This window comes from Stegostoma tigrinum, chromosome 30 (assembly GCF_030684315.1).
Source record: "Stegostoma tigrinum isolate sSteTig4 chromosome 30, sSteTig4.hap1, whole genome shotgun sequence".
Lineage (NCBI taxonomy): Eukaryota > Metazoa > Chordata > Chondrichthyes > Orectolobiformes > Stegostomatidae > Stegostoma > Stegostoma tigrinum.
The window spans coordinates 30,345,258-30,417,346 of NC_081383.1; the positions used below are offsets into that span (position 1 = coordinate 30,345,258).

General features: G+C 42.3%; 1 protein-coding gene across 4 annotated transcripts; it reads right to left on the reverse strand.

Annotated features, from left to right (window-relative positions):
* Positions 1-2,426: 2,426 nt before the first annotated feature.
* On the reverse strand, positions 2,427-58,756 carry tnfaip8l1 (tumor necrosis factor, alpha-induced protein 8-like 1). Of its 4 annotated transcripts, none has more exons than XM_048560215.2 (2): positions 58,443-58,756; positions 2,427-5,109 (listed from the first exon to the last, which is right to left on the reverse strand). In XM_048560215.2, exon 2 carries the CDS (start codon positions 5,102-5,104, stop codon positions 4,544-4,546), a length of 561 nt encoding a protein of 186 aa, XP_048416172.1. In that variant the 5' UTR covers positions 5,105-5,109; positions 58,443-58,756; the 3' UTR covers positions 2,427-4,543. The 4 variants fall into 4 exon arrangements, with proteins under 4 accessions (XP_048416172.1, XP_059494534.1, XP_048416170.1 ...); XM_059638551.1 differs by having other exon boundaries at positions 58,337-58,445; XM_048560213.2 differs by lacking the exon at positions 58,443-58,756 and adding an exon at positions 31,108-31,366.
* Between the last annotated feature and the right edge of the window lie 13,333 nt (positions 58,757-72,089).

The window sequence follows — 72,089 nt, forward strand, 5'->3', positions numbered from 1 at the left end:
GGAAGGAATGCAACTGATTGGGATTTCATTTTTTTTTAAGTTGCAGATTTACCAGCTAGAGGAACTCAAGAGGATTCCTGTTTCCCAGTCCGAGCCAGGGACACATATATCCACATAAAAGAACATGGTATTTGGTCCCTCCAACCAGCTCTGCCATTCAACAAGATCATTAATATGACTCCAACTCCACATTCCTACGTGTTCCTGACAACCATTGAGCCTGTTGTTAGTGAAGAATCAGAGCAGGCGAACCAACAGCAGCATCACAGACACCAACTGATTTTGCACAGGCTGAGGATTGAACAGACAGTAGATGCTGTTCAGTACCTGACTGAGCAGTGCATGCAATAACAGACACACCAGGACAATTATCATGTTAACAAGGCTCTGTCACTTCTGAAAGGATCAGCATTTCCCTAATTCCAGCCTGCGAGATACTCAGAGATACCCTGAGTGAATGCTTTCTGTTTGGAATTTCAATTTCTTGAACATTTCCAAGGTGACTGTGAGTACAACATAATTAGAACATTTCTCACACCATGGAGGAGCCCCCTGTCATTTTCAGCGATAATGGGAACTGCAGGTGCTGGAGAATCCAAGGTAACAAAGTGTGGAGCTGGATGAACACAGCAGGCCAAGCAGCATCTCGGGAGCACAAAAGCTGACGTTTCGGGCCTAGATCCTTCATCAGAGCATCTCTGACCTCTGACCCAAAATTAAAAATCCAGCACAGCTTTGCCATCGAGTCTGCCAGATGAGTGTACCTGTATTTAACAATGCTGTTAGGCTGGTATTGGATTTCCCCCTTCCCTGTGGAGTCAAACAATCCACATTTGGTTAATTGAAATCAGGAGCTGGCTGCAGAGGAATGCAGGGGTTAGTAACATTACTCCCTTGTGTAACATTCCAGCTCTTGACAGCAGGACAAACAAGGAACGTAGACAGGCAAAATAACTAATTCCAAAGGGAAACATTCTTCCAGTCAGATAACTCCCTCTATCACCAGGAAAAGGAGCAGTACATCAGTAATATACAAAGTGTCCGCAGGTAGACTAGAGTATGATTCCTTGGGCGATGACTAATTGTAAGCGAGTGTGTAAAGTTCACCAACCACATCTTCCAATACAATCATAGATGATAGCTCTCAAATTGGCTCTGCTTCCTCAGTGGCAATAATTTGTAATCCCATCTGCTCAACATTTCATCATTACCAGACGGAGACTGGAGGGAGTGACTTTGACCTCCTATGACTGGGAGGGGATAGTTCGGAACTTGGAAACAGCTAAATGCATGAACTCACCAGCTAAAGCAGAGCTGTAACCTGGTAGCTCTGAGATCAGCAGTCCGAATGAAGACAATGGCTCTGTGATGACTTTGCTTCGTCACATACCAAGGGTCAACAATTCCTTTTACATCTAGCTGAACCACGTGAAGCCCATCGACAGCATGGCCGCCCAATCCTCCACCTCAAAGCTTTATTAGACTCTAACATGTGATACAGAGCCACCCTGTCACTAAACTCACACTAAGCTCTGGGCCAATCTTGTCCCACAGAGCTGTTGGCTATGGGAATGTGCAGAAGTACACTCCAGGCTAGCATCATTTCACAATCCACGAAAATTAAGTATCATCATACTCATTTATAAATGAGAGGGTAGGGAGTAAGGAAATCAGAAATTGGTGGCATCTGTATCTGGGACTGGGAATGGCTCAGGAGCCAGGAGTTTATAGCTCAAATGAAACAGACTCTAGAATTGACAGAGCGATGCTCCTGTCCCCCTGCAAGTAAAAAGATGCTCCTCAGCTGCTCTTGGTGCGTTATGTAATACTGGTTGAGCCTATCCTCTGACCTTGTGCTGTGACAATCACCTGAACCACGTTTTCCACTCGATCTGGAGGTCAAATATTCACACTGACACAATATGTACAAAGCTACCGAATAAATCCAATGGTGTGTAGCTGCATCAAGCTCTGCACAGATCCCTAATGTGCAAGCGCCTGTCTGAGCCGAGCATAGTGATGGCCACGTTGCTATGGGATGTCCCATTTAATTAAGACATTGCATTTCTAGAAATGATTATGTTAGAGTCTAATAGCCCGACTGCTATTGTATATCTTTGATCTCAAATCTACCCACATTTGGCATATTTAATGCTCGAGAAAAAGCTAACTTTCTGATTGCTCACTGGGCAAGTTTCACTCATCAGAGAAAATGCCTCATCACTTGAAATGGCCAACAAAGTGTCACAATTTTTCTTAGGTGGTTGAGACAGGGGAACCTCCCTCTCAGATCCTTCAGGCACACCTGAAGTGTCAGGAACACAGCAGGTTGCCCAGGAGACAGCCGAAGAGGAAACTGTTATCCACCCCCTTATGGTTTGCACATTGCCAAAGAGCAAATTGGAAAAATATGTTTTATTGGCATTGTTTATCATAATGCAGGCTCTGTAATGCAGGATTGTTCCCAGTGATGCAAATCAAGACAAACATCAGTTATTTCTCAAAGGCGTCAATTCAGCGAAGACTTGCTTTGGGATTACTGCCAGTGGCAGGACCTGCTCAAGACTGTGTTGCAGACCAGCAGAGCCCCAGTTCCCTGACTCCCTGCTGAGAAAAGCACTGAACCTTGATGCAGCCATTGCAAAGACTCCATGTAAACAGAGCCCGACTGCTATTGTATACGGAGAGGCTGGAAGCAGTGTAAAAGCCCTTGGGCTGTGTGAACCAGAAAATGTTTAAGTATGGTATTCAGTAAATTGCAACTCCTTAATCAACTCATAGTGCAGGTTGCAATTCCATTACATTAATCTAGCATTTCATTGGAGAATTCTCACATTGGGATTGTACTGCAAAATACATCTACAAATTTAATGAATTATTTTTGAAACAAAATAAAACAGATGTGGCTTTTTACAAACCTGGTGTTAAAATGGTCGCTTTTTTAATGTGCCCAGATAACAAGTGTTGCCACAATAATCAGGTCCTATGGCCATCAATGTTCAGCTCAAACTTGTCCTGGTCAACATCTACACTCACTTTCTCAGAGGGGCCACTGCTGGTGCTGCTCCCTCTCTCGAGGCAGGTGAAGCACTTCTAACGCTATTTAAGTAATCGAATAACTCTACAAATACCGTGTGGCTCAGCAAACATAAACTAGGCTTAGATTTAGCAACAGTACTGTTAGGGAAGTGACAATCAATAACTGAATAACAGAGGAGAGTTGAAGGAAAATTGACCATTTTTTGTCTGTGAACTTACAGTACAAATAAGTAAAGCAGAAAAGAGACAGAAATATAGATTAGAACCACATTATTGAAGCCATTTCACATTAAAACAGGTTCAAAAACCAATACAGGGTTCCTGCCACCCCCGCGCCCCCCCCCTCCCAAAAAAAAGGACTAGCAATTCAAATTGCGTCCAAGTGTAGAAAGTAGACAGGCAATCACCCTTAAATGGATCCAGGAACAATGTCTCAAAGCCTAACGAAAAGCCCTGTACATCGTTGCTGGTATCATTCTACCTCATATATAGTTGGTATATAATCATCTGACACTGGTGTTAAAAAGTCAACTGTACAAATCTGGAACAGCAACAGTAAGCGCACTTAACATTAGAATGAATTAATGGCTTCAGGCTAAAGCCACAGTTTTACTCAGTTGTTTTTTTTTATATCCTCGAGGCTGAGGTTCTGTAATTGTAAGACCATTTTTATGGTTCACAGTGGCTGAAATGTGCTTGACTGACGTGGCTTGCATCCTCCCTTGGCCATGTCCACCCTGAGTTTTATCCCTTCCTCCCTCCAAAAGGCACCAAATGTTACTGAAGGGAATCACTATGTATCTCAAGCACGCACCTGAGCCCAAGTAAGAAAAGTGGCCGGGCTGTTTGGCTATCCAATAAACCTGGCTAGAAACTGTGTGAAGGCTAGACTTGTACTGCTCCTGCAGCCAATCTGGAACTGTGACTGAATGCCCACTCACCCACCTCCTCACACTCTAGTCCAGGATGAGCAAGACAGGTTCTCATCTCACTCCTTCCATGGCCAAGGCCAGCTGGTTAGCCTAAAATAGTGATTGATGGACACGGCTAGTATTGTAAGCAAAACTGTTTGGGTCAGCACAGCTGAGTGCAGCCCCCTATGGGCTATTCACCCACCGGCTGGTCTGGAAACTGTGTATGTCCAGTGCATGCAAAAGCTATTTCCCTCACAGGGCCATGCTTAATTCCAATTATTTGGGCAAAGGGCTTGGCTTTAGCCTGCACCCATCTAAGGAAGACCTCTCTGTTTCTTGCAGAGCTGGACTGTGTATTACTGTGCAATCAGGCTTAGGAATTGGGTAGACCAAGGTTCAATGCCCTAATAATTAAGTGGATCCCTGTAGACAGATACTTCAGCATCAAACTGTGGTTTGGTAATGTTGCCATCAGTATGAAAAAAAGGAACCTCATCAAAACAAACATTTTTATGCTGCGCATTTTTGTTTTCAAAAAAGCCCTCCACCTTATAAGTGCACCCACTCAGTCATTCTCACAAATGCCCCAATCAAATGTTGCCTTCTTCGAGCATTTTGTTGACGCCTTCACAAAGCTTCTGCAAGTGTGCGCGGTAAGGCTCTGTGGGTCCGTACAGTGTGGCCAGGAATTCGCAGTTTGCAAAGTGGTTAAAGATGTGGTCGATGCGCCCGTGGGACTTGGATGTTAGGTGCCGTTTGATGGCCTGGTGCAGCAACTCCCTGCACTCGTTCAGGATATTTGCAAGAACGCGCCGATCGAACGTGAAGTCAATTTGGTGGAAGCTGACAGCTGTCATAGCCAACTGGTGGACCTTCTTGCGAAACTTGTCCACCAGCATCAGCTCGTCTGCATTGAACTGGTTGTTCCTGTAGAGAACCCCGAGTTTAACCACCACTTTTATGAGGTTTTTGATGACCTTCTGGGCTTCCTTTTTGTTTCTTGTATATTCCTTGGTTGCGTAGTAAAGTTCATCCAGGACCTCACTGCTTGTGTCATCGATGAAGATGTTGACCATGCTTTTGGACGCCATCTTGCCCAGGAGTTTCTTCTGTGCCTGCATGGCCAGGTTTTTAGTGTTGAAGACATCCATGCTCTCTGGAGAAGGAAACAAAAAACAATTCTGCATGATAGGTCATCAGAGCCAAGCCCTAAATCAAGGTACAAATACCACCACACCTTGCTGCCCCCCACCCACCCACTCACTCCTGCACCACTTTTTCTTGAATTACAGAAAATTATAGCTCAGAAACTTGCCGTTTGTCCCATTACGTCCTTGCACTCCCCAGTGCATGGTCTGTAGAATTGTAGGTTATGGCACCTCAATTTCATACTCAAGTACTTTTCAAGTTGTCTGTCTCAGATCCCCACTATCCTCTGGGTGACGATGACTTCCTCATCAAAATCCCTGAGAAACCTCCAAATCTTTGCCCCTTCAACCCAGGGCAATAGGATCTTCCTACTCATCTATCTGGAGCCTTCATTTTTATATACATCACTGAGCTCTCCTCTTAGCTTCTGCTGGTTTAAAGAAAAGCACCCTTCCTATCCAATTGTTTTCTTCATAACTAAAATTCTGAAGGCAAGGTAACTTTCTTATAGATCTCTTGTAGTCTAGTAAAAGGTACAAATTTCTGCAAAGGGATGACCAGGACTGCGTGCAGTTACGCTGTGGCCTGACCAGCAGTTTACAATATGCTGGCCTAACCTCCAAGCTCTTATATTCTATTCCTCGGTCAGTAAAAGCAAGAATCTTATTTGCCATCTTGATCATTTTATTACGTTTTGTCTCCTGAAAGTGCAAGGTTTTGTTCAATCTCGGATGCAGCCATTTTATTAGCCTCACTCAAGCGGCTTGTGTGTAAGAGTGGCCTTGCACAGTTATACAGTCTTCAAGCAATAACTACAAAAGGAGGCCACAGCTGATCTCTTCCTTGTCCAATAACTTCCCAGCCTTTTCCATCAATTCCACCACTAAAGAATCCTGGGGTTAATGGAGGTCAACTGTTTAAAAGTTGTTGGTCTTACTGAGGTTGACAGGTCAAGGCTTGAATGCCTGGCCTTTTTGTTTTGATATTGCAAGAATTTGATTTTTTTTTGCCCATTCCAGGCTGGTTTGGTCACCGACTGAACCAAGGTTGAGCAGGATTGAGTCAAGAACAAAAATAGAAATTGCTAGAAAAGCACAACAGGTCTGGCAGTGTCTGTGAAGAGAAATCAGAGTTAACGTTTCAGTTCATCTTCCTTAGAACACTCTGAAGGTTCAGTGTTGGAAAATCCCAATAATAGTCACATGCGGAAATACAGTACTTCTCAGTTACAAGTGCTGTAGTGTTTCCCCATTATTCAGACAAGGCTAGGAACTAATTGTTTGGTGAATACCTATCCCCAGGTGACATATTTCCATATCGGACTGCAGTCATGTGCTGACTAACAGTGCGTCAGTCGATTAATATCATTCACATGGAGAGCTGCAAGATATAAATTGAATGAAGCTCCAGCACTGAGTGTGAAGTGTGACTATTTGTAACTGATGGCAACCAGAAGACAGAACAGGCTTGTACAAAGGCTCTGCAACTGCCTGCTTGTGAAATGACTGATTCAGAGCCAAAACTTTTCCAAGATGTTTACATCAGCCCTTGTGCATGCTTCGCAGATGGTGCACAGTGCCTGCCAAAGATTATTTGGCAGATTTCGGAGGGCCCCCTTCCTAAATATCCATTACCCTACCTCCCAACGGGAAGCAAACAGGCAGATCACTAGGCACAAGGTTTGCTATTTCTCTGCATTGTTAAGAAACATTCTTAGCTATTACATAGACACAAAGGATTTGTGACTGGCAAATAGTATGCACCATGACATGAAGGGACCTGTCCTGACAGGTAAGCCAGTAAAGGCAAAGCTCAAGAATGTTACAATCATCACAAGCAGAACACAGAGCACACCGGAAGAAATTCCACCCAGTGTACTGTCGTGGGAAGATCCAGTTGAATTTATGATACATGTATGTTCAGAACATGTCGCTGTTCCAATTAAGGATCACTGATTCAGGACTGTCTAAGGTTTAAACACAAGACCTGAACCAATGGAATTTACAAATATAATCACGGGGCACAGATAGCTAGCCTTAACAGTGCACAGAATGATAGACAATGGCTTCTGCCTGCCTACTAGTGGCAAACCAACCAGATATCAGCTCTCCCAATTGTCCACTGGGAAAACTGAGCAGGACAAATGAAAGACCCGGCGTCATGCTGAGTGACCTCAACTTGTCTAATATCAGCCTGTCTGCAGGAAGCCTCGCTATCCTGTTCCTGGACGCAACTCAGTAACACCAACTGCAACAGACAATGAGTATGTTCTTTCAGATCGAGAAGAACCTCCACGTGTTGGAAATCGAACAGCAGCAGAAAATATAAGAAGCACGAAGAAGGTCAGAGAGAAAACAAATGAACATTTCAATTCAAAGCTATCATTGCCCTGACCTGAGTGCTGACAGAAGTTTGAGAGATTATATCCCACTCTAGACTTGAACACAAAATCTATCCCTTTGTGCAGTGCTGGGGAATACACCTAAGCCCCAGGTGAATATAAAGATCCCATGGCAAAACAAGAGAAGTTCATGCAGTAACTGGTCAAGATTTATCCTTAACCAACACCAGAAAAGGAACTTACCTGGTCATTAGTTATTTCACTACTGTTTATAGCAGCTGTGTGCAGTCTGGTTGCTGTTGTTCCTACATTATGACAGTCACTATACCACACAGGTTGTGAAATAAGATGTTCTGAGATTGTGAAGGAAGCTAAATAAATGCAAATTTGTCCTTTTGTCCTGTTTCTTTCATCAGTATAATCTAAAGTTTGTGTATCTTTTAATGCTGATTTCTATGGCATCATTCAAAAGGACAACATTGTATTCTTCCAGTTTCCTGGCAACAATCTTACACCAAACACTACTAGCATCAAATCACATGATCTGGCCATCTACCTTCCTAATGGGTGTAAATCAGCAGCTGGATTTGCCTAGATGTCAGAGAGAACACTGCACATGGGAAGGCTGCACTGAATGGTCTGCCAAGCTCCTCTTAAATCACAATCAAAACGTGCCACTGGGGGATAACTGACTGGCAATCTAATCCTGAACCCAAAGCCACAGGGCACAGTTTGGCAGAATCCGTACGACCATAAACTATTTATTTGACCCACCTGGACAATGACTCTTGCTGCTTTAACTTCTGCAGCACTCACTGCCTTCCATTTATTCTGGTCAAGGTGACATGCAGGAACTGTGTGAGTGGATGTTGGCAGGTTGTTTTGACACTGGGCAGGTAAGAAAGGGCATCACAACCAAGTCTATTCTTCCTCCTAGAGAAATGTTCGATGAGGACATTAAAGACAGCTGTGGGTCTTGCACCGGCCCAAGAGACATTATGGAAGGGTTTCCAAGGTGACTTTGGAGAGTTGGAATCTCCTGTGCAGAACGGTACAGATCTTGTCAGCAGCTGACACAACAGGGGAAGAGTGAAAGGGGTCTGTATCATTACGACCATGACTCGTAATGCAGACCACCGATAGGCATACTGAACTTTTAATTGCAATACGTACTTTCTTAACAAAGAGGAGACAAGGCCAAAAATTAACCATGGATATAAAAATCAGTGGCGGTCTGGAGAGGAATTCTGCAATGTCACACTTGTACAGAGTCAGGGCAAGTTCAAACAGAAAGGATAAAAGGCTGTCTACTCAATACCCTCTCACAAGAGGACAGGACGCCTCCTACAGATATGACTATCTTACATTTCCAGGGGTATCTATAAAAATGGGTTTAAAAGTGAGCTTTAACCCTGTTGGTGTGTGTTACTGGCCTGACATCCCAGTGTTAGGACTAGTGTGCTCTGAATGTTACAGTTGGAGAAGACCTATTAAATACCGCTGCACTGTGGGAAATTAGTAGTTGGCTGGTAGCACTTAGAGTGAGAGTGCCTTTTTCATCTGTCAAAAAGAAGCAAGGCAAAAGAATTCCACCTCAAAGCAAAGAATGTTGAAATCGACTGTTCAGTTGCTAATGTCAATAACATCGACTGCAATGACCACAACATTCTGTCTACCTTTCACAAGTGACCTGGACTGATCCCTTTTGAGAAAATGCTCTCTCTTTAGTCTCAATTCTTAGTTCTAATCTGTGGGTATATATGTTGCATTATTATTTCTTCATGTATTTAGTAACTGATAAATTCACCCTTTTGTTAACTCAAGGAAGTCTGGTTAAATTGGCTCATTTTAAGTTATAAAGTCATTTGTTCGGGGGGGGGGGAACGTGAGGGGATTCTTTGTAAATTAACCCTTTGCTACCAACTGAAGAGAATTAGCAAATGGAGAAGGGGAGCCAATTCATCCTTCATCTCCCGGCAGTGTAATGATTTGGGTATCCATTCTGGAATCCTCCTGAATTAGGGAAATCTGCTCAGGGCCTGGTCAAAACAGTATGGATTGTAATATTGACCCTGGGTCCAAATGCTTAGCTCACCCAGTACATTGGCCAATGTTTCCCGTTTTCATTTCTGTAGAAGAAGAGATTCACAGCAATGTAACAGCCCATTTTGTGTCTGCCTGCTGTTTGCTAAAACAATCCGACGTTAATTCCAAACCTGACCCTCTCCATGGTCTCCTACAGTTACAACGACACCAAATAAACCCCAAATCCTCAACTCATTGTCTTTGTTTGTAGGCCTCTCCTTTGCTATGTACTCATTCATTTGTCCTTTTAACATCTTTCCAATCAGGACTATTTATATCATCTAACAGTTTTTGTTAGGCAGTTCAAAAATGTTAAAAAGCTCCACTTTGCAGATCTGTTGCAACATCATTAATCTGAAATGCTAGTTCTGTTGATTTCTCTCTCACCTACTGCGTTTTCCAGATTTTTCATCTTGATTTCAGTTTTTCAGCATCCATAGCATTTTGTACCTTTTAAAATTAAATATAGAGCAATTGCAGTCATTTACCTATCAATTGCCTCTCAGAGATTGAGGCATCTGTGTTGGGTCTCTCCTCCCTTTCTCCCCAAAGCGTATGAACTTATTTACTTATTTTCAAGCCTCGAAAAACGTCGGGAACATTTACTTCTCTTTTTTTAAAACCAGATATGACGACTGAACTGTTGTGCATTCCAACTGTTTCTATTGGTAATTGACTGAAAGTTAGCCTACAGATGTAAAGGATAAAGCTCAGGCCTAGCTACCAAGATTCAGCCTAGGAAGAATGCAAAATAATGCAGAATGCCGCAGTCAGTTATCTGGTTCATCTTAGCGAAGACATACTTGGCCTTGGAGAATCCAGGAACAGTTAGGATTGAGATTTGATGTGGCACTGAGGAAATATTCCCAGGAGTGTTTATGCGACGAGCAATTTGATCAAGAAGTTAATTTTGAACAAAAGGGAATGTGCAATGCAGATGGGGAATAATTCCTGTCCTCGCCCTCCTGTAAAATGATTAGCAAATACAGATCAAAATCAGTCGCACTATTTAAAGTAAGGGACAAAAATACTCACCCAGAAAGTAAAGAGAACATTCAGGAAAGTAGAATTAGATGGTTAAAGTGCTGTCATAGCTAATAAATTGATGAATCAGAATAAAGACAAAGTGGCAATTCCTACTTTAACACCAATAAAGTATGTATTTGAGAAAGTACTGGGAAATTAAGAGGTGTGGGGCTAAGAGTAGAAGAGGAAGATACTATCTTCCTAGAGCTAGCAAACTCAAGAGAGAGAAATTCCAGTCATTTCTGGTTTGGATTCTGTGGTAGTTATGTTTCCCACAAAAATTACACAGGAGTATTTCACACTGTGACATTTGATCAATGAAGGATAATGACCACACGACTATAGCCCCTGTTTTCTCAGAAGAATACTACAGTTTGCGACTGTGGTAGATTCAGCTAAGGGAAGAATGGGAGGACACTCAAGTGGATCAACACAGACATGGAATATAATATTTTGGAAAATTTAAACTGATTATTTGGTGGATTGAGAGAGTGTTTTATTAAATGATTTATACTTGCCCATTGGGATAGATTCATCCAAAGGCAACTTTGAAGTGGTGAGATTCCCAAGGACTGAATAGGAATAAAACAAGGGGCTGCTCTCTCGGGACAGCTACAAAATGAGAAACAGGTTTCAGCCCAACTAGAAAGTAAATGAAGTTGAAATGCAAATGAGTCATGATTCAATTGATTAGCCACTGAACAGCGCCTCATCTGTTGTAAGAGATTGGCTAAAAGATCCCATGAGAGCATTTGAACAGGAGCAGAGGAATTATCTAAAGTACTGGCCAATATTTATCCCTCAATCAACATCACCAAAGTAGCTTATTCAATCTTGAACACAATACTGTTGGTGGGAACTTATTATGCACAATTTATTATTTTTTTAACATTACAACAGTTATTATGCTTCAAGCCTTAACTCACTGGAATAAGGCACTTAGGGAGATCCTGTGATCATGCAAGGAGCTACATAAATGCAAGTCCTTCTTTCAGATTTAAGAAACGTTCAAAAGGCTCAGTGAGCTTCACTATTCCCTAATATGTGTCTCCTTCCCTGGCCAGAATACAGAGGTCAACAGGCAGCCCCAGCTGAGATCAGTCAGTTTAGTGTTGACGAAGGAATGAAACATTCTGATCTACCATAGCTAGCAAAATGTGGAGCTGCGTGAACACAGCAGGCCAAGCAGCAGCTTAGGAGCACAAAAGCTGATGTTTCGGACCATTCTTTGCAGTTTCTTAACTGAGAGAGTTACAGCTTCAATATTCAATCCTGGCATTTGCTTGTCAGGCACCACACAGTTCCCCCGCTTCCGTGCTCCTGACTGCTATCCCTACAGGACAAGGTATTCAATATAATGAAGCAAAAATGTCAAATTAATTATCCAAGTGAGAACCAGGCCGAATAAAGCAAAGTTCAAAGGGAATGTGATAAAAAGGAAATAAGAGATACAAAAAGTGAGGCAAGATTAGCGGCTAACAAAGGGAATCTACAGGTATACAAATAATAAAAAGGGCAGCAAATAGAAGGTTTGGAAGATCAGGATTCAAAATGGTATCTACAGGGAAGGAGAGGGTATGCCAGAATTATGAAGTGAATTCTGTGCATTTTTTTTTAGTAAGGAAGTTATGATCATCATAGTGAAAAAGAAGGTAGTTAAAAAATTCGATAGGCTACAATTGATTTGTAATAATAGTGTAGGAAGGCTGCTTAAAGTTGAAAAATGGCCAGGGATCAGATGGGATACATTGAAAATACTGGTGGAAACAAAGTTTAGAAATCAGCCATAATCTTACAATTCTTTTTAGAAAAGGGTGCGTGCTGGAGGATTTAAAAACAGCAAATTTCATGCCTACTTTAAACAATGAACATAATGTAAACCCAGCAATTACAGGCCAGTTGGCTTAATCTTGGTGACCTGAAGGAAATGACAATTTGTGAGAAAATTAGCAGTCACTTGGACAAGTAGAGAATAGGGGAAGCCAGCACAAAACCAAATTGGGTTCAACTAACTTGATTGAATTTTTATGAGGAGGCAACAAAAGTGATTAAGGAGGGCAAGACAGTTGATGCAGCATACATGGATTTCCAAAAGATATTTGAAAAAAAGGGGCAGTTTAGATACAATTATCTAAATAATGGAAAACAGATGTTTCTTCTTCAGAGTGCTTAAACATATACAGCCAGGTTCAGCGAGGGTACGAAAACCAGAGTTTTTTTTGACATAAGAGTGGCGTGGAGTGGGTGTTCTGGGCACAGATTAGGAATTTTCAGAAAACACAAAACAAAGAAATATTGTGAGGTGGATAATGATACACTCCAAGAGCACATTGGCAGACTAGCAGGCAAATAACAGACAAAGATCTGCTCCGGGAAGTGTGGAGTGCTAATTGATTTGAACGAAGAATGAGGTGAGGGAATTTCCAGTAAATTGAACAATTCTACAGGGAATAAAGGAACAAAGACACCCGCAAGTATATGCCCACAAATCAGTGGAAGAGGCAAGACGGGTTTAAGGATGTGATTTAAAAGACATGTAAGGCACCAGGGTTTGTAAATTGAGGTACAGCTGAAAAGCAAGAAAATGATGAACCTTTATGAAACCTTCATTCTAAACCAGCATTATATTTACATTGCTCATTTAATATAATTAAACATCCAAAGGCTCTTCACTTAGAAAATGAAATAAAATGCTGAGCCACATAATGAGATATTTATTTTATAGATGTTTCATAGAATCCCCACAGTGTGGAAACAGTCTATTTGGCCCAACAAGTCTCCCCTGACCTTTGAAGAGCATCCCTCTCAGACCCACCTCCCTACCCTACCCCTGCATGGCCCATAGCTAATGCACCTAACCTACACAATCCTGAACACAATGGACAATTTAGCATGGCCAATCCACCTGACTTGAACATTTTTGACTGAGGACTAACATTATTATTATAGAGGTAGGTTTTAAGGAGTCACTTAATGAAAAGAAAGCAAGATGGATGAGGGAAAGGGGAACAGGGAATATATTCTAGAGGTCAGGCCAAGGCAGCCAGTGTCATAGTGAAGTGATTAAAACTGGGGACCCCCAAAAGGCCAGAATTAGTCGAATACAGTTACCTTTGAACATTGAGGGTCGGGAGCACATAACTGAGATAGGGAACGTGATGCTATGGAGGAAATGAAAACAAGGAAAATCATTTTAAAACTAAGTTGTCACTTGATTGGGAGTTAATGTAGGTCAGGCAGTACAGGACTGATTATGCTCAGGATTTGATGGGATTAGCAAAAGCTCTGCTGTCCCTAAATTTGCAGAGGGCAAAATGTAGGAGAGCAACCAGAAATACATGGAGATAGTCAAGTTTATAGGTAACGACAGAATGAAGAAAGGCTCCAGCAGCATGAGCACAGATGGAACAAAGTTGCACAATATTACAGCTGAGGAAAGAGATAAATATTGAGCACCAATAGAGGAGTTACCCGAGACTGGTGATTTCAAGATGTGTGTCATCAGTGTACATGTGAAAATCAACAGCGTCTTCAGTAGATAACAAAGTGTGGAGCTGGATGAACACAGCAGGCTAAGTAGCATCTTTGGAGCACAAAGGGGCCTACAGCCTTTAATCAGAAAAGGGGGATGAGGAGAGGATTCTGAAATAAATAGGAGGGGGGGGAGGCGGATCGAAGATGGATAGAGGAGAAGATAAGTGGAGAGGTGAGGAAAAGTGGGGAGGTAGGAGGGGATAGGTCAGTCCGGGGAGGACAGACAGGTCAAGGGGGCGGGATGAGATTAGTAGGTAGGAAATGCAGGTGCAGCTTGAGGTGGGAGGAGGGGATAGCTGAGAGGAAGAACAGGTTAGGGAGGCGGGGATGAGCTGGGCATCTTCAGTAGACTTTGCCAACTGACAGCATGTATGTAACAAACAGAAGACAGTTATGTATCAATCCTTGGTAGTCAAATAGTCTGTTAGTGATTTTCTGGCTACGATTAGGTATATAACAATGGAATCATGTTCCACTCAAATGGGAAGCATTGGAATATCTTTGACCTCAAGTGGAATATTATGCTACATCCCATGCATCACATTTGAGAATGATATGAACACTTTAGTGTTAGTACAGAAACAACATACAAGTGTTTAATCCTCATCCCTAGAGCCAGTTAAATGGGGAGATTGAAAAAGCATGTGGCTGTTCTCCTTACAGTAGATTTGGCACAGCTGTTTATAATTGTGAGGGATGTAAAAGAGTTGATAGAGGTTTTCACATTGGCAGAAACTTTCAAGAACCAGAGGGCACAGGCGGCAGTCAAAAGAAACAATGGTGACGTGAGGAGAAACTTTTGTTCTTAAGTGGCAAGTTGTCAGGATTTGGAATGCACTGTCCCAAGTGTGTCAGTCACACATAGCCATTTCCATTTTAAAAGCTAAGTACCTGCCATGATGTATTTTACTGGGCTAAGCTGAAGAGGCAGGAAAGTGGTCAGAGAAAGCTGATACATAGTCAATGGGCAGAATGGCCTTCTTTTGTGCTGTAACAATTTTGTTAATTTGCTGCTCAGGGATTGTTAGAAGCAGGGAATTAAAAATAGCAACAGATAGACAACCAACCAATGATTTGGAATTGAGTTCCTCTCTAATGCTACTATTGATCCAGGCAAACTGAAAGCTGCTTTTCACTTGATTCACATGGACATTCTGTGTTTGAAACACTGGATAAGTTTCATACCTACATTAACGGGCAGGCAGTTTTAAAGACCATGACCATCAGTTTCCATTAATTATTATTGATTGCCATTCTGTGATGGGTGTCCGGCTGTACAGTCTGGGTTTCATCTACTTTAAACTATTGTCACAGCCAAAAATAAACTTACATTCAGACTTCCCACACAGGAAAGAGCCCTTGGCTATTTGTAGCTTAAAGACACGCAGTGGTCATTATGGAAGTACATGATGACTAACATCCTACTGTACTTCAACAGACTACTATTGAGGACTGCCTCACCAAGGTTGATGGAACAAGGCTATTTTTAGTCTTTGTTTTAATAAATTGCAACGAGCCAAAGACACACTGAAAAAGATATCAAGTTGTCATTAAACTTATATGGCATCAATAGAAACTTGGATAATGCTAATCGAATGCCCAAGGTAGACGTGATTCGAAAGCCATCTGGAGTGAGATTCCCCTTCTTAGCATATCTTCCTTTAGGATCAGGGTCAGTCTTTGCCCGTGCATTTGGACAGACATAGTTTCACTCTAACATGACTGCTGTAATGTTTAAAAAAAATCTAAAGAACAGCAGATGCTGGTAATCAGAAATACAAACACGAATACCTGGGGAAACTCAGCAAACATGGCAGCATGAGTGGAGAGAAAGTGGAGTTAACATTTCAGGTCCAGTGACCTTCTTCTTCAGAACTGACCGTAGCTAGGAATGCATTGGAGTATACACTGGAGATGGTAAAGTGGCAAGGTTTGTTGGGTGGGGGATGGGGGGGGGGGGGGGGGTTGGGGCAGGTGGTGGTGTTGCTGTCGAGCAGTAAACGATAGGCAAAGACGGAGCCCAGAGGGAGAAAAACTGCTGGACAGACAAAAGAGTGGGTAGAGGTCAGCCTATAGCTGCTACTGGGGACCATTAGTGGCTGACAATGGGCTGTTTGTGGAAGCAGCCCACATGATGACAAGGCCTGGCAAGTCGTTGTCAGGATAAGGACATGGGAGGATAAGGACATGGGAGAAAGGGCCCAGAACCTAAAATTACTGAGCTTGATATTGAGTCCTGAGGCTGCAGGATCCCAAGTGGCAAATGAGGTGCAATGTAAACGCAGCCTGAACCCCGAGCCAAGGTTTGACCTGACGCCAGGGAAATATCATCTGGGAGAAAGCAATTTTATTCCTCCTCTCTTTGGAATATATTCCTTCTCTGGCATCTAACTTGTGCTATGTACATTTGGTGACAACACTGCTTTATATTGAAAGTAAACTTCGAGTGCATGTATCCCAAAAACAAGCCTCCAACTGGAACAATCTCAGCTCAACAGCTGAGAGGGGTTTCAGGCAGTTAGTTGTGAACAGTACATTGATTTAACTTGCTGCACCTACGTGTTAGTGCTGGGAATGCTGCAGTGGCATTCTCTGCATTCACATAGGTGTGGAATTTCAGATGCAAAAACAAGCTCTTTAGATAACAGGAAACAACATGCCTTGCAAAACTTTACCGAGCTGGAGTATGTACTGTACACACTGACAATTCCAAACTTTTTGATCATTCCAGCTTCAGGTCAGTTCATTTTGAATTGTTTGGGGGAACTGACAGACATGGGATCAGCAGGTAATGATTCAAGTACATCTACGGTATAGAGCCTAGCCCAGGTTTGGCACACACCAGTGCAATACAGCCATAAAGCTGGATATGCCATCTTTCAGATGGGACATTACTCGTAGGCAGAGCCTTCATGTTCAAGCAGGTGTTAAAAATCCCAAGGCACTACTCAAATTCAAGCAGGAATCTGTCCTTGTGTCCTAGCCAATGTTTCTCATCAACCATCAGATGGAATTGCTCATTCATCTTACTGTACGCCATGACCTTCCTCATAAACAATGATCACCACCTTCACCAACCTGAATAAAAGTTACTTCAATTCCCCAACTCACTCATTGTGTGAAAAGTACATTTCTAATTGCATTTGTTTGAAAGGTGCTGTATAAATAGTTAACCGGGTTGCGTGCAAAATAGAGGGAAGGAACAGGATTATGGTTTGAATTTGCATGTTTCTACAAATACAAATAATTGCATTCCCTGCTTACGGATTTCTCAACGACAAAACATACAGAAGTAAATAGATTTAAGATATGCATTATTTTAATGAAAAGACATTCACATCGTACTTTGGAAATTTCCAGATAGTCCTTTTAAATACCAACACTCAGCAGTAGTAGAGATAGTAAGAACTGCTGGAGTCTGAGATAACAGTGTCGCGCTGGAGGAACACAGCAAGCCAGGCAGTATTAGAGAAGCAGGAAAGCCGACGTTTCGGGTTAGGACACTTCTTCAGATATGGGGGAGGGGAAGGGGCCTCTGAAATGAAGAGAGAGGGGTGTAGTGATAGCAGTTAGATTGTGGTGGGGATTGGTCAGCGGAGGTAGGAGGAGCTGATGGACGGGAGAGAAGACGGACAGGTCAAGGAGGCAGGTGTAGCACCTCCTGTGGTTGCAGAGAAAGGTGCCGGGGGTGGTGGGGCTAGTGAGAAATGTGGAGCAGACGAGGGAGTCACGGAGACAGTGATCCCTCTGGAAGGCAGATAAGGGTGTGGGGGGAAATAACAATGCCGCTTGTAAAGTGGAGCAACAGCACCTCATATTCCACCTTGGAAGCCTGCAACCCAATGTGGACTTTACTTGCTTCAAAATCTCCCCAACCACCAACCTCATCCCAAGACCAGCACACCCCACCCCCATCCCCACCTTCTTTACCTGTCCATCTTCTCTCCGCCTATCCTCTCCTCCCACCTCACTGGCCTATTTATTTCGAACCCCTTTCCCTCCCCATTTCTGAAGATGTCTCAGCAGTGCCTAGAGTTTAACAGGCAACTTAACACATGTTGAATTATGCAGCAAAAGACTTTTAGAGATTTATAAGAGAGTTTTATTGTAAATGTATAGCTTGGCACAAACACCGGGTTATCTATTTCCCTTCTGGATCCTTTCTCCTCCCCGCTGTGGGAGAAACCTAACACTTTAAAACAAAGTAACCCTCCACCAATCACAAGCATGACCCACCAGCAGCAGTGGAAGTAGGGGCAGGGTAGGAAGAGGGAGAAGGGATTAAAATAAGATGGAGTTCAAGGATGGGAGACAGTTTTGTTTTTATTTTAAATTGTCACCAAATTACCCAGGTCTCTAAAATGTTGATTAACAGGATAGGGAAAGAGGGAGGGGATTGAATTAAGAATGGAGTTGCAGGGGAGAGAAAGGTGAGAGGCAGGGACACTATCCACTCTATTACAAGAGCTCTCAGAAACTGATTCCCTCAGAGATCTTTCTTTTTACAAGTTTTCTTAGCCTGCATTCAGATTTTATGGTCTACTTGTGTTCTCTGGTAACCCAATGAGGACCATCACGTCATTCAAAGAACATGAGAGAAGGGCTAGGAGTCTTGCATGCAATTTTGACTGGCTAGCCAAAGTTTCCAGAAAGTCTCTAACTTTGTCAATTTCATCAACACATTGTCAAAACAACATTTAAATTCCCAAAGCACCTTCATCATCCACAATCTATTGGACCAAATATTATAAGCAACTAAAGTAATAGCCAGTATGACCAAAATTATGACCTCAAGGGAGGAATTAATTGGTAATGCATGATAAATAGTTAGTGAGTAGTTATTGCTGAACACAGAAGGCAGGTGTAAAAGTCAGATTTTGCCAAATATTTAAAGCATGTCATCACACCAAGAGAGAAAATTCATGGTTATCACTTTCTCGATAACAAATGGTCATTGGTCCACATGAACTAACCAGCCAAGTGTCCTTATTCGAAGGCCTTTAACACATCCTGCATTTTACCACATCCACAAACTAGACTTGGCTACTGCAACGCTCTTCGTTCTCACCCTCCACTAATATTGATCCAGCTTCAAGTCACTTCTCCTGATTCCAAGTCTACTTTCTTTACTCCATTCTGTGAGGCAACTTGAAATGTTATTGTTTTGATCAACGCTTCTGTATAACTGCAAGTTGTTGGAGATCCTTCTTTTAAGACAGCTTCCCTTTTGTATTGCAAGATCAAAGCTCTTCTAATGTGATCTCTTACTTCATTGCCTAACACCTAGAATCAGACTTAATGCATGAAATTTAGGCCACAGAAACAGACCACTCAGCCCAACCTGCCACTGCTAGCGTTTGTGCATCATTTGAGACACCTCCTGCTCCAGATATCAGCAGATTCTCCTATTCCCCCTTCTCTCAAGTACTTACCTGTCTTCCCAAAATATGTATCCACATTTAACTACTGTCAATGTGTAGGAGGTTCCACATTCAAACCTGTGTAAGGAAATCTCCCCTACATTCTATATTAGGTTTATTTGGGACTGAGTTTGTGATCTCCTGTTTTGTAAGTTCTCTTTTCATCCCTTCCAGTACATAAGTATTATTCTTGTGGCATGGTAACCAGAACAGCAAACAGTACTCAATGTATTGTGCACTGTAAAAATGTTACCACACAGTTACGACGTAGGGTTGTAATTTGAATGCGAGGAGGGAGCTGAGGCTGTGGGCTAGAAGGAATGGTGTAGTGTACCACTTCTAGGTAGCGTACAAACCCCTCAGCAGGTTCCTAGCCTTCTTAACAATTTCTAAGTAAGCTTTTCCCTCTCAATTCGTAATATCTACAGGCTAGTTTGATTTTTATCTCATGTATTTCCATCTCCACAGTTCACAATTCATTGCCAATATTACAAAACTATTCTTTGTTTGATGAATGCAATTTAACACCTTGTTATTCACTGACCACTTAGGGGAAAAAAAAGGCTTCATTGATTCCTTTACAGCAGATTCAAAAGGTTGTTTCTCTGATGTGCCATTTCTGTTACAGACACCTATTATATTTCTACTCTTGCTCTGAGGCATTGCTGTACTATAAAGAAACATTTGTTACCATGCTAACATTGCTAGAGTGAGGAGGTGATTCTCAAACAGAAACTCATCATTTTTATGTGCTGCTGATTCTGTTTGTATTGACCTGTTCCTCTTATCACTACTAACAGAACCTGCTCAAAGCCACATATTTGGGAATAACTTTGACAAGACAAATCAGATTGAGAATGCTTGCCCAGCCCATCGTGAAATACCCTGCAGTCGATCACATCTTTCAAACTGTATCAAAATATTTAAGACAATTCCAAAAACTTTTCACTCCAGTAGGTAACCAAAAAGTCTATTGCACGCGTGGATTACTATATGCTGAGAGCTCACCATTGGCATTAAATGTATCAGCAACAATTTCATCCAATTGTCATAGTGTAAGTTAAAACAGTCACTGGGTATACACCAGAGATAACGGGAACTGCAGATGCTGGAGAATCCAAGATAACAAAGTGTGGAGCTGGATGAACACAGCAGGCCCAGCAGCATCTTAGGAGCACAACAGCTGACGTTTCGGGCCTAGACCCTTCATCAGAGAGCATCTTTTTTGGATCACATGAGTTGCTATCACATTAGAAATGAAAGTCAAGACTGTACTCCCTCACTTTGAGCAAATTCTAGCTCTTGAAGGGAGGTGAACGAGAGTGGATCTTATAGAGGTATACAAGATGCTTGGTGTATACCCAGTTAATAAAGTGTGAAGCTGGATGAACACAGCAGGCCAAGCAGCATCTCGGGAGCACAAAAGCTGACGTTTCGGGCCTAGACCCTTCATCCCACTTCCTACAGACAAAAGGGGTGGCCATGGGCACCCGCATGGGCCCCAGCTATGCCTGCCTCTTTGTAGGTTACGTGGAACAGTCCCTCTTCCGCACCTACACAGGCTCCAAACCTCACCTCTTCCTCCGTTACATTGATGACTGTATCGGCGCTGCCTCTTACTCCCCAGAGGAGCTCGAACAGTTCATCCACTTCACCAACACCTTCCACCACAACCTCAAGTTCACCTGTGCCATCTCCAAAACATCCCTCACCTTCCTGGACCTCTCAGTCTCCATCTCAGGCAACCAGCTTGTAACTGATGTCCATTTCAAGCCCACCGACTCCCACAGCTACCAGAATACACCTCTTCCCACCCACCCTCCTGCAAAAATTCCATCTCCTATTCCCAATTCCTCCGCCTCCACCGCATCTGCTCCCAGGATGAGGCATTCCACTCCCGCACATCCCAGATGTCCAAGTTCTTCAAAGACCGCAACTTTCCCCCCACAGTGGTCAAGAATGCCCTTGACCGTGTCTCCCACATTTCCTGCAACACATCCCTCGCACCCCGCCCCCGCCACAACCGCCCAAAGAGGATCCCCCTTGTTCTCACACACCACCCCATCTACCTCCGGATACAACGCATCATCCTCCGACACATCTGCCATCTACAATCCGACCCCACCACCCAAGACATTTTTCCATCCCCACCCTTGTCTGCTTTCCAGAGAGACCACTCTCTCCGTGACTCCCTTGTTCGCTCCACACTGCCCTCCAACCCCACCACACCCGGCACCTTCCCCTGCAACCGTAGGAAGTGCTACACTTGTCCCCACACCTCCTCCCTCACCCCTATCCCAGGCCCCAAGATGACTTTCCATATTAAGCAGAGGTTCACCTGCACATCTGCCAATGTGGTATACTGTATCCATTGTACCCGGTGTGGCTTCCTACACATTGGGGAAACCAAGCGTAGGCTGGGGGACCGCTTTGCAGAACACCTCCGCTCGGTTCGCAATAAACAACTGCACCTCCCAGTTGCAAACCATTTCAACTCCCCCTCCCATTCTTTAGATGACATGTTCATCATGGGCCTCCTGCAGTGCCACAATGATGCCACCCGAAGGTTGCAGGAACAGCAACTCATATTCCGCTTGGGAACCCTGCAGCCCAATGCTATCAATGTGGACTTGACCAGCTTCAAAATCTCCCCTTCCCCCACCGCATCCCAAAACCAGCCCAGCTCTTCCCCTCCCCCCACTGCATCCCAAAACCAGCCCAGCCTGTCTCTGCCTCCCTAACCTGTTCTTCCTCTCACCCATCCCTTCCTCCCACCCGAAGCCGCACCTCCATTTCCTACCTACTAACCTCATCCCACCTCCTTGACCTGTCCGTCTTCCCTGGACTGACCTATCCCCTCCCTACCTCCCCACCTATCTTCTTTTCTCTCCATCTTGGGTCCACCTCCCCCTCTCTCCCTATTTATTTTAGAACCCTCTCTCCATCCCCCTCTCTGACGAAGGGTCTTGGCCCGAAACGTCAGCCTTTGTGCCCCTCTGATGCTGCTTGGCCTGCTGTGTTCATCCAGCTCCACACTTTATTATCACACTTTGTTATTTTGGATTCCCTAGCATCTGCAGTTCCCATTATCACTGGGGCTAAGTAGTTTTGGATATACTTAGACCATGCCATTTATCCTCTAGTTCCTTGGTGCTCTTTGTCTGCAAGTAACATGTCTGACTACTAACAAACTCTTACCAAGTTAAAGCTCCTTTAACTGAGACTTCACAGGTGCTTTCCTTATGAGGCACATTTCGAAGACACTGCTGAAGATATTCTCAGATATCAGCAGGGTAAGTCTCTGATCAGAAAATGGAAGCCACAAACACAAGCATTACCATCTCTCTATGCCTTCAGGACCCATCTAGGAAAACAGTGCCCAATCAGGATGGCTATATCAATTCACCAAAGACAGGAGTGCATGGCTGGGCAGTTGGTCACATGTGGATCACTCCAGGAACTCTGTCCAATCAGAATTCACAACCCTAGCAACCATTTAACCACAGGAATGCATGCTGGGTTATTTCAAGGTTGTCATTGCTGGATCTGCTCCTCCAGCTGCAAAGGGAAAATTCCAAGTGCTGATATCCTCACCTAACACTGAATTAGGTCCCAAAACAAATAGGAACTAAAATAACATTTTAAGTACACTTAATTGAGCCAAATGCTTTACTCTGTATAGATTGTAAAACTGTCAATGTTGTACCGTCTTTCTAGCTTCCCTGTCCAACTTTGCCTTGAACTTTACACGCTGGAAATTATCTATGAACAACTAAATTTAAGCTGAACAGGTGGAAAAGTGTGTGGTGTGGGGCATCTAGTTTATTTATGCCCAGGACTGTAGTGCAAAAGCAGGGCAACTGGCACGTGTGCAGACTAAAAGGATTCAGAAACCAAACTGAAGTATGGAGGATGGTCTACAGTACATTAAAAGGCCTCAGGAATGGTCAGGCTAGGGAGAAGTAATCATAGTAATGAATCCAAATGCACTGTCTTTAGGCAAATATTCAAGCTCATAGAGAAAATTGTGAACAGATTAGATTGAGGGGAATTACCTCAGGCTGGTGAATGTTTGCAGTGGACTTCAAATTCAAAGCAAACAAATTTAGAACAATGTAGTATTTGTTGAACTTTGGAGGTCAGACCGATGGCCGAGTTGTCATGGTCGGAGTTGAGGCACAGTATAAATGGAGTTTTACTTTATAACCAGCTGCAGAATACCAGACCTAGGAATCTGAGTAACAGGGGTACATGTCTGGTCTGTAAGCATGATCTGCCATTCAGTTAGATCACAGCTGAGCTACAACTCAACTGCAATTACTTGCCTTTGGTCCATTCATCTTGTATTGATAGCATTATCAAGACATAAAACTCCAAATAATTCTGGATTTACAATCTTTTTGGAGGACAGTTCTCCAGCTTTTCAGTGTTTATGGTGTGGAAGAATACTTTCTGTCTTTGTTGCTAAATGGTGAAGCTTGAATAATATTATGTTCTTTCATTCTTGATTCCCATACCCCCTCCCCATCTCCAAGAAACCAGTTTCCCGTTATTTACCCTATTGAATCCTGTTAACATTGTAACCTATCAGCAAATTTATGACATTTTTTCCAAGGGAATTGCCATCTGGGATTTCATCTATTCCTGAAAGTTTCTTCACATGACTGGGCCTTCTGCTCCAGCCAATTGTCATACCATCACATTCACCCTGTCACACACTGCCTTCCCACGCCAACCAGAAAGCAAAAAATATTTATGACCCTATCAGGGCCTGCTTCACCATAAGCCAAACAAACAGTGTTTTCTTTTTCCTATTTTCAGTACCTTTACATCTAGCAAAGAGAACTGTTCAAAGAAAATTACAAAGCAAGAGTCAAGTTTAAAAAAAAAATTCCTACGGCTTTTCCCCAGAGTTGTACAAAGCACTGCACTGGAGCGTTGGCCAAGCTTATGAAATCTCAAATTTTAACCTTCAATATCCTGACACAGCTCTAGATAATAATATTTCATTCTGCAGTTCAAAACATTCCCAACCTTGATGAACTATTGATCAAACATATAAAACGTAGACAGAAGAATCTGTGCTCACAGCCCTTCAGTACAAGGTTCATCGGTCAGCACCGCTGCCTCACAGCACCAAAGGTTTCAGGTTCGATACCACCATTGGGCAACTGTCCGTGTGGAATTTCCATGTTCTCCCATGTCTGAGTGGGTTTCCTGCCACGGTCCAAAAGATGTGCAGGTTAGATGGGATTGACCATGCTAAATTGCCCATGGCATCCAGGGATGTGCAGGCTAGGTGGGCTAGTCATGGCAAATGCAGCATTACAGGGATAGGGTAGAGATTAATCTAGGTGGGATGCTGTTTGGAGGGTTAGTGTGGACTTGACGGGCTGAATGGCCTGCTTCCACACTGTAGGGATTCTATGATTCTATAACTGGAAAGAGGAGGACATTCTGAAATTGAACTAAATTTGGAATACTCACTCAAAGCCAAGTCAGGAACTCGTTTGGGAGCAGTGTGCAGCCTCACTGTGAATTGTTAAGATGGATAGCGGGCTGCCATCATGAGGAAGGCATCCTGACTCTGACCGCCCTGAGCAGCTGCCTGACTGTATCCAAGCTCCTGGGTTGGTATTCCAGGCTGCCCTTGACTTCTTGTGCTGTGACCACCTGACCAAAGGTTATCCTGTTTGACACCACTGAACCCACTGACAACCGTAACAAGCTTCTCAGCTTTGTGTCTGCATTCAGCCAAAGGCAGGACAGAAGTAACGTGAGCCTGGTTTCTCTAACGAAGGGGGTAAAAAGCAAATAGGCGAGGCAATGTAGAGTAGGGATACTGTGAATATCCAGACAGTTTCAAAAGACCCCCAGACATGCAGCCTGGTCCAGTCCATGAACAGCCTGAATCTCCTTCAGCACAGAATATTCTCGCTCCAACATTACATTGATAGCTGCCAATGGAGCCTGCTGTACACTGAAGTGCAGAAGTATCCTGAAAATGAAGCAGAGTGTGCCACAAGGGGGTTTTAAGAGGCTGGCATGTATTAGATGCCAATGTGACTCATTTCAGGATAGATGTGGCTGGTACACACGGAGCATACCCCATGACGTTGATGCCTGTGAGCACCATAAAGATCTTTTGGGGCAAACAATGACCTGTAGTCACGAGGTACTCACTCTGATTTCCACATTGAGTCTTCTCGATATCTAGTTTGTTTGGTAAATTTTGTAAGTTAAGAAACTGAATATTAAATGAAACAAGTAGGGCTGTTAAAAAGGTGTTTAAGGAGCAGTAATCCTCTTTAGCAACATGCTGCTGCCTGGTGAGAAACTTCCTCCACCAGGTCGCTTATCAACAGTGTAAAAGGTGAGTGAAGCATCCAGATAGGCCTCACCAGGCTTGCTGCCTGATTCTCCCAATCTGGTCATAGCCTGCTTTCTTCAGACCCTTGTAAGATTTTGCCCACACAATGTTGATTGTTTGGCAGAGTGGACAGAGTATAATGTGTTCAGATTTGCTGATGATACGTGAATGGATGAGAGGGTGTGCTGGGGAGAGGACACAAGGTATTCATGCAAGGGATAAAAACAGGTTGAGTGAATGGACAAAAACTTGGAAGAAGGAGTTTAATGCAGGGTAGTGTTAAGTCATGTACTTTTGTGGGAAGAATCAAAAGACAGACTATTATCATTCGAATGGAGAGCAACTCCAACATAAAATGCAATGCAGGATGGATCTGGGTGTTCTAGTACATGAAACACACAAAGACGGGATGCAGGTGTAGCAGAATCACAAAAGCAAATGGAAATTATTGTTGGGGGTGTCGAAATAGGGAAGCCTTGTTACGAATGTACAGGGTGTTCAAGAGGCTGCAACCAGAGTACTGTGCACAGTTTTGTCCCCACATTTAAGAAAAGATATACTGGCAATGGAGGCAATTCAAAAGAGCTTCACTGAGATGAATTGTACTGAGAATGGCTAAACATCTGGCCACTGAATGGCCTTTATTCATTCAGGAGGTGAGAATTTAGTAAAACATACAAGGTTCTGAGGGGGTTTGACACCACAGATGTTGAAAAGCTGTTTCCACTAGTAGAGAGCCTCAACTTGAGGAACGTAGTTACAGAATAAGGGGACATTCGTTTAAAAGTGAGATGTGAGCAATTTATTTTTCTCTCAGAGGATAGCAGATATGTGGAATTTCCTTCCCCAGAGCATGGAGGCTAAATATCTGAAAGTATTCAAAGACAAGGTTGATTTCAAAAATCAATCTTCGGAGGAACTGATAGCTATGAGGAGCTGGCACGAAGGAAATGCTGAGGTTCAGGTTAGATCAGTCGTCATCATGATGAATGGCCGGGGGACAGGTTTGAGGTGCCAAATGGTTGATTCCTGCTCTTATTTCTTATGTGCTTGGAGGCAAGCTGTTTACTGACCATTTAATTACTTCACCAGATCACTTTTATGTACATTGGCAGAAGATTTGCTAAAACTGTAAATCTTCCTGGTCGGGTCAGGTGGCACCTTCAATACAATGTTCTGTTAGGTCACCATGACAAAGTAAACAATTGTCAGTGTAGAATAGAAGCTTAAGGCCAGTCGCTCACCTTATGTGAATAAGTGAAGAAAGACTGTGGTAATTGGAGCACTTTAACTTTGAGGGCACATAATTGAGAGTCTTTTATAAAATAATATCATAAAAGATGGATTTGATTACATTTGGAATGGTCTTACATACTGTAAGATATCCCTGTCACATTTACATATGCGCACAGGGACAGGATTGCTTCAATTTAAATGACTTGTGTTTTGACTTTCTTTTCAGAGGAAACAGCTTGTGAATTTGTGATAGACCAAGAGATAACAAACTAGTTAAAATTGTCATTCCCAGGACACAAAACGGTTGGAAGTTATAGTTGAGCTAACTATGTTGTTTAGCTTCTGCCGTGACACAGGATGTGTGATTTGAGTCAGTTGACTTATTTTTGTGGCCACATTGTGAAATGAGACAGCCAAGACAATCTTGAGATCAAGACGCAATTCTGTCCCTTGGTTTTAGACTCACCAACCAGGTTACACATCTTCTCTATCTCCGCCCTGATCACAGCTTGTAAGGATTTTGTAAGTAATCTCCCTTCCTCAGACAATCCCACCATTTCAATCTGGTGAATCTCCATTCCACTCCCGTCCACAGCAAATATACCTCTCATTACATAAGGAGATCAAAACTGGACACAATGATGAAGGTTACCTTTCTACTCAGGGAAACATAGTGTTTTGAAAGAATGAGCATTCAGAGAAATAAGTGCAATTACTATGTGTCAAAGACTTGATCAAACATGATAAATTGCAGTCAAGAAAAGGAACATAAAACTCTTCGGCCCATTCAAGAACCATGAGACGGCGCAGTGGGGCATGGGAGGGACAGGGGCAGGGGCAGCACGGTGACTTAATGGTTAGCACTGCTGCCTCACAGCACCAGGGACCCGGGTTCGATTCCGCCCTCAGGTGACACAGTCTGTGTGGAGTTTGCACGTCTTCCCCGTGTCTCCATAGGTTTCTGCCGGGTACTCCAATTTCCTCCCACAGTCCAAAGACATGCAGGTTAGATGGATTGGCCATGACAAATTTTGCATAGTGTCCAGGGATGTGCATACATGGTGGATTAGCCATGGGGACTGCAGAGTTACAGGTATAGGGTAGGAGGGTCTGTCTGGTTAGCTTTTCGGAGGGTCAGTTGGGCCTGATGGGATGAATGGCCTGCTTTCACACTGTAGGGATGTTATGAATACAATTTTGGAAATTCTGGAGGGGTGGGCCAAATGGACTATATGAATTTTATTGTCTGTAAACGTGCTATAAATCTGAAGGCCAGAAGTCACTTGTACCAGATGGCTGCGAAATCACAATAATAGCTAGATATGTAGATCTGCAAAGGATCTCATTGTAAAACTAAGTAAGTTACTGCTAACTAGGACTCAAAATGCTGTACTGGGGTAATTTAGAATGGAACACTTCCAATCCTTTAAGAATAGGAGTAGTTAGTATTTAGTCAATCCTGCCATTCTAGATCATGGCTTATTGTCTCCTCAATGTCATCAGCCTCTAGAAATGATCAATTTTCAACTTGAGCCTGTTCAATGATTGCTCCTCCACATACTCTGGGTTATGTGACACACTGCAAAAACAAGTCAACCCTTTACACCTTTTCAAAAAAGAGTATGCTTGGTGATGGTAATTATTAAAATGTCTTGTAATTATGACCGTTGCGTTAGCAGAATGCTAATGGAATAGAAACACACAATTACACCATGAAGATTTATAACTTGCAGAGTTGGGAGGAACATAAAGCATATAACTTCAAGTCAGTGAAAATTGGTTTCAGCCTTGCATCGAGATAAACTGTGATATAACTTCAGCTGCCTAGATACAAAGATCAGCTGAAGGAGATAGTTTCACCTCATTTCAGTTACACACGCACTACAGTGTAGATAACGTAGGAAGAGTCGAAAATAAAAGTTTAAAGGCAGCCAATTCCAGCAAGGCCAGAAGTGACGTTAACAAGGGGTTTTGGCAGCTCCTGGTGGAGGGTGAGATGGACGGGTGGAGGGTTTTTAATATTCTGTGTAAGAAGAAAGTGGGTAAAATGCCCATTGCCCATTAGGGGCAATGATGATAGTTCTCTCTCTCTCTCTCTCTCTCTCTCTCTCTCTCTCCCTTCCCACTGTTTTAATCAGTTTGGAAAATACATCTGCCTGCTGTTGCCTTTGTGCCCAAACCAATGTCTTTATGCGATAGGCAATGTCTGAGTGAAATCAGTAGGCTCTTAAAAACCTTCCGTTATGTTTATGTGGTAGATGCCTCTCTCATGTGTGTGAGCTAATCACTCGATCTATATTACATGCCACTCACTGAAAACAACCAATGGCAGCAAGTGATATCCAGCCCTACATTTCCACCAGACAATAGGAGAAGTCTCAAGGTAACATAGTGTGAAGCTGGATGAACACAGCAGGCCAAGCATCTCAGGAGCACAAACACTGACGTTTCGGGCATAGACTCTTCATCAGAGAGGCTCAAACTTCATTTCGAACCTGTTTCCTCCTTTTACAGAACAGACTGCCCCATTGGCTATTTGACAATGTCACTTGTTTTGTGTGCACTTGAGAGCAAGTGACAGCCTTAAGCAGTCACATCAGACTCAGTCATGCTCAACATCTGACTGTACTAAGGACAATGTGGGTTACAACAGTAAGATCTAACTGTGCTCAGAAATAGATACTTTGCCTACTGTTGAGCAGCATTACTTTACAGACAACACATTAGTGTGCAAAGTGACACGTAATCAAAATATTTCTCAAGTCGATTATCAAACCCTTCTGGACAACAAGAAATATCATAACCATAAGTCACACTAATTCCCATGAATGGATTTGACTGGCTTTTTAAGATCAGCTCTCTCTCATTCAGACTAGTTCTGAATTGGAGATCAGTATGCAACTCCCTGCTCAATAAAGGTTCCTCCCAAAGCCTTGCTGGCTAACTGACTGGGCTCCTCTCCTCATTTGTCTCTTATGCCCTCAGTAATGAGAATGCAGTTCTTTTGACAAGTTCTTTACCAGGGCAATCAATTAAACTAGCTTCATCTCGCTGCCTCCTGAGAATGTGGGTTTTAAAGAAAACACAATTTGTTTAACTCATGAGTAGGCCATCTTGTTCCAGTGGGTTTCAAAATGGGAGAAATAATCCTGGTGGCCATAATTTGGTTTTAAACTTTCACAGTTAACTACTTTTAAAATAAGGAACACTTAAAAAAGAACTCATTCTTGAATTGTTTGATTATTAAAACGGAGATCAAAAGTCTTTGAACATAACCAGCTGACATCGAAGGTAAACAGAACCACAACAGCTCCATTTCCTCTGGCTAGATAGCAGTGCGTTGTGGGCAGTGTGTAACTCAGTTCTGTGTTGCTGGGAGGTGCCAGATTCAAACTGATACTTCGGGCACAAAGGGCCCTCACAATTCTTCATTCATAATTTGCATCCTCCTCATACTATTTTGTTAATACATGGACTATGAAGTTCCACAGGCCAGAGAAACTTTTTCACCTCTTCCTAACTATTATTTATGCATTGCCTGATCCAAAGTCTAATTTGTAGACAAATCAGTAGATATCCCATTACACCTTCAGAGCTCAGAGCTTGGTTTTGAGGCATTGAATGCTGTTATGAATTTTGCTCCCCAGATTTTCTTTTCGTCTAGTAGCCACAAACTTGCTGGTAACTGAGTTTACTGATCATTTTCCAGCAGTGGTAACGTCTCATATTTTAAAAGACAAAAATAAAATTTCAGGTAAAATGTATCTACCAGGTTTTTAAATAGCAACCAAGTCTTGATGAAATTCACTCAATGGTACTTACAGAATTTCAAAATTTATTCCCAATAATCTCTTGTATTAACGACTTTTTAAAGTTTGCTCAAGTATACAGAAGGAGCGCTAGTTAAAAAGAGAAAACTTAAAGAACATTTTTAGTTTGGAGAGACAACCTGACTTGTTTCGACTTGTAGTCAAATTCCAGACCATTCCTTACCTTCCTTTACTTCGTCTTCCAACTCCATGGCTGGTAAGGATCGGTAATGACGTGCACAGCTTGGATAAATCGCAGCCAGCCAATTCAAAAAGTACCTGTGCAGAGAAGCTGAATCACACTTGAACCTGGAGTGTGCGCCAGTCAAGACACTTCTGTGAGGAGTTCGGAAAATGCTCGTTTTTGGAAGCTGTCAGCTCAGGCTCGCCCTGCCCGGTCCTCCACCCTGACTGACGACAGACACCCTTTCAGGTCCGGCCAGGCAGCCAGCTGGGAAACATTCTCCCCTCCTCGAATACGATCACCAATTGCAGAGGGTGGAGGCACAGGGAGGAGATAGGCACGCCAACTTCACAAACTAGACATCGAAGTCTCTCAGCTTGGTTTCATGTGTTTTACATATTATAGTAAAACAGGAAATACAGTAAATATCCTGTACGTCTCTCAGACTTTGTACAAAGGGAGCTTACTCATTTTAGAGACAAACTTTTCCTCAGAATAGAGAAAGGATCACACCCAAATTGTTAAAGAGTTTTCTACATACACTAATGGAATAACGGTGTATTTCTGACATTTTCCTGACTTCCTTTCTGCACAAGCGTAAAAAAAATTCTAGAATCATGCTCTACCGAAACCAAAGGAGGACAATTTTTCTTTCCCCTTCCTGAATTCACACTCACCAATAAATTCCAGGTTTAATCCCTGCTCTGCATAAACTGGGTTATACCACAGTTTCAGTAATTACCATCAATTAATGCTCTAAAGCCAAGCACAGGAAGCAGAAATCCACCCTCTCAGGCAAGTGTAAAAGATCCTGAAGCTCTAATGTGCAGACTGACATTTCTTCCTTAAATCAACGGCATGGCAAAAGATTATCTGGTCATTAGCACGCTGCAGTTTGTGGAAACTGGCTCGGCAGAAATTTAAGTATCACATTTCCTACATAAAAATAAAGTGACGAGACTTCAAAAGTATTTCATTAGCTGCAAAACACTATGATGATATAAAAGGTACTATATAAATGCAATTTTTAATCACTCTATAGTGGGAATGATAGACAAATTGCATGTCAACTCAGCGATACTTCAGCGTGCAATGATCAAACACTCAAGCCGAGATTTTCACTTTTGTGGAAATTTCCTGACTTGCCCCCACGGTGTCAACAGACAGACTCCAAGTCGAAGGATCTTGGCTCTGCAGCAGGAATGCACAAAGTTGGAAGCACTTCAAAAGAGGTGGCTGAGTGCTGAGGCAGCCTGGCTAAAAAGCCTATCTCAGTCCCAGGATCCTCTAGCACTCTCTACTCATCATCCACCCACATCCCTGCCAGCTCCACACACTCATTCCAATTCAGCATCAAATCATTCCCCCAACCACTTCCATGGTATCTTCTAACAACCATGCCAGCATTGCGAGTATTTAACCTGGAGGATATCCGAAGCCATGCAGAGGTGAAACAACAGAAAATGCTAAAAATGCAATATAGATTTTACTAGACAGATCAGATACTAAAACAAGTTCATCAAAGCCTTATCAAACTTACTAAAATCTCAAAGCTTAATCCTTTCCAAAAGCAAACTGTCCAAGACAGCTAATCTTTTTATTAGCCTATTTAAATTGTCATAGAGTCATATAGCTCGGAAGTAGACCTTTCGGTTCAACCAGTCCATGCCGAACATAATTCCAAGATAAACTAGTCCCACCTGCCTGCTCCTGGCCAACATCTCGCCAAACATGTCTTATTCAAATATCCACTCAAATGTCTTTTAAACATTACAATTGTACCCGCATCCACCACTTCATCTGGAAGTTCATTCCACACGCGAACCGCCCTGTGTAAAAATTTTTCCTCATGTCTTTTTTAAAATGTCTCTCTCCTCTCACATTAAAAATGTACCCCCTACTCTTGAAATTCCCCATCTTAGTCACTAAAGTGAGAACTCAGAACATGCCTTCTTCGACTAAGACAAATGTAGCTTTTGGAAATGAGCCCGCATTCAACAGAATAGAAATGTTAGCCAAATGGAAAATGACAAACAACAGCTATTTTAATTATGTGAACAGACTTTGCTTTTTAAAAACTCCCAGTGATTTTTCTTTTCATTTCTAAAGAGCTGGGGGTTTAAATAACTTCACATCATGACAGTTATTCAGACTTTATACACTCTTGAAGATTCTTCATGTCCACTACATTATTCGTGCCATCCATAATACATATAACAGACAAAATGCTGTCTGCTGTTTAAACTCAACACTACATTCAAATAGCACCACTGAGTTCAGCTTCACCTTGTGTGTGAATTACCTCTTTATACTTCCGCTTTCCTTTACCAGCAAAAATTCAGTCAGTCAGAAATAGGAGCAGTGCATCCATATTTGGGTCCCTCTCACTATTTTCAAAGTACTATAGATTTTTGACATAGAGAGTCATGTGAAAGGATGGTGGGCCAAGGTCATGCAAGAAACAGAGTTTAGACATGGCAATTCCTTATAATCAATGGCACTTTTTCCTTTCTTTAAGATAGCAGCTACATCAGGTTTACTTTCCATTTGACTATAATGGTGCTACAAATAGAGACAGTTAGATACATATCCATGATTTTGAAGCATTTCTTGTTCTGGCATTTAAAGGCAAGCCTGAGAGTAAGAAATTCATTGATGATTTTTTCCCCCTCCTGATGTTGTGTCAACTTCATCACGAAATTTAGAAACAGGAGGATCTCAATTAGCCCCCCTATCTATTCTGCCATTTAACAAGGCTGATCTATGACTGAATTCCTTGCACATGCCTTTCATCTCATAGCTCTTAATTTGTTTGTATTATTAAAAAATCAAACTTTTTAACAAAAATTTACAGTTGATTTATCATCAAATGATTGTTTGTAAATTCAAAGTGTTGGCCTTATAAGCCTCTGAACCTGCTCGACCATTCAGCAACATCACGGTTGACCTCATCTTAAGCTCAGTTGTACTTTCCTACCTACAACCCTCGAGACACCCATGTCTAAAAAAAATCTCTCCAAATCAGCCTGGAATAGATTTGATATCCCTGACTCCACAGCTCCCAGGGAGAAAGAATTCCAAATAAATTCCTCCGAGAAAAGAAATTCCTCCTCGTCTGGGTCTGAAATAGGTGATAATTTAATCTGAAGCTATTCAGCATCTAGCTTGTCAAGATGCCTAGGAATTTTTTGTAACCAGCATAAAGTGCTCAATCCACCTCATTTTCCGCTTGGGGATCCTACAGCCCTCTCAACTCAATATTGAGTTCAATAATTTTAGGTCTTAAACTCTCCCATGTCCCAGCCCCCCACCCCACACACCAGGCCTTGTTACCACATAGCCTGCCATTACATTCCCCTGTTGTTAGTCACTAACAATCCCCATTAACAACTATGCACCCTCCCAGCCCAATCGTTAGCAACTCCTTTGTCTGTCCAACTGTCTTTCTCTCTCTTTAGGCTCCATCCTATCGTTTACTCCCTATCCCACCCACCTCCCTATTTTCTGCATATAAACAGACATTTTCTCAGCCACCACCAGTTCCAAGGAAGGGTCACCGGACCCAAAGCTTTAACTCCGTTTTCTCCTCCACAGATGCTGCCAGACCTGCTGAGCTTTTCCAGCAACTTTGTTTTTATGTTCCATCTTTCCTCATAAGACTACCCCTGTTAGGTTTATCCTTTCTTAAAAATAATGAGACCAAAATTCTATGACGTACTCGAGGTGTGTCATCACCAGTGCTTCATACATTGGAGCTAAGGCTTGGTTAGCTCAGTTAGCTGGATGACTGGTTTGTAATGCAAGGTGATGCCAATAGCATGATTTGATTTAATTTTCAGTTTATTGTAATGCGTACCGAAATACAGTGAAAAGCTTTAATTACGAGTAGTACAGGCAGATCACAGCAAGCAAAGATTGTGCAGGTCAAAAAGATTTAGGAGGGCATACAGGTTACATTGCAGGTTACATTACCAGAGGCTAGACAGTCCATTCAACAGCCTGGTAACGGGTGGAGAGAAGTGCACCTAAAGCTGCTTCTGTATGCTCTGCCTGACGGAAGAGTTTGTAGGAGATCATTACCAGGGTGTGATGGGTCTTTAATCTTGGCTGCCTTTCTGCGGCGGTGGGCCATGTAAATAGAGTCCATGGATGGAAGTTTGACTTCCGTGATGGTCTGGGCTGTACACAACACCTTCTGTAGTTTCTTACAGTCCTGGGCAGAGCAGTTTCCATATCAGGCCATTATGCACCTGGACAGTACGCTTGCAATGGTGTATCTGTAGAAGGTGGTGAAGGGCCTTATGGAAATGCTAAATTTCCTGAGCTGCTGGAGGAAGAAGAGGCATTGCTGTACCTTCTTGACCATCGCATTTACATGGGAAATGAGAGATAGGTTGTCAGTTATCATCACGCCGAGGAACTTGATGCTCTTCACCATCTCAACCTCAATTCCGATGATGTAGATGGGGTCATATTCTCCTCCTTTCTTTCTGAAGTCAATGATCAGTTCTTTAGTTTTGCTGATGTTGAGAGGCAGACTGTTTTCATTGCATCACGTCACCAGGCCCTCTATCTTCCTTCTGTATTTTGACTTGTCGTTGTTAGATATCCACTATGGTGGCATCGTCAACAAACTTTGTAGATGATGTTCATTTGGAATTTGGGAACACAGTCGCAGATGTTCAGGGAGTAGCTGGACCAGCTGAGGTCACCAACATCTCAACTTCATCCAGGGTCAGAGAGTCTTAAGAGCTGTACGGCATGGAAACAGACTCTTTGGTCCAACTCATCCATGCCAACCAGATATCCTAAATTAATTTAGTTCCCATTTGCCAGTATTTGGCCCATATCTGGCTAAACCCTTCCTATTCATATAGCCATCCGGATGCCTCCTAAATGTTGTAATTGTACCAGCCTCCACTACTTGCTCTAGCAATTTGTTCTATACATGCAACGCCCTCTGCATGAAAAAGGTTGGCCCTTAGGTCTCTTTTAAATCTTTCTCCTCTCACTTTAACTCTATAGTTTTGGACTTGCCTACCCTTGACGATTCACCCTATCCATGCCCCTCATGATTTTATAAACTTATTTAACGTCATCCCCCAGTCTCTGATGCCCCAAGGAAATAGCTGAAAATAAGGTGCTTTTCTTCCAGTTTGCGCTGAGCTGGAGTGCTGTAGAAAGCCTGAGACAGAGATGTTTGCCAGGGAGCACTGTGGTGTGTTGAAATGGGAAGCAACCAGAAGATGAGCGTCATTTTTTTGCAGACATAATGTTGGTGCTGTGAAGCGGAGACCACATTGTGAACAGTGAATGCAGTAGATTAGATTGTGTGAAATAATAAATAAATCACTGTTTCGCCCAGAAGGTGTGGCTCGGGCCCTGGATAGTGAGGAGAGCAGAAGTAACAAACAATTGTTACACCTTCAGTGGTTGCTTGGGAAGATACCACGGAGCTGGGAAGTGGCGTCGGGAACGAAAGATGTCCCGGTGGAAGGCTGATAAGATAGACAAGGGGAATGTGTCCGATGGTGGAATCCAGCTGGGAGGTGGCAGAAATGGCAGCTAATGATCCTTTGAGTGTGGATGCGAGATAGGACAGTAAGTGAGCACAAAGATATCCCTATTGCTGTTGTGGCGATGAGGGCTGAAGTGTGGGAGATGGGTCAGACCTGGCTGAGGGCCTAGTCAACCATGGTGGCTGGGAATCCTCAGTTGAGGAAGAAGATGGACATTTTGGAGGCTCCCTTCTCAAAGTTAGCATTATCAGAACTGACGCAACGGAGATGGAGGAAGCGGGAGAATGGAATAGAGCTGTTGCAAGAAGCAGACAGTATGAGGACGTATTGTCAAGGTAACTGTGGTTGGTTTGTGGTGGATATTGGTGGTCAGCGATCTCTGGAAATGAAAACAAAGATCGTGAGAAAGAGAAGGCAGGAGTCAGAAATGGACCAGGTGAAGGTGAGAGCAGGTTAGAAATTGGAAGTGAAATCGATCACCTTTTCCAATTCCAGATGAGAAAGTGAAGCAGCACCAATGATCTCATCAATGTTCTAGAGAAAGAGTAGTGGGTAGGGGCTGGAGTAGGACTAGAACAAGGAACTTCCAAGTACCCCACAAAGAGACAAGCATAGCCGGGGCCCATGGCCACACACTTAACTTGAAGAAAGTGAAAGGAATTACAGAAGAAATTGTTCAGAGTGAGGAAGAGTACAGCCAGGCGGAGGAGTGTGGCAGTACTATTAAGTCCCTTCTCTGACATCAGCATCTCCTAAAAGCACTTAAATGCAGTAACATTAGCAGACAATTTGTCCACAGCAAGGTCCCACAAACAGTAACAGGATCATCACCAGATAATCCCTCTTTTATGATTAAAAAAAAGTCATGTTTGTTGAGGAATAAATACTAGGCAGAGTACTGGGGAGGTTTCTCACTGTTCTTCTTTGAAATAGTGCCAAGGAATCGTACACACGCACCTGAGAAAGGCCTTTGAAATGTGATACATTTGGCAGTGCAGGATGATGGCAGTCTCAAATATGTGCTTCAGACTGTGGAGTGCGACACACAGTCTGTCTCCGTACCCAGAGTGCTACCACAAACACATCTAAAACTGCTTCACAATACACACAAATGTACTTGCTGCATGAGTGAGTAACTGCAGAAACCTTAAAATGAGGAGCACTCGATGAGAGACCACCAAACTAGCATTCCCAGAAACAAAGCCATCACAACAAATTCTGCAGTTCTCTTCCTTCTCTCAATTTCAGACTGAAGCAGACTGGAAATGAGCTGAAACCAGATGCTTGCCTGGAAGAACTAAAGCGAGGTACACTGGGACGAGAAGAATGTTAGTATTTCCTGTTCCCGTCCCATGGGTCTTCGCTAGAAGGTGGCAACACCAAATGCTGCCTTGAGCTGAGAATAAAGAATTTTCTACTAACCTGTATTGTCACGAAGCAAAGGCACATTCCTACTGCAGTAAAAATGTCTTTCTGTATTTCTGCCAGCTGTTTTGTTAGTCTTTCAACTTCCTCCCTTCTTTCATTCAGAGAGGCACTGAAAGGGCTCACTGATCATCTGTTGGTCAGTGCATCTTCTTGCCAGAGGCTGGACAGACAAACAGAGTCAGCAAGTTTACTACAGCTAATGCTGACCTGAAGCTAAAGTGCTGACATTTGACTAAGTTACTGAGGTCACTGGAAATAACTTGTCCCCAGCCTAAGATTGCTGGCCTTGAATTCTGCGGTGATCATTTGGACTCATTTAGCAACAGTAGTCAGTAACAATGATGTCAATTTATTCTGCAGTGCCTTTTTTAATGCTGGCTATAAAATCATAGGTTGTTCCCTTTGTGTCCTATCAGGATATTAAAATATTAAAATCACCGATGGCATAGTTGAGCTGTTTTCCTGGTCAGGGGACCTAAGTTAAGGGTCAGTTGGCTGGATGGCTGGTTAGTGATACAGAACGATGACAAATACATGAGTTCAATTCCTACTCTGCTTTGAAGTTACAGCAAAGGGCTCTCCTTGTCAACATCTCCCCACACCTGAGACATGATGACCCTCAGGTTAAACCACTACCGGCCATCTAACGATAGAGCAGCCTGATGGTCCAGTCGGACTATGGTGATTTTATCTTTTACCAACAGGGAAATGGGCACACTGAACCCCTCCATGTTGTGACACAAGTTTGTAACAGTTTTGCTATTGCACAAAATTCAAGATGGACATAACACACACACGCGCGCACACACACACACAATGGCTCAGTGGTTAGCACTGCTGTCTCACAGTGCCAGGGACCTAGGTTCAATTCCACCCTCAGGATAATATCTGTGTGGAGTTTTCACATTCTTTCCGTGTCTGTGTGTGGGTTTCCACCACATGCTCAGGTTTCATCCCACATTCCAAAGATGTGCAGGTCAGGTGGACTGACCATGCTAAATTCCGTTAGTATCCAGGGATATGTAGATTAGGCGGGTGAGCCTTGGGAAATGTGGGGTTATGGGGATAGGGCAGTGGGGTGGGTCTGGATGGGATGCTCTTCAGGGGGTCAGTGTCAACTCAAGGGGTCAAATGGCCTGCTTCCACGCAGTAGGGATTCTATGACATAACTGGCTATTCTATCTAATATCTGAAGAGGTGGTGTATCACTCCTTCTTTGACAGTAATGGCAAGGGATGGAGCAGCCCCTGTTCTGGGATGACTTCTTCCCTGGATGGGCAGTGACAGGGAGAGCCCATTGAAAGAGTGGAGGCCCAGAAAACTTTACCTCATAGACATTGCAGGAGAAGGGGAGCTGTGCTTCATCAGCCCCAGCCTTCACATTCACCGAGCCCCAGTCTGGTGATGTCCTTGGGGCATGTACTCTAGCAGGCTTCCTGCAGCCTTTCATAGCCAGCTAACATCTCAGGTGCATCTGTGCTGCAAAAAGGCTATTTTAGCCCCATTACCAGTCTTAGTCAGTTAGCTACAAATCAAAAGTAGAGTCCCTAGGGTTGGAAGTGAGGAAGGCAGCAGGTTTGCTATTTGGCACACCGTCAGAAGTGTCCTACTCACACCAAGATGCTCTTTGCAAAGCTCACAAAGATTGTACTAGCTGACAAGAGGAAAATGGAAGGCCTGAAAATTGGTCTCTGCAGTGCAAGACCAGGCTTGTAAGTGATCTTTCTCACCATGATGCTTTCTATTTTCTGAATTATTGGAGTATTGCCAGGGTTAAAAATTTCAAAGCAAGTAAAAGTGACAGTAAGACCAGGAAATAAGCCTTCAAAAAAAAACTTTGAGTTATCGTTCTGTGAATCTCACCGAAGTTTAGACATGTGAAAAAAGTCAGCTCTGCTTTGATAAATGCTAATTTTGTACAGCTGCCATTAACCAGTTTCATCCTGACAGAGTTTTGTTCATGTTTAAAGACATCTGACGACTCTGCAAGTCTCGTGGGATCCTAGCCAGATATCGTACATTCGACATGGTTAGCATTGGAATCCCATCAGTCTTCATTACACTCAGTGCAATGTATATTTGAATGGTGAAATGTAGCCTTTGTGGACTATAGACGATTGTTGTACCTCTGGTTTACTTAACCTCTTCAAATACAGCTTGGTTTTCATAACCTCTTCATTAATTAAATCAATACCCCAACACGCCGGTATTACTTCAAATCATTTAAAAAAAAAACAATCAATTCCAGTAGTTCTATTGTAACAAAACTATTAATAAGGAACATGTTTGGTTTTCAAACTTACATTAGCGATTACCTTTCAAACATGAAGTGCAAACACAACAACACTGCCATGGAAATTTAGTAATGCATAATTTTGTAACCATGTATTGCATGAAGTACAGCACAGCATGATCTCTCTGAAATACGCTAAAGCCTGTGGAGCCAAACTACATAAGTGATATTAATAATAAATGTTAAGACTTTGTTATAGTCTATCTATTATTAAATTGTACTGCTCGAGTTTCTTCATTTTCAGTCTGAACTCACATTCAAGATGCACTTATAGAGTCAGGGTGTTGTAGAACATGGAAACAGACCATTCGGCCCAACTCATCCATGCCCACCAGATATCCCAAATTAATCTAGTCCCATTTGCCAGCATTTGGCCTATGTCCCTCCAAACCTTCCTATTCATTTAGAAGGCATTTGGATGGGTTTATCTTGTCACTGTACCAGCCTCTACCACTTCTTCTGGCAGCTCATTCTGTACACACACCACCCTCTGTATGAAAACGTTACCCCTTAGGTCCCTTTTAAATCCTTCTTCTCTCGCCTTAAACCCATGCCCCCAGGGTTTGGACTCCCCCATCTGGGGATAAGACCTTAACTATTCACCCTATCCATGCCCTTCATGATTTTATAAACCTCTATAAGGTCACCCCTCATCCGGGTGCTCTGGTTTCCTCCCACAGTCCAAAGATGTGCAGGCTAGGTGAATTGGCCACGCTAAATTGCCCGTAGTGTTCAGAGGTGTGTGGGTCTGGGTGGGATGCTCCAAAGGGCAGTGTGGACTTGTTGGGACAGGCTGAAGGGCCTGTTTCTACACTGTAGGGAATTTAATCTAATCCTCTGATGATCCACGGGAAATAGCCCCAGCCTATTCACAGCTTCTCCCTACAGCTCAAACCCTCCAAGCCTGGCAACATCCTCGTAAATCTTTTCTGAACCCTTTGAAGTTTAATGACATCCTTCCTACAGCGTATTACAGCAGTGAAATATTTGGTTTCCTTCATACTTTTCATGGGTAGCCTGTCCTTTCTTCCTTGGGGAACCAGAAAAGCATATAGAGCAGACTTTTCCCGGTTTGATTTCTGGTTTGTACTGCATTCGTTTCAGATCCCACTTGGGCCGCAGGAGGGGAGCAATGATCGATAATGCCTTGAGCAGGTTACGGTAGTAGTGGTGGGAGTGGGGATGGTGGGGAATGAAAACAGGAAGTAGGCTACATTTAGAATGAGAGCCTTTCTCAAATTTGCAGTTGCAGTTGGAACAGTGCTTGGCTTCAGCCTTTCCCAGCAGTTAACTAGGCCACTAAAACTCATTATCTAAGTTATCTAGGTTACTTGGACAGAGACCCAAAGTACACAGAGTGTCCATGGTTCCCTGTTTCCCAGCACTTGTAAGCAAGGAAAGGCTGGGAAGAAGAGCAAGAAAGATTGGTCAATTGGGAGTAGCAGCTTGGTGACTCCCTACGTAAAAATCTTCCTTCAACATTTTGCTTCATGGAAAAGAATCCAAGATAGCAAGTACAGAAAAGAAGTAAACAGCCCCAAATATATTCTGCATAAAGGCAAAAGTTGGTTTCCTCCCAGTTCCGCCCAGTCAAATGTCTCAAAGTGTTTGGCATGGCCTACAAAGGCTACATCTAACAAGGCCAAAACAGACGGGAGGAAATCATAGGTCTTCCAGCAAGACAGAGAGAATGGTGGTATCTGTCGGGGGGGGAGAAAACACTGGAACATGTTTTTAGCCAAGGAGATAATAGCAGTCCTTAGCAATAGACCAATATGATCATAGATATCAATGTTTTAGAACATCTGACCTCTTTGGGTTGGAAACTTTTGGGTTGGGAAAGCAGGTGTGTGGGGAAAATAGCGGGTGGACAACATAACCCCTCGTTTTCTTTCTGCACGGACTCTAATTTTTTTCTGTGCATGAATGTTAACTTGGAGGGGATTCTTGTGCATGATGTGCACTGAAAGCTTCCAGCTGCTACACAGCCCTGAGGCTCACCGGGAATATTAATTGGTGTCAATCCAGTTACTCCAGCCATTGTCATGCTGACTAGTTGGGACCTCACACACAAATTATCACCAATTGAGCTTTAACCCAGTAATCTCACTCGAGAGATGAAGCTAATTCTTCTCATTCCTCAAACACGAATGGGACATCCCAGCATGAAACTGGACCACCTTGGAAGATGTCTATGTTGGAACAAAAAACAGAAGTTACTGGAAAAGCTCAGTAGGTCTGGCAGCATCTGCGAAGGAGAAAATAGTTAACGTTTCCGGTCCGGTGACCCTTCCTCAGAACAGATGTCTATCTGTTTGTCATTCTGAAATCAGAGTGTGCGTGTGAAGCTACAATCTGTCTTAGCTAGGGTGAGGTCAGGAAATATAACAGGCTCTCCATCCATGAATACTTTAAAATGACTGCTGTGGGGAAGTGCACAATGCTGCATCTTGGCAAAGGGCCATGATTCAGATTATATTAATGCAACTAAAGATTCTCAACTCTTCGCTGGTCACTGCAATCAAACCCTTTATAAAGCATCTCAATTATTTTCAAACTGTGCAGAACTGGAATTTCTCTGAAAGCCTGAGAGTTACAATGTTAACATTCACTGTTCCTCATGAAAAGACTAAACAGGCTGAGGCTCTTTTTCCTGGTGAAGAGAACGATGGGGCTAGAGATGGTTTTGTGGGGATGGGAATAACCCGGCTGAGGCCTTCAAAAATATGAAAGGATTTGACAGCATTGACCATGTGTAATGGAGTCCAAAGCCAGGGGTCATGATTGTAAGTAGTCACTAGTAAATTCAATGATAAACTCAAGAAGAAACCTTTTCACCCATACAATGGTTAGGATAAACAGAGTTAACGTTTCAGGTGGAAGGTCCCTACCTCAGAACTGATGGTAGCCAGGAAAATGGTGGTTTATATGCAAAAGATAGAATGGGGGTGGGGGAAGAGGGTAAATAGTGTAAATGGTAGGTAGAAATAGTGCCCGAAGAGAGAGAAGTTGGACAGACAAAGGGTGTAATAATCACAGACTGTGATAACAAGGTTGCTTGGGTACCCTGCAGCGTTATGGACTCAATATCAAGTTCAACAGCTTTAAGCTTGAGCTGTTCCATGTCTTTACCCTAATGCTCACATACCAGGTCCTGTTATCACAGTCTGCTATTATACACAACTTGTTGTTAGACACTAACAGTCCCCATTAATAGCTATTCATCTTCCCAGCTGGATCTTTATCCAATCCTTTGCTTGTCCAACTGTTCTTCTCTCACACACAACTCTCATATCGCACAGTTCTGAGGAAGGGTCACTGGACTCGAAACGTTAACTCTGGTTTTTTTCTTTACAGATGCTGCCAGACTTGCTGAGCTTTTCCAGCAACTTCTGTTTTGTTCTTGATTTAAAGTATCCACAGTTCTTTCAGTTTTTATTTGTTCTTCTCTCTCTTTGGGATCTATCGTTTACTCCTTACCCACTCGCCCCAACTTGATCTCCTGCAATAAACTGACATTTTCCTTGCTACCATCAGTTCTGAGGAAGGGTCATCGAACCTGAAACGTTAATTCTGCATCGTCTCCACAGACGCTGCCAGACCCTCAGCTTTTCCCCGCAATTCCTGTTTTTGTTTCTAATTTACAGCATCTGCAGTTCTTTCAGTTTTTAATTAGAATGAGGGCAAGGTTTGTGTGGAGAATTTACTCATTGAGCTAAATGTAAATTATGGCAAATACATGTTAAGAATAGCCATTTAGGGGAGAAACTCATATCTAAGGAACTGTACCCCATTATGAATCAGCACTTTTCAAAAAGAGAACTCCGAGCTATCACAACTGAGCTTCTCAACTCTCTGCTAGTCACTGCAATCAAATCCTTTACAAAGCATCACAATTATTCTCAAGTACTGCAGAACTGGAATCTCTCCGAAAGCCTGAGAGTTACAAAGCTTCTTCCTTCTTGTCAAGTGTCAAATAGTCTAAATACAACAGGCCACAAAGGATCAAACTCAATACTGAGCAAGGCTACAGGGAAATGGCTCTGATTAAACTGCAGTTCAACCCAAACTGGAAATAATAAACAAGAAAGGAAGAAAGAGTGTGTTGATGATTTATACACATCTGTCCACCCACAGTGAAGCAATTATCACAGCCGTAACGAGGTCCAACAAAGTTGATTACTGTTTGATGCTGATCCAGTTGGTGTTCAGCAGCAGCTTTATTTGCAGTTGCAATGTGTAAGTGTTCCTGGAAGGTTTAACATTCAGGCTGAAGTATGCCCTGCCAAGTTCGTAGTTACCTAGCAGCTTATGGGTAAATGTCCAGCAATTCAATTCTGGGTCTGTATTGAATTAGCTGCTTTTGTATTTGGCTGGCTAAGCGAAGGGATGGGAGGGGGTTTTCACAGGAGACTGGCCAGAGTCCTTGCTCCTGCTCACTGTCCAATTTCCCTTATTGCAAAATGAATGTGTGTGGGCAGCAGGAGAGGGCAACTATGGACTTGCCAGGAAGTCTCCTCCTAATTAAAGGTTAAAACCTAATCCTTAGGTTTTATTGGTAGAGGGATTGAGTTCCGGAGCTGTGATGTCATGCTGCAATTGTACAAAATGCTAGTGCAGCCTCACTTGGAATATTGCATGCAGTTCTGGTTGCCCCATTACAGGAAGGATGTGGAAGCATTGGAAAAAGGTGCAGAGGAGATTTACCAGGATGTTGCCTGGTCTGGAGCGTAGGTCCTATGAAGAATGGCTGAGGGTCTTGGGTCTGTTCTCATTGGAGAGAAGCAGGCTAAGAGGGGATTTAATAGAGGCGTACAAGATGATCAGAGGATTAGATAGGGTGGACAGTGAGAGTCTTTTTCCGACGATGATGACGTCAGCTTGTACGAGGGGGCATAGCTACAAATTGAGGGGTGATAGATTTAAGACAGATGTCAGAGGCAGGCTCTTTACTCAGAGAGTGGCAAGGGCATGGAACGCCCTGCCTGCCAATGTAGTTAACTCAGCCACATTAGGGGCATTTAAACAGTCCTTGGATAAGCAGATGGATGATGATGAGATAGTGTAGGGGGATGAGCTTAGATTAGTTCACAGGTCGGCGCAACATTGAGGGCCGAAGGGCCTGTTCTATGTTGTATTGTTCTATGTTCTATGTTCTATGTTCAAACTGCCTGTCAACACTGATAGGCAGAGAAAAGCAGCCAGTCAAGCATGTAAATCCCTGCCTGCGTCAGCAGCTTCAGGACCAGCAGAGAAAGTCGAACAGAGGAGCACAGGCAGGAGAATAGTTGGGTGCAAGAAGTAATGCTAGCTTTCCAGCTTGTATTTGCTTGTGGCAGTGCTCCAGAATTCCAGACGTTTATCTACAAGCACTTGCAATGAACTCTGCTTCACAAGGTTTACAATGGCTAGAAATTATCAACTGGCTCAATTATCAGATGCCAGGATAAATGCGAGACCAGCCACTATAAACAAGGCTAAATCCTGGAGCAAGATGTCACAGCTAGGTCACAGCCAAAAGTCAGGTGCCCAGCAACAGCAATTCTCATATTCTTATGATCTAATACAGCAAAACCTTGATGCAGCTTAGTGAAATAGGAATGCAAATATAACCCAATCAAAACCGGTTTCGATTTGCATTAAAGGCAGAAGTGCACCTATCTATCACTGAAAATTTTGCAATAGACCCACGATCTCCCATTTACATCCTTATATCTGGTCACATGTTTTGGCCACAGTTTTCTGTCAATATTTACCAGTCAATTTTGTCATGCCTGGGATGAAAAGCCTCAGTTATGAGAAGACACTGGTTCTGTTTTCCCTGGAACAGAGGAGACTAAGTGGGGGATCAGATTGATGTATCCAAAAATACGATACATCATGAGAATCTTTTCCCCAGGACAGAATAACAGTAGGCCGTTCAGCCCCTTGTGTCTACTCTCCTTTCAATAAGATTTCCGATTGCTAAGATGGCCTAACTCCATATGCTTAACTTGGGCTAATATCCTTTGATATCCTTGCTTAATAATAGTTCATCTCTTGGATTTAAATTTAACAATGGATTTAGCATCGACTGCCATTTGAGGAAGAGAGCTCCAAACCTCCGCTACTCTTTGCGTGTCTTTTTAATATCTCTTCTGAAAGTCTAAAAATTAAGGCCAGACCTATGTCCCCAGTTTGTAGGATCTTCATCCATTGGAAACAGTTTATCTCTATCTATCCAGTCTTTCCCTGTTAACATCCTAAAGGCCTCGACTAGATCACCCCTTGACTTTATAAAATAGTAGGGAATAAAGGTCTCATCTGTATAACCTCTCCTCATAACTTAACCTCCAAATTCCAGGTATCATTCTTGCAAACCTGCAGTGAATTCTCTCCAAAGCCAAAAAATTCTTCCCTAGGTGTGGTGCCCAGTCTGTCTACAACACACTAAGTAAGGTCTAACTAGGATTTTGTATAACTGCAGCACAATCCCTGCATCCCTATACTCCAGCCTTTTAGATATGAAGGCCAGCATTCCATTAGCCTTCTTGACTATTTTCTGTAACAGTTCATGGCATTTTAAAAGAGCTGTGTGCTTGAACGCCCAAATCTCTTTGGACATCCACGGTATTTAACTTTGAGCCTCTGAAAAGAAAAAATACCTTGGTCCATCGTTTTTTTTGGTCTGAAATAGATAAGCTTACACATGCTCATATTAAAATCTATCTGCCACAGCTCTGCCCATTCAGCTAATTTATCAGTATCCTGTAGTAATTTTATGCCACTGTCTATAATGCTGCCCAATTTTGTGTCATTAGCAAATTTGGATTTTTGACTTTTTATCCAAGTTGTTAATGAATATTCATATTCATGAGGTCCCAGCACAGATCCCTGCAGGGGTACCACTAGTCATATCCTGCCAACTTGAATACTCACACATTGGCAAGAAACAGAGTTTGAACACTCAACAAATTTACTATTCAGGTCAGTACTCTGCCTACAGTTCTATAGGCCTCTGCTTTAGCTGATGGTCTCTTGTATGGAACTTTATCAAAAGTCCATATAAACAACATCTATCAACTTACCTCTGTCCAACATTTTTGTCACCTCTTCAAAAATTTCTGAGAGGTTTATCAGGCATGACCTACCCTCAATGAATCCATATTGACTTTCCCTGATTAGCTGAAATTTTTTGAGGTGATCAGTTACCTTATCCCTGATTGTAGACTCCAACAATTTCCCTACCACAGGCATATCTAAGAACAGAGGGCTCAAGTTTAAGGCAAGGGCTAAGTGAGTTAGAGAAGATTGGAGGAAGATTTTTCACCTAGTGTGTGGTAGAAATATGAAAGGCATTGCCTGTGAGGGTGGAGAAAGTAGAGACTCTTGTAAAACTGAAGAAACACCTGGTCAGCACTTAATGTCAAGGTATATTGGGTTATTGATTAAATGCAGGTAAATGGGATTATCTTGATATTTGCTGGTTGGCATACACATGGTGGGCCGAAGGCCCTGTTTCTGTGCTGTATGACTCCATGACTCCATGGCACTGTCACAAAGTGATTGTAGGCTCTGACTGCCAGGTGGCAGTCTTGGGATGCTCCTTTGGTTTCCTAATTCCATTGCCATTTTGAAAATATAAAGAAATACAATTATCAGCTGACAGCGGACAAATTACTACTGTTTCTTTTCATTTTAGTTTGCCCAAAACCATAAAATGCAAGACGGTAATTTGAGGAAACATGAAACAGAAATTAAATGCGTACTGTACCAATAAGATACATCTATCTGGATTTAGTCCATGATTTTATGGGCAATTGCTGATGCCCAGAATCTAACCATGCCTGGAGGCTCCAAAGCGGAGACCTACACATTCAGCACTCAGATGCTGATTCGGTGCAATTTTTGTGGAGTGGTATCTGCAGCCTCCACACATATTTCTGCTTGAGTCTACTAACAACAGACAATGGCTTCCCTTACAGAATGCGAGGGAAGGTTGGCAGGTCCTCACTTGAGTCTCTGGTGGAGGCAGTGCCCCGTGTAGAGGGGATGGCTTTTGTTCACAAATCAGTGAGGGAATGGGGGAAAACGGCGTGGAATGAAAGCTGCAGAGTTAAGCAATATGCAAGACAATCAATGAGAGTCCACAACTAGGAGCATGGTACCCATGTCCCATCTCTAGTGTTGCAAATAATTACACCGTCACAAACTCAACACACTCCAACCATGATCTAAACAATCACAATGTCCTTTGGTTATTGACCTTTCTGCCAAGGGAAATATGTCCTTGCTATCCATTCTATTTAAACTTCTCATAATTTTATGCACAAGTACATCTTCCCTTAGCCTTTTCATTTTCAAGGAAACTAACCCCAGCCTATTCAACCTTTCCTCAAAGCTAAAATTCTCCATTTCTGGCAGCACTCTCTCAAATTTCCTCCCTAGTACAATCAAATCCTTCCTGTAATGTAGTGTCCAGACCTTCTGTATTTACAACTATTTCTAATTCCCTAAACTCTCAAATCATTCTCAAACTTGAGAGTGGCTGCTCACGTGATTCTTTTGATACTAGCCATGCATGCTGTACCCTAAACTCCTCTAAAATCGGGTCTTTTAATGTTCCCAGGAACAAGAAGCACCTTTTCTCTTCCAGGATATTTGGAAAGGAGGGACTGGGGCTAGTGCAAATGTGCAAGAAACCCAGAGTGGCTTCACACTGCTAAATAACAGCCCTGCTCAGGTGATGGCAGCAGCAGCTTTTGGTAGAAATACTGCCAGCACTGTCTTTACAAAGGCGTTTCTCATCCTCGGAAAGATCCCAGCTCCCATCTTTGTTCCAAAAAGAGATAAAGTGACGACTGTGAGCGATTGCATTTTGCCTGTGTCTGTGTCATCAATAAGACATGCTGGCACTATTGAACACCAATGACATCACAGATGCCACCTCGCTGGGGGTAAAGCTGTGATGACAGTCCTGTGGGAGAGAGGGGCAGATTTCTTTGTTTTGTGTTCGGGGTTGACATTAAATGAAAATTCCAACCCTACACTGTGCGGTGAACTGTCACCAGACAATGATATTCCTTGGATTGGCCAAGAGCATGCTCACCTGTCCAATTAAGGACAATGAACAGGATATTGAAGCTATAGAGCCATATAAGAAATCCTCCAGCTCAGAAAAAGCTGTATTCTGCCATTGAGGTAGGAGTTATCTGCCATATTGGAATATTTCTCAGCAACTTTTAAAACCTTTACATTACAAAACACCAGCGGTGGTACGCCGACTATCATTGGGGGGTGAGGGGTGGTCAGCAGCCGAGTCTGTCACCACAGCACGGGAAGGCCCAAAACCCTGGAGTGCTGGTCTGACACTGGGAGGTCACCTTCAGCCATCTGGTTTGCCCCCAGGCTGCAGAGAGGCTGCAGGCCATCCTCTGTTAGTAGGCCTTAAAAAGGGACTATTCGCTTGGCTCGGGTGGCCACCCGCTGCTTGTACTTCCGGAAAGATGGCCCAGGGTTGATGCAGGATTTGTTCAGTGTAAGGGTGTGGGGGATCCTGCAGCACATGTCCTGATGTCCACCCTTGTACATGCTGTCAAATGGGGGATGAAAAGGCTACACAAAGAGTCAGGTTAAGACCTTGTGGAACCAGGCTTAAGATGGCTAATGGATTTGACAAACCAGACAACCTGTCTGTAGGTTGGGGGCTGCAGGGTAAGGTGGGGTCCACTTCTGACTTGGCCAGTCGGCCTAATGTGCAGTCTCCAACCAGGAAATCTGACGCATTCGTGTCAGCAACCTGTAGAAGTCAATTTGGTAGAACAACAATAAGACTTCAAACTGCAGACATCACTGCTTCCATCAAATGCCAAGATGCTGGCAAGAAATGGCAGAGTACTGCAACAGAAGCTCAGGCAGCTATCCCTATAGCTTCAGGTCAAAAGGAGTTTGCAGAGTATCTCAGATTCCCAGAGATCTCTGCTCCATTAGATCACTGGACATGCTGACAAAATGTTCCCAGGTCGTGAAATTAGAATCATGGATCAGGACCCTAGAAATATTTCTCTCTATCTCTCTCTGTGGATGACAGCATTCCTCCTCCTTCCACTCTCGCTACACTGCGGCTCTTTCAGTTCCTGGCCAAACTATCTTGAAGCACCTACAGGATAGCCAATGGAAAAATGTTGCAAAGTAAAAGGTAAAAGTGTCCTTAGATGCATTGAGAACTAGAAAAATAGGATTTGGGAAGTGTTAGAATTGGTAATTCTACTCTTGTCTTATTCTTCTGGAAGGGATAGAAAGGATCGATTGTTGTTGGATTTTCAGTAACACATGTGGCAACAGTGCTCTGAAGTCTGATGGATGAGGTTATTTCTCCAAAGCAGTTTATAATCAGATAGGTGTTCTACCAGGTATGGACTGTCTTCCTGAAACCCTCTGGTCTTCTTCTGGCTCACCCCATCTTTCTCTTTTGCCTCCTGATGTTTGATCCTCTGAAAGCATTACAGGTTGGAATGGCTGATTTCTCAATTGCCAGATTGTGGAATAGCCAGCAAGTCACGAGGAATCTGGAGCCTTCCAGTCCTCCTCTTCTACCCACTCCTCCAGCAGCTAATACCTCCTCTAGGCCAAAGTGAATCCCTCACAAAATTCATATGGCCAGGTATTCTCTTTTTCCTGGTCAGTGCAATATGGTTTTCACTAAGGTACATCACTCAATCATTTTAAGTGATGTCCTCATGAGTTTCCACAACAGATGTTGCTCTGTATTGGTGAAATCTTAACAAAATATCCCAGAAGTCTGAATGTGTATCCAAATTCTTTTCCCAACATTGACAATCTCAATCAGCAAGAGAAAGCTGTATCTGGCTCACGATCCACGCCAATGTTGTATTTCACTCCTATTTATCTGTCAAGGTCCGTGATTGCAGAACCAGCCCCACAAATGGTAGGCAGCCTCTTTAGCAGGCACTTGAAGTCAATTCAATTGGTAATCAGAGGCTTAATTATCCCCATTCTGAGCGCTCAGTTAATTTCCTCCACCAAGTTAGCATTATGTTTTCAAAGATAACTATTCAGGCAACTCAAATTTCCACCTTGACCACCCAAGAAGTTTAAATGACAGTGCTTAAATGGCAGGCACTAAATGCCATGATTAGGAAAATAGCCCCCGTGGGGTGTGCTTGTATATGCCAACACTTTAGTCTGAAATCAAAATAATCAGATCACTGAGAAGTTACGACAAGGAAGTTTGCCGGTCCATCAATTTATAATATCCACGTGGACAGTAAACGTTGATCATATATTGCTATGTTCCCTTTCCCTTCAACGAGCAACAAAACCATTTTTAAAATGATGACATGGTCTCAACTTTAACCATGGACCCAAAAATGTATTTCATGACCTCTTAACATTGTGCGATAACAATATTCTCCAGCTTCCTGCCCTAGACATATTACATTTAGTTTTGTACCTATGTCACCTTAAACAAGATGCCTCAATTAGCAGTCAAACTGTATTTCTACTTCCTGCATCCCAACCCTTCACTATTTAAACAACTCTGTTATATCTCATCTTTTAACTTCTTGCGTTCTAAAGACGTCAACATTTTATTACAGTGTGACAGATGTGGGTGATATAACATTAGTGATAACAGTGTCTTTGCTAGTTCTTTCACGCTAATTTTGCTGAGCCAATGGCAATTAAGTAATTGGATGCAGACCCCTCGTTACTTTTTCACTGCAACAGTGAAAACCTACATTTCCTTCAATCTTGTTCTCTGGCCAGGGTGTGGCAGCTTTTTCTTGTGCAGGGGAGTACAGTTACAATGCCTCACTGCCACTGTGTTAAAATATAAAGGCTCCTTCGGGTTTGTAACCCTGTCATTACACACAAAACATGCATTTGCATTTTTCACAAATGACTCGGCGCAATGTGGCACAGGATAGTAAAATACATGTCAGTGGAATGTCAGTAATTTTGCTTCATTTTATTGATATAAATCATCCTAGAACAGTCCGAGGTTATGAAGGCCCCGTATACAGGTAAATGTAAATCTTCTTTTATCAGTGACCTCCTTTGTTGAAATAATTGTCTTTTGGTACAAACAGCTGACTCTACCAAATACCAATGAGAACTGTGGAACTTCATTTCCTTAAATGTTGTGAGGCCAGCATAGTTGCCCAAAAGACACTTCATCCCAAAACTAATGAAACCTGACAAACATAAGGTGGCATCACTACTTTTCAGTAATTGTTCAGCCTAAGCCATCTCAGTGTTGCTGCTGATACAATGACTTTTCTCTACTGTGTAAATGTAGCATGCCCAAAGCAGGAAGAGTAAGGGCATAAGTGGATGTGATGCCTAGCGGCATAATCACTCAAGTATTAATTCACAGACTCAGATAACGTTCTGTGGACTTGGGTTTGAATATCACCACAGCCATTGGTGGAATGTGAGTTCAATGTCTGACAATTGCCAGAAAAACCCATCCGGATCACTAATACCCTTTTGGAAAGGAAACTGTTGTCCTTACCTGAGATAACAAAGTGTGGAGCTGGATGAAGACAGCAGGCCAAGCAGCATCTTAGGAGCACAAAAGCTGACAGGGTCTAGGCCCGAAACATCAGCTTTTGTGCTCTTAAGATGCTGCTTGGCCTGCTGTGTTCATCCAGCTCCACACTTTGTTATCTCAGATTCTTCAGCTTCTGCAGATCCCACTATCTCTGTTGTCCTTACCTGGTTTGGCCTACATGTGACTCCTGACCCACAGCAATGTGGCTGACTCTTAATTGCATGAAAAGCAGTTAGGCATGGACCATAAATACTGGCCTCCCCAGTTATGCCCATATCCTGTGGATGAATTAAAAAGAAATGTGGAATCACATGGCAGTTACAAATTCATTTCACTCAACTTGGTTCACCCATCCAGGAATATCTTTCAGTTGTTTATTTTGAGATCAGCTAGGGAATGGCTCTTAAGTTATTAAATAATATTCCAGTTTTCTTCACCACTCTTCTACCTGAAATTCAATCCTACAAATTGATTCCCATGATGTGGTGAGGGATTATGAATTCTATGGTGAGTAATTAATTTCCCTGCCCCCTCGAAAGACCATTCAACATCTACAAGGAATACTTAGCACCAGCATGAATTTAAGCACCTCTCCAACAACACAAGTAATATTCATTCCACAAAAGCATCCATCAATGACCATTCACAAGAGAGAACATTGTCCTTGCTGTTCAGTAGCATTGCATTTGGAATGCCAATAGCCGATGCATGGAAACACCATTTCTCAGTGTGCCTCTATCCTGAAATGGAACGTTATCAACACTCCCTCTTAATTAAATCCTAGAGCTCCCTTCTTAATAACACTGCAGGTTGTCACTATAACACATAAATGTCAAAAGTTCAATAGGGCAGCAAAGGTAAATAGGGGTGGACAACATATAGTGGCCTTGACAGCAATGTTGGCATCTCAAGAAATGCAAAATCAGATTGTGTATGAAGAATTTGCTGATTATCCAATGCTTACTACCATATTTTGAGAGTTAGAGCTTGTGTCTTTTTGTCCTAATCTCAGTTTAATTAAAAATAATTGTCCGATGAACCTGCTCAGGGCCATGAATCAATATGTATTTTTTTAAGATAATCTTCAAAGCACCCATCTTCAGGGCTGATCCACTCAAGTTTATCATGATTTTTCTCATAATTTTGATGTGAGGCAGAAAACTCATGGTTCTTTAGCATCAGCATTACTCTCAGCTCTTTCAGTGCCTTTCACTGTGCGTGTGTGCACGCGTATTAGTTCCACAGTACAAACATACTGCTGAAGGTGCTCTATTTCAGTCCTAAACAAGACCATCATTGACCTCATCTTTAAGCACTTCTGCAGGTTCACCTGGCCCTATCTCAGTCGCCTGTATCAGCCCCATACTCCAGGTTATTACCCTCATCCCTGAGACATCGCATGCATTATTAACTCTAGCTCTGGTGATAGCAGGGCAATGATAAACTCTCTCAAAAAACTTTCCTTTGCTGCCCGAGCTTTCAAAGTGTTCTAAAATATCTTTTGCTTCAACTAAATTCACAAATTTGTCGTTTGAATCTACTCATCATTTAATTTTCTAGGCCCGAAACGTCAGCTTTTGTGCTCCTGAGATGCTGCTTGGCCTGCTGTGTTCATCCAGCCTCACATTTTATTATCTTGGAATTCTCCAGCATCTGCAGTTCCCATTATCTCATTTAATTTTCTTATTTGGCACCTATTTCCAATTATCAAAGGAAAGAAGCCAAGGCCTCTTTTCAATGACAGCAACTCTATATAAGCACAACTTTTTTTTAAATTGGAAAAACCCTTATATTAGAAATTGAAACTGGGAGGTTGACCTTTGGAGTGTATGGAGGTTGCTGGGAGCAGGGTAGGAGTTGGAATTTGCTGAAAACTACAAAATAGTTCCCTTTGCGCTGTGTTCTTAGTTACAATCACTTGGCTCGGTTCCAAAATTGTATCAGAACTAATAATGTAACCAGTTATTCTGCAACGCAAACTGTTAGGAACAGAAGAAGCACTGATTTCCACACATTGACTGTCTCCGGTTCTCGCTGTTACCCTAAAAGAAACTAGTCTCTATGATAAACTTTCAAAACAAGTCAGTGGATCTTGCTGGGACATCAAGCCAGGTAGTATGTATTTTATCATGGTCAGTTAGTTCATCATTCGAGATATCTTACTGGACACATCAGTCAATATGTGAATGCATGTGGGTCCACACTAACAGTGTGATGAATGCATTACAATTTTGTAGTAAATGTTCAACTATAGCCAAATAAGTGAAATACAAAACAAAACTTGCATGATGGGAAACTATTACTCATTTCAAAAATGTAGCAGGTAATTCCATTTTTGTCTAAATGGCTCCCTGATTAAATATACTTCCCAGGGCAATGCTGGACCATTCTCGGGGCAGTTAGCGATGGAATTAATGCCAGTGACACCCACGCTTCTTGAAGGAATTAATTAATGATAAATTCAGCTTTGATTCGTAGTTTGGATGAGAGTTCTGACTGTATCTCCAAGAGCAACTGTTGGCTACTGTGCCTTTGGACTACAGAAGGGAAAAACAAAGATTCTTGCTTCTTGATTCTTGCTTCTGTTCTGTATTAATGAGCCTGCTAGAAATGGACACTTGGGTGAAGATGGGAAGAGGTTCAGCTATAAAGTGATACCACTACAATCAAATAGCTCAGAGTGAGTAAATCACAGCACAAGGCAATGACTACAGTGTCAGGTGCCTCGGGGCATGTGTTGCCTTGCACTCCAGCAAAAAATCAGCATCTTCAAAGCAGAAGGTGTTAAAATTGGGGAAATTTCCAGCGATATGACAGGAGGAGTCATTTCTTGTGGATGACTAACAGGACAAATACAAATCTTCCCCAAATACTTTGCCTCACAGAAAAATATCCAACATGCAGGGTACAAAGGGGACCTATCAAAAGGCAGCTTTCACATGGGCAAAAAGAAGTTGGCTCCGTTCCAGAAAAAATCTGTATAAAATCATGTCGTTTAGCATAGCCTACAAAGCTGACATTAACAGAACAAAGGAAAAGAGAGCTGGGAAGAAATTAAGAAAAATAAAACACCATCAAAAATAAAAATACAGCACCAGTGGAGAAGAACCTCACATCTGATTTCCAATAGCATTGGCTGACCTTGGCCAGGGCTGTAACTGAACAACTGCCATCAGGTTCTGTGGCGTGAGCCAGCGTAAAGAGGCAGAGAAAAGAAATCAGTTCATGCTAGTGACTGCATGAATGTGGATATCAAATGAAGACAAGGGGTTGGTCTGGCTGTCATACCCTGAACAAGCCTGCAAGTCAAGGTCCAGTCTAACATGCGAAGATTGAATGCTCAGCCTAAGCAGGATGATGATGACAGGATGATGATGACAGAAGATGATGACCTGTGCCCCAGCAAAGGTAAGCACCTTTAGAATGAGAAAAATATAAATGCAACTTTCTCTCATCAGTAGATCTTCCTGTCCAGTTCTGAGTCAGAAGGTTTTGGGTTCAAGCTCCACCCGAGAGTGTAAGTGTAATACAGAAAAAGGGCTACATGACGACAGATACCATTTTTTGAATGAGACATTAAATGGAGGTTCTGCCTCTTTCATTACGAGCCAGTGTTTAGACTCTTATTGAGAGGCACACAGAAAACTCCATCCACCTCATGGCCTAATTCCTTGGCAAAACTGGGAGATGACAAAGTCTAAACAATGTGCACCATCTGACCTAAAAGTTGGATTGGTTACATTTTCAATATAACTCATCACAAATGACTCAGAAATAAACTTTGTTAGAGAAATAATGTTTCTTTGGTTGAAAAAAAAACTACGACAAGAATTAGTGCAAGATATCAATCTCTTTACAATAGACAAGCTTGAAACAACAGTTACAAATTTTCTTTTACTTGGAATGTGAACAATTGAAATAGTTTGAGTCTTTATGGCTTAGCAACTGACTTATATAACATTAACACTACATCCGTCTACATTTCCTCCCATTCTGAAGTCATGTATACTATCCATTCCAGTTACCTTTGACAATTTACAAACAAAAAAAACCCAGAAAATGTGCAGCAGCATCCAGGAGAGAAAAACTGAGTTAGCATTTTGAGGCCAATGACACTATGACTGGGTCACTGGAGTCAAAACTTTTCTTTCCATAGTGCTGACAGTCTTGTTGATTTTCTTCAGCCCTTTGTTTTTGTTTCAGAATTCCAGCATCCGCAGTTTTTTTTCAGTTTTCCTTTAGCACTTCCCATTCTGTTTTGTGTCAGCATAGAGGAGAGAACTACTTCCTGAACTATAAGGGTTCCAAGTCAGGAAAACGTATTTGCCAGTGAGCTTCTAAAGAGTGTAGCGTATATTTTCAGAGATAATAGGAACTGCAGATACTGTACAATCTGAGATAACAAGGGTATAGAGCTGGATGAACACAGTTCTCCTCTGATGCTGCCTGGCCTGCTGTGTCCATCCAGCTATGCACCTTGTTATCTCAAAGTATATTTCCACATTAGTTCTGAAAATTTCATAAGTTTAGAGGGTTCACATATTTCTAAGCACTGACTCCATTTTATAAAAAAACGAATCATATAATACATCTCAAGATCCCATTTAGTATCCAGCGCTACCTCAGTGAAATGCTAGTAGTTTGAGGATATCAGCCACCTGAGCAGGAGGAACGGTGGCGCAGGTGAACCTGTAAGGCTGGCTAAAGAGATAGCAAGAACTGCAGATGCTGGAAGTCCCAGTGTGGAGCTGTAGGAACACAGCTGGTCCGACACAGAGGAGCAGGAAAGTCGATGTTTCGGGTCGGGACCCTTCATCAGGACTGAAGTTTGTTACTATCGCCATGGAAACTACTCCACTCCCGCCCTCTGCTTCTGAGAGCTCTTGATTGGTGTAATTGAGCACTTGGTCGCCTCTGACTGGCTCCGTTACACGTCACGTTAACTTGATACATTGCGAATGGAATGAAATTGACATTACGATTGGCAACAATTCCCCAGAAAAAAAACAGGTTTCGTTCCAGGGCCAGCGGAACGCATTCTCTGCTAAATTACAACAGACAATTATATCAAAAAAAGTTCTAACTTGTTCTGTTAACTCCAGGTTTTACTGAGTTCCCTTTAAAAACGAAAATTGACCTTTCTCTCTATGGTGTATATTTATGGAGGAAAGCGAATCGTTCCGTAGAAATACTCTTGTAAAACGAGACCGAAAAATAGACAAATATCAGTAACGCGTTAGATCAAGGGTTTCCGCAAGTGAATTTTTGAAAAACTGGTTATTCTAAGTGAGCAATGGAAGAAGACAGAATCCTCCGCATGGGTTGATGTGAAATTTAAAGGGGTCTAAACCGAGCTATATTCAAGGACCAAACTACCAGTTTAAGGTATACATTCGCTTGTATTCATAATAGTTGTCATGTAGAGATTATACGCACCTTCATTGATTCCTTCTGTCACGCTATTTTCTCTCTATATATTTATCTACATAAATGTTTCTTTGTTTCTTTCTTCTGTTTATTTCGCTAAAATCATTCTTTTTACCTGTTTTCCTTAAACCGCGAACTTTTGATCCGGCTCCCTGCGAATTCCTCAACTTTTTTTGTTGCACCAGTGGAGGGGGCGGAGGAAAGAGAGGAAAAAGAAACCTTCTCGTTTCCACGCGTTTAAAAAGCTGTAAGTTCGCAGCAGACTCCAGGGTTTGAAGGGTGAATCATTCACTAAATCAACAGCCGACGACCGGCGGTGCACAGAAACTGAACCCCCTTGTTAGCCGAGGTTGAAACTTGACTCCAGCAGAGAGAGAGAGAAAAAAGTTTCAAATTTGTAAGGAACTGTCATGTCCACACGGCTAAGGGGTGTTGTTGATTGACATTCAATGTGACCAATCCAGATGCACAGTGTGGCACGCAGCGAGCAATAGAATTGAACGAGGGCGGGCACTGAGCTGTCTGAAGAGGCCAAGTTTCAATGTTAACAGTTTATTTTTCTTTCTGTACACTTCCTTTCTCCAGCCCATCCCCACTTAAACGCTTCAGTCCCTATGCACCAAACTCAGGCAGCTTTGTTGGGGCGAACAATTTCTGAATGAATGTTGCAAAAAATATTTGCACATCTTGTTCTTTTCCTTCCAAACCATGATCAGATTTTTCCTGTTTCCCATTTATTGTTTTAGCATACTTATTTATTCAAGGGAAAACATACAATACTGCAGTAATGAACATTTCCACACAGTGACAAGTATCCTTACAGTTGAATTAGGGAGCCGCATCTGTTTGTTACACTCGGCAAACTTGCTCACAACCCAGTGAACATTTAGACTTGTTGAAAATAATGTCAAATACAATTAAACTATTTGGAGGTTGATTGTTGTTTGGTTATATAATTCAAAAGTGATTTAAGAACTATATTGCCAAGTGTATGTGTACATGTAGGGCACATCGCCCACTATTCTGCTACATTCAGTATTGGGAATTAACTGTGTATGATTAAGTAATAAACGGTGAGAAGGAAGATGTTCTGAATGTAATACACACTGGATCTAATATATACTGGACGTAAGATATCTAAAATCTAAGGTATACTGAATGTAAGATTTATAAGAATGTAAGGTACACTGGATGTAATATGAATAGGATGTAAGATATACGGGATGTAAAACTTATTGGATGAAACTTCCAAGATCTGAATTATAATATTACAGAAATTTGGCACCTGCAAGTTTTAAAACCTACCATTCCACACAGTCACATATTAGAGGCATTGGCTAATTGGGATAGGTCCCATTGGTGTCAAACTATCCAGGAAAATTGTAGACTAACTACAGAACTTTGTTACAACTGGTTAGTTTGGTGAACACTGTAATGTTGTGGCCACTTATCTGAGAATCTTGTGAGTCCAGAACCATGATGTAGGCTGAAGGAAATGCTTTGTTTAAGATGCTACATTTCCATCTGGTACAAAGCCGGTTATATACAATTCTATTACAACTTAAGAAAAGAGACAATTTTCAATTATAGTCAGATAAAATGCCTTGAGACTTTTCATGATAGGTGCTTGGAAAACATTCTGAGGCTGGAAAGTTTAAATGGGTAACTGGAAAGCTGCTTGAAGTGATAAATTTTGAGGAAGTTCTTGAAAGAGGAATGAAACTTGGGGGGATTTGAGAGGGAATTTCAGTGAATAAGATGCTGAAGACGTGATTAATAGTGCAGGGTAAAATAAGGGTATTGGACAAGAGTCAGAGAATCCAGCAGTTTGGGTAAGAGGATCAGGCAGTTTGGGTAAGAGGATCACAACAGTTTGGGTAAGAGGATCAGGCAGTTTGGGTAAGAGGATCAGGCAGTTTCAGTAAGAGGATCACAACAGTTTGGGTAAGAGGATCACAGCAGTTTGGGTAAGAGGATCACAACAGTTTGGGTAAGAGGATCATAGCAGTTTGGGTAAGAGGATCACAGCAGTGTGGGTAAGAGGATCACAACAGTTTGGGTAAGAGGATCAGGCAGTTTGGGTAAGAGGATCACAGCAGTTTGGGTAAGAGGATCACAGCAGTTTGGGTAAGAGGATCACAGCAGTTTGGGTAAGAGGATCAGGCAGTTTCAGTAAGAGGATCAGGCAGTTTCAGTAAGAGGATCACAACAGTTTGGGTAAGAGGATCACAGCAGTTTGGGTAAGAGGATCAGGCAGTTTCAGTAAGAGGATCACAACAGTTTGGGTAAGAGGATCACAGCAGTTTGGGTAAGAGGATCAGGCAGTTTCAGTAAGTGGATCACAACAGTTTGGGTAAGAGGATCACAGCAGTTTCGGTAAGAGGATCACAACAGTTTGGGTAAGAGGATCACAGCAGTTTGGGTAAGAGGATCAGGCAGTTTGGGTAAGAGGATCACAGCAGTTTGGGTAAGAGGATCAGGCAGTTTGGGTAAGAGGATCACAGCAGTTTGGGTAAGAGGATCAGGCAGTTTGGGTAAGAGGATCAGGCAGTTTCAGTAAGAGGATCACAACAGTTTGGGTAAGAGAATCAGGCAGTTTCAGTAAGAGGATCACAGCAGTTTGGGTAAGAGGATCAGGCAGTTTCAGTAAGAGGATCACAGCAGTTTGGGTAAGAGGATCAGGCAGTTTCAGTAAGAGGATCACAACAGTTTGGGTAAGAGGATCACAGCAGTTTGGGTAAGAGGATCAGGCAGTTTCAGTAAGAGGATCTCAACAGTTTGGGCAAGAGGATCACAGCAGTTTCGGTAAGAGGATCACAACAGTTTGGGTAAGAGGATCACAGCAGTTTGGGTAAGAGGATCACAGCAGTTTCGGTAAGAGGATCACAGCAGTTTGGGTAAGAGGATCACAGCAGTTTGGGTAAGAGGATCACAACAGTTTGGGTAAGAGGATCAGGCAGTTTGGGTAAGAGGATCAGGCAGTTTGGGTAAGAGGATCACAACAGTTTGGGTAAGAGGATCAGGCAGTTTGGGTAAGAGGATCACAGCAGTTTGGGTAAGAGGATCACAACAGTTTGGGTGAGAGGATCAGGCAGTTTGGGTAAGAGGATCACAGCAGTTTCAGTAAGAGGATCACAACAGTTTGGGTAAGAGGATCACAGCAGTTTGGGTAAGAGGATCAGGCAGTTTCAGTAAGAGGATCACAACAGTTTGGGTAAGAGGATCACAGCAGTTTGGGTAAGAGGATCACAACAGTTTGGGTAAGAGGATCACAACAGTTTGGGTAAGAGGATCACAACAGTTTGGGTAAGAGGATCACAGCAGTTTGGGTAAGAGGATCACAGCAGTTTGGGTAAGAGGATCAGGCAGTTTGGGTAAGAGGATCACAACAGTTTGGGTAAGAGGATCAGGCAGTTTGGGGAAGAGGATCAGGCAGTTTGGGTAAGAGGATCAGGCAGTTTCAGTAAGAGGATCACAACAGTTTGGGTAAGAGGATCAGGCAGTTTGGGTAAGAGGATCACAGCAGTTTGGGTAAGAGGATCAGGCAGTTTGGGGAAGAGGATCAGGCAGTTTGGGTAAGAGGATCACAACAGTTTGGGTAAGAGGATCAGGCAGTTTGGGGAAGAGGATCAGGCAGTTTCAGTAAGAGGATCACAACAGTTTGGGTAAGAGGATCACAGCAGTTTGGGTAAGAGGATCAGGCAGTTTGAGTAAGAGGATCAGGCAGTTTCAGTAAGAGGATCACAGCAGTTTGGGTAAGAGGATCAGGCAGTTTCAGTAAGAGGATCACAACAGTTTGGGTAAGAGGATCACAGCAGTTTGGGTAAGAGGATCAGGCAGTTTCAGTAAGAGGATCACAACAGTTTGGGTAAGAGGATCACAGCAGTTTGGGTAAGAGGATCACAACAGTTTGGGTAAGAGGATCACAGCAGTTTGGGTAAGAGGATCACAGCAGTGTGGGTAAGAGGATCACAACAGTTTGGGTAAGAGGATCAGGCAGTTTGGGTAAGAGGATCACAACAGTTTGGGTAAGAGGATCACAGCAGTTTGGGTAAGAGGATCACAGCAGTTTGGGTAAGAGGATCAGGCAGTTTCAGTAAGAGGATCAGGCAGTTTCAGTAAGAGGATCACAACAGTTTGGGTAAGAGGATCACAGCAGTTTGGGTAAGAGGATCAGGCAGTTTCAGTAAGAGGATCACAACAGTTTGGGTAAGAGGATCACAGCAGTTTGGGTAAGAGGATCAGGCAGTTTCAGTAAGTGGATCACAACAGTTTGGGTAAGAGGATCACAGCAGTTTCGGTAAGAGGATCACAACAGTTTGGGTAAGAGGATCACAGCAGTTTGGGTAAGAGGATCAGGCAGTTTGGGTAAGAGGATCACAGCAGTTTGGGTAAGAGGATCAGGCAGTTTGGGTAAGAGGATCACAGCAGTTTGGGTAAGAGGATCAGGCAGTTTGGGTAAGAGGATCAGGCAGTTTCAGTAAGAGGATCACAACAGTTTGGGTAAGAGGATCAGGCAGTTTCAGTAAGAGGATCACAGCAGTTTGGGTAAGAGGATCAGGCAGTTTCAGTAAGAGGATCACAGCAGTTTGGGTAAGAGGATCAGGCAGTTTCAGTTAGAGGATCACAACAGTTTGGGTAAGAGGATCACAGCAGTTTGGGTAAGAGGATCAGGCAGTTTCAGTAAGAGGATCTCAACAGTTTGGGCAAGAGGATCACAGCAGTTTCGGTAAGAGGATCACAACAGCTTGGGTAAGAGGATCACAGCAGTTTGGGTGAGAGGATCACAGCAGTTTCGGTAAGAGGATCACAGCAGTTTGGGTAAGAGGATCACAGCAGTTTGGGTAAGAGGATCACAACAGTTTGGGTAAGAGGATCAGGCAGTTTGGGTAAGAGGATCAGGCAGTTTGGGTAAGAGGATCACAGCAGTTTGGGTAAGAGGATCACAGCAGTTTGGGTAAGAGGATCACAGCAGTTTGGGTAAGAAGATCACAACAGTTTGGGTAAGAGGATCACAACAGTTTGGGTAAGAGGATCAGGCAGTTTGGGTAAGAGGATCACAGCAGTTTGGGTAAGAGGATCACAGCAGTTTGGGTAAGAGGATCACAGCAGTTTGGATAAGAGGATCACAACAGTTTGGGTAAGAGGAATTATGATTGTGGAAAAGGTTACAAAAAAAGAGCAGGATGAACAGTTTGTGGTGAGCCTGAGAATTAATTTTATGACTGCTGGATGTTGCAAAATGTTGAACATTTAAACAATGTTCTTAAATTGAAGGTAAAATGAGTAGTTTTGAGTAAGAGGTGTGACTTCCTTGGAAACGTGCTTGGAAATAATCCTTTGTAATCACATCCTAAAACTGCCTGGTTACGATCCAACTGATCTCACATTCAAGCTGCATTTAGATAAGCTGAGGTGATCTGATTGCCATTATAACAGGAATCAAGTTGAAGCTGGTTGGCAGTAAGGTGGAAGTTTTACCACCTGGACATAAAACACACCTATTCTTGTTATTGTCAGAATCACAACCTGCTAGAGATAGTCAATCAGACAAAATTATTTATAACATTGCTGAAATGCTAAATAAGAAATAAAATATAGCTTTTGGAATAATCATTTGAGTATGTTCAGAAGATGGGGTGAGGGGACTGTCATGCCTAGAAGGCATGAAGAGATCATTTCTTTTAAAAATGGTAGTCTCTTGCTTAAGTAGATTTTAAAAACTATTTTCTGCCCTTTTCTGCATTGACAACATGACTGTCGCTAATCACATGATGCCTGTTAACCACAATTTCTAAAGCATTCTGAATAGTAGTAACCAGGGGACAAAAGGCTACATCATTCTACTGAAATGTCACAGTGGTTGCATTGCACATATATTCCAGTGAAGCTAACAGAAAGGATCTGGAAATGAGATGTCTACCTCATAAACACATTATACATGGAATGGTGCTTATGATGCCACAGTTATCTACTAACTCAACCACTCACGTTAAGCATCATCAAAACCATCCTGTTAGTTGAGTTTTTCAACCAGGAGCCCAGTCATGTAACTGAAGCTGCCAGTTATTGAACAAGTTTAATTGTACAATTTTGACATCTTTACATGGTGTGCTTTTTAAGACCAAGACAGAAACTACAACAACAGCTGCAGGATCAGCTACAGCTTGATTTTACTCTTAACCCCTCTTGAAGCCTGATTTCAGGAAATAATCGTGTACTTCAACTGAAAAATGAACTAAGATCCCTGCTTACAAGAATTATATAGTTGTGCTGTCTTCAACTGCAATTGACCTGCATTTGAACATCTATACGAAAGAATTCTGTCAGACCAGCCAACTGCAGAATATCGTTGAACATTACCTTACTAGGCTGTAATACATGTCAGTTAACGCTGATATCTTTTATTTTTAAGCAATTTGGAATTGTAACTTTTAAAAAAATATTTCCTTCATTTTTTTCTTCCTGTACACTTATATACATGTCTGTGTGGCTAACCTTCACTCCCTTGTTCTTCTATCACCCCTGGTGTAAATTGAAGTATTAATAAATGTTTACTTTGCGGCTCACCCTTAATAATTTGCTCTGGGTCTTTTATTTTTAAGTGGACATCACAAACCAGAGTTTGGGGAAACACACCACTGCCTATTTATACAAGGGAAAAGAAGTATGAAAAATTTTTTAAAAAACTAAACAACCTGTTAAAGACAGGAGAGAAAAACAGGTAAAAAAAAATCAATTTACTACTGTCTCTAGTCCATGACATACACCATGTCTGTGTGTCAGGTTGCCCTGGGGCAGCAAGTAAATTGAAAAGACGTTGATATTAAGGGCAGAATTCTGATCAATTCTGCAGTTAACATTGCTGGGGAGGAAAATCGTCACTTCAAATGAAATAAAAACTGAAAGAACTCAGAAAGGAGGATGGGTCACTGAGCCCGAAATGTTACTTCTGACTTTTTCCTTCACAGAAGCTGCCAGACATGCTGAGCTTTTCTAGCAACTCCTGTTTTTGTTCATTAGTTCACAGGCTTTGGTTAGGTTTGGGTAGGTAAAAGTACGGTTAAGGGAGAACAGTCCAATGGAGGGATGGCTTAATGAATTCACTGCAGACAGGCCAAGGAGTACGGGGAGGGGCAGATATCAGAGAATCAGAGAAATCATTTGTAATTTTTATTCATGTCGTTTCAGTGAGGGGCATTTTCCTGATGGAGTGAAAATAGCAATGGTAACAAATCTTTACTTTCCACGACTTTTAATTGACCTGTTCTTGTCTTGCCAACACTGTTTCCGGTTTTTAGCATTGCAGGTTTTTTATTTGTGATTCTTGCTACTTTATTGATCAACATTTCTCTCTCAGCTAGAACCATCAATCATTCAGAAGAACATAGACTTCTCAGTTAACTTATTTAACACTGGGGGGAATCTAACTGCGTGAAAATTGGCTGTGGCCTGGTTTAATTGCAATGATTATAATTTGAAAAAATGGATCAGAGGTACGCAGGATGACTTGAAGACTTAGAAAGCCACATCATAAATGCAAATGCTTTCCCCTCTTTCTTCTTTTGTCTTTATAAATCAAGATATTTACCAAAAAATCAGAGTTTTTCAATCCTGGCTGTTTTTTATCACTAAGGCTAGAGGCTACATCATTTACTTACGCTAGTTTCATTGGAATTAAAGTCTGAAGTAGTTCACAATAGTGAAAAGCCTCTGGTGAAACTGGATCATGCATTTAATCTAATTTAAAACATTTCAGCTTTTGCTGTTCTTCATAAAAGTTGAAGATAAAATAGATTTTCTCTGTTTTTATTATGGCTCAGGAAAGCGATCATTTTGACGTTGTCAGTATGGTTTTAATTTATTTTTGCATACCTATGTTTTCATGGTTGAGTTTATTCGGTGAGCTCTAATCCCTTATTTACAGCAATGCCCGATTGACACCACTGCTGTCTTTCAGTTATAGTTTTGAGATTTTAAACCATAGCCTCAAATACCTTTCCTGTGCCACCCTGACAGAATGCTGCACTCTTAGTGCTACAGCTTTCAAAAGGAGAAATTAATCTGAGGCCCTGTCTACTGTTTCAATTGGTTGTGAAAGCTGGTACTATTTGAAGGAGAATAGAGAAGAGGATTGGCCTCAGTGTCCTGCTCAAGCAACATTCTATTAATTAGATGACTTTTTAATTTACTTCATTGCAATTTTGAGGTCTTGCTGTGCACACATCGCCTTGTATATTTTTCTGCATTGTACCTATGGCCGTAATTGGCCGTGAAGTGCTTAGGGATGCAATGTGGTAGTGAAAGGCAACATATACATGCAAACTGAGACATGATACTGTCTTAACACCAAACTTGTCATATGTTTTGAAATTTTGATTGTACAAGTATCTCCCTCTGTTCCTGTGTATTAGGTGATCCTAATGGTGGGCTGAATTGGATATATCCATACCTAAATGAGAAAGTTGTGATTTAAAATTCCACTCGAGAACTTGCCACAAAATCAAGAAGGACGATACAGTGCAGTCCAGGGGTGTTGCCTTTGTCAGTGGTGCTGTGCTTCGCTTTCAACATTATCTGAGACATCCATTTTCTAGTTCACATGAACAGCAAATATCCTACACTATAATTAGAAGACAAGTAAGTATCTTGGTCAACATACCTTCTCAACTAACTGTCAAGAAACAGACTAATTGGTTGTGCAATCCATTTGTTTGTTTTGGAACTTGGCCAAGTGCAAAGCTCCATGTTTACCCACACACCACTGCAGTCTCTACACTTCCATGTGATTATCTACATGTGAAGTGTTCTGAGAGATGGGATAGTGGAGTATATAAGTCATATTTCCTCTGTTTCCTTAAATTTGCAGCTTAGTAATCTAAAGTTCTGTCTACCTACTTGCTTCTGTGAAAAAAAATTGCTCTGTACAGAGCATACAAGTCAGGAACTATTGGATGTGAACCCGAAATGTTGACTTTCCTGTTTCACTGATGCTGCCTGACCTGCTGCATTCCTCCAGTTCCACACTGTCTTGATAACAAAGTGTGAAGCTGGATGAACACAGCGGGCCAAGCAGCATCTCAGGAGCACAAAAGCTGACATTTCGGGCCTAGACCATTCATCAGAGAGGAAGGGTTTAGGCCCAAAATGTCAGCTTTTGTGCTCCTGAGATACTGCTTGGCCTGCTGTGTTCATCCAGCTTCACACTTTGTTATCTTGGATTCTCCAGCATCTGCAGTTCCCATTATCACTGACCACACTGTCTTGACCCTGACTCCAGTATCTGCAGTTCTTGCTATCTCGCAGGAACTATCAGATATTGTCTGGCTAACTTCCTTCTTATCATCCTATCAAACTCTCAGATTCCCATCAGTATTGCTGCATGTACCCATGCATAGCTCAGAGGTCAAGTGCCATCAAGGCAAAATGGTAGCTTGTTAATTACATTTGGGCAATGTATTGTGAATCTTAAGGGACTTACACTTCTAAATAGAAATACTGGGTGGTTTTCATTCTGCATAGCCGGATAATAATTTAAAGAGGTAAAAGTAAAACCTTACCATGGAGAAGGCAGGCTTTTTGTTATTTTATTTATTTTCCCTTCCAATGATTGTTAGGAAGGTGGGCAGGCATTTGGAATTTATGATTGTTGTTAATACTTCAAATAGTATATGCATTGGTGTTTCTGCTGGATGCCAAAATTCTACCCATTTCAAATAGTATGTTTCTCCTACTGGGTTTCCGCACAAAATAATTTATTAATACAAACTGTGTCACAAACCACAGCAAGCAACCATCATTTAAATATGACTTCTTTTTGAAAGAACAATTGCTTTAAAATGTACACAGCGATAGCTTGGTTCAGTTTACTTATGACAGCCGAAAATGGGCTTAACTCAAAAATGAAGCAGTGTTTTATATCATATTCAATCAACTACCTGTAAGTAGCTCAATTTTGAAGATGGAAAATGATTTTAAAAATGCAAAAGTCTATTTTCCAGTTCAATGAGGAAAACGTGGAGAGTTTGTTACAATCAGGTAAGAAGGTGTGGACTGGCTCCTTCTGTTCAAACTCCATGGTTGGTCATAGTGAAGGTTTAAATTCATTTTGTATGAGGTCATTACCTCGCCATTTTTTGCTCTGAGCAAGAAGGAGCGAATTTACAGGTTTTCCAACCCTCAAAGAAGGAGTAAACTATCTGTTAAGCTGGAGGAAGACGATAAAAAAAAATCACAATATCAGGCATAGATTCTAGACCGAAAACATCAGCTTTCCTGCTCCTCTGATGCCGCTCGGCTTGCTGTGTTCATCCAGCTCTACACATTTTTGCCACAATATCAGGCATGCAGCCTTCATGTGGTCATGTGAGCCCTCACAAAAGCAAGCACATTCCCTTGATGCAGTCAGTGATAGCCCGACCTGAAATGTCAACTTTCCTGCTCCTCTGATGCTGCCTGGCCTGCTGTGTTCCTCCAGCTCCACATTGCATTATCTTTGACTTCAGCATCAGCAGTTCTTGCTATCTCTCAGTAATAGTTAATGTTCTGTTGTTGAAAATTCTTGGCTCCTTGATAACTTTTCCCTGTACCTGTTTCCCTGGGAATCAACTTCTTCAAAGATGCAGAAAATGCACTGCAGTTTCTCATCACTTAGCTGTCAAAATGCTCTTGGAACCTGCCTTGAAATACTGGTTCTATTGTATATTTCCAAGAGATTGCCTGGGTTGTTCTATCTGCAACAGTCGATGTGCTCATGTCTAACACTTTGCATTTTCTTATCTCAATCTGAGACTGTGATAGATTTTGAAAGGTTAAAACCTGTGGGTTGGCCTGCAATAAGGAAAATACAATTTTACAAATACTTTCAATGATTTGTTATCAGATCTTCCTTGTAATATTCTTTGTCATATCTCTTTGTATGATGAATTCAAATTCAAGTCTTTGTTCCTGCAGTACCTGTAGTCAGGAAGTCTTATCCCCATTGAGGGACATTTGAAAGACTCATTGTGAGCTATAAATTGATGAATTTTAATGCCCAGGTAATTACCCCTTGGATTGCCTTCTCCTGGTGTTGCATTTGATCGTGGCCAGGAGATAAATAAGCCTCTTATAATTCCTGTAAATTTTGGATACTTTCTGATCAAATGACTTTTGCATGCATTTCAAATGTGGATGAGATTTTAAAGAATAAAGGTCTGTATTTTACAAGATCATGAAAAATCCTTAGTAAATTTAAAGAAAATTATTTAAAATGTTCATTAGTGGTTCTGCACCTAAAACATTCCAACACATGATCTTTGTTGTCTCCTTGAAAGCCAACCAATGAGTATAATTGGCATGAAGTGCCAATGCTGATGAACTTATCTTGTGGTGTAGTTAATTTTGTCAATGGGTTCTGATTCGAGATTAATATTTATAAAGTCAGAAATCACACGCCACCAAGTTATAGTCCAATAAATTTATTTGAAAACACAAGCTTTAGGAGCTTCAGACGGTAGGAGATAGGACTGAGGCTCCGAAAGCTTGTGTTTTTGAGTAAGCCTGTCGGTGTCATTTGACCTCTTACCTTGTCCACCCCAGTCCAACACCAGCACCTCCACATAATATTTTTGAAAGTTTTGGGGAATGCAAGGGGTGATGAATACAATTTGCTTGAATGTTTTAGTAATTTCTTCGTACTGATTTCACTGGTGCTGGGAGAACTGTACTGAAGTAAGACATTTAATCAAGAGGAAACACCAGGCCTATATAATATGTATCGAGTATACTTACAGGTTTGGAGCAAAGACACATTCCCCTGCACATTTATTATTTTTACCAGTCTGTGAAAAGAAATTACTTTTGATTTAATAAATGTGATTGTCATTTAAAATGATTCCCTGTGTGAGGTTAAATTGATTCCCGTATTTCATCGAGGCAGTTGGAATCCGATCGATATGCACTCAGTTCACTGCAGAAGTTGATCAAACTGTTCTTTATCTCAGCTGCAATGACAGCGATGATGGTTCATTTAGCCTCAGCACCTTTGAATTAAGACAGGGCAAGTAAAGCAAGTCGGGTTTCACCACTAGATTGCCATCTTGTACGTGGATGAAAATTGCAGGCAGAATCAGTTTCCGCTATACTGTCACTTAGACGGGAATAGCTCGGTGCCGTCTGGGAGCGAAGCTTTTAATTGTGTGAGTTTTGGCCAGGGAATGAATAGATCAAATTTCAACTCCCTCCTCCCTGACATCGTCAGTTTGAGATTTGGGCTTTGTTAACTTTGGGCACAATTCATATTGTGCTAACTACCTGACTATATAAAATACAGAATTAGGGAGGTTATGCTTCAGTTAGTTACACAGGGCATGGACAAGAATCCGTCTGAAGTAGTGTGCAGTCTTGGTCTCCTTATTTAAGGAAGGATGTAAATGTATTGGAAGCTTTTCACAGAAAGTTTAGGAGACAAGGAAAGGGTGGATTGTCTTTTGAGGAAATGGACAGGTGAGCCTTGTATCCACTGGAATATTCAAGACTAAGAGATAAGTGAAATATACAAGGTCTTGACAGATCTTCATGGGGTGGATGGGAAAGGCTGTCTGCTCTTGTTGTAGAATTTTGAATGAGGGGACACTGTTTAAATATAAGTGGCCACCAATTTAAGACAGAGATGAGATGAGATTTTTCCTTGAAAGTCCTGACCTTTAAAGACAGTGGGCGCAGAGTCTTTGAATATTTCAAGGCAGAAATAGATAGATTCTTGATAAGCAAGACAGAGGTAAAATGTCACTGGAGGTAGGTGGGGATGTGGAGTTGAGGCCACGATGATATTGGCTACGATTCTACTGAACGGCAGAATAGACTCTGAGGGATGTATGGCTGACCCCTGCTCCTAACGCATACATTCATATCACAACGTAAAGAGACAGCTGCTCAGCTTGGGTATAGGTAAAGGATGTTTGGTCATGTTTGAGCAATGTGAAAGGCCACATGGACTAATGATTCGAATGCCTAATAAAATTGTCAAGGGGAGGGTGACTGGAAACACAATGAGGCCATAGGTTATTGGAGGAGAGTTTGAATGGTTGTTGATTCCCACTGGATGCAGTGGCTTTAAATTGTTTTTCTTTGTATCTTGGCTCAACTAGGGAGAATACCTCCTTGAATGAAGTATCAGTGGTTGGAGCCCAGCCACCCAGCTCTTAGCAACAGTCAATAACAGCAGAAAACAAAATAATAATATATGTAAGAACAAGGTGTAGAGCTGGATGAACACAGCAGGCCAAGCAGCATCAGAGGAGCAGGAAGGCTGACATTTCGGGCCTAGACCCTTCTTCAGACCCATTTTCTGAAGAAGGGTCTAGGCCCGAAACGTCAGCCTTCCTGCTCCTCTGACGATGCTTGGCCTGCTGTGTTCATCCAGCTCTACGCCTTGTTATCTCAGATTCTCCAGCATCTGCAGTTTCTACTATCTCTGAAAATGTATGAAGTTACTCCTGTGGTCTTTCATTGGAGATAAGAAGATCAATATGATCTAGGTTTCACTACTTCAGCATGAAGACTGAAGAAAACAATTTTAACCAGGCCAGTTTCAGGAGGGAATGAATGAAGAATTTAAAACATTGTTTGCAGGGACAAATGGAATATGTTTAAGTGTATGCAGCTGAATGTCAAGGAGAACTATATCCCCAGCATTGACTAAACAAACATCACGCTTGATGAATGAAGTGAAATAAGGAAGCAAAATAAACTTTTTAAAATCTTTGCAGGGAGCAAGTGA

Coding starts and splice junctions, on each gene's coding strand:
- tnfaip8l1 (XM_048560213.2), bottom strand. CDS start 31,135: ATGGAGTTGGAAGACGAAGTAAAGGAAG. Junction 5,110..31,107: donor GGAAGACGAAGTAAAGGAAG/GTAAGGAATGGT, acceptor TTCCTTCTCCAG/AGAGCATGGATGTCTTCAAC.